General features: G+C 50.2%; 2 protein-coding genes across 5 annotated transcripts; both read left to right on the forward strand.

Annotated features, from left to right (window-relative positions):
- The first annotated feature begins 6,301 nt into the window (after positions 1-6,301).
- Positions 6,302-12,233, forward strand: LOC140418593 (uncharacterized). Of its 2 annotated transcripts, XM_072502110.1 has the most exons (3): positions 6,302-6,386; positions 7,101-7,234; positions 11,107-12,233. In XM_072502110.1, the coding sequence occupies exons 1-3, from the start codon at positions 6,331-6,333 to the stop codon at positions 12,087-12,089; spliced, it is 1,173 nt and encodes a 390-aa protein (XP_072358211.1). In that variant the 5' UTR covers positions 6,302-6,330; the 3' UTR covers positions 12,090-12,233. The 2 variants fall into 2 exon arrangements, with proteins under 2 accessions (XP_072358211.1, XP_072358212.1); XM_072502111.1 differs by lacking the exon at positions 7,101-7,234 and having other exon boundaries at positions 6,316-6,386.
- A 17,448-nt stretch (positions 12,234-29,681) lies between these two features.
- Positions 29,682-41,099, forward strand: LOC140418601 (uncharacterized). 3 transcript variants are annotated; one of them, XM_072502128.1, is made up of 2 exons: positions 29,682-29,866; positions 37,000-41,099. In XM_072502128.1, the coding sequence occupies exon 2, from the start codon at positions 37,509-37,511 to the stop codon at positions 38,562-38,564; it is 1,056 nt and encodes a 351-aa protein (XP_072358229.1). In that variant the 5' UTR covers positions 29,682-29,866; positions 37,000-37,508; the 3' UTR covers positions 38,565-41,099. The 3 variants fall into 3 exon arrangements, with proteins under 3 accessions (XP_072358229.1, XP_072358230.1, XP_072358231.1); XM_072502129.1 differs by having other exon boundaries at positions 29,682-29,807; XM_072502130.1 differs by having other exon boundaries at positions 29,682-29,759.
- The last annotated feature ends 19,037 nt before the right edge of the window (positions 41,100-60,136 follow it).

A 60,136-nucleotide genomic window follows, 5' to 3' on the forward strand; every position in this document is an offset into this window, starting at 1 on the left:
CGCCCCTCATAACAAAAAAAAAAACGAGAAATCGCGCAGAGCAAGATATATACATGGCAAAATGATATATTTACACAGCTTTGTACACTGGCCCTCACCCGTACATGCCAGTTTCCCCAACCCTTCATGTTATCTCTTTCTCATCCACCCTCCCAAGCAGTCCCCCCTTTCCCCCCTCCCAGGACGTCCCCTCCACCCCACCCCCCAAGGTTGCTGCTGCTGCTGACCGACCTTCCTCTAATGCTCCACGAGAAAGTCTAGGAACGGTTGCCACCGCCTGTAGAACCCCTGCGCAGACCCTCTCAAGGCGAACTTAATCCTCTCCAACTTTATGAACCCAGCCATATCATTTATCCAGGACTCCAGGCTGGGGGGCTTCGCCGGTCTACTAGGGACGCAAACGCCAGAATGCCGGCCTCTTTCGCATCCTGCACTCCCGGTTCATCCACTATTCCAAATATTGCTAGCCCCCAGCTTGGCTTGACACGGACTTTCACCACCTGAGATATTGCTCCCGCCACTCCTCTCCAGAATCCCTCCAGTGCCGGGCATGACCAAAACATATGGACATGGTTCGCCGGGCTCCCTGAGCACCTTCCACATCTGTCCTCTACCCCAAAGAACCTACTCAACCTCGCCCCCGTCAAGTGCGCTCTGTGGACCACCTTAAATTGTATCAGGCTGAGCCTGGCATACGAGGAGGAGGAATTAACCCTACCTAGGGCATCAGCCCACAGAACTTCCTCGATCTCCTCCCCCAGCTCCTCCTCCCATTTACCCTTCAACTCTTCTACCAGCGCTTCACCCTCTTCTTTCAATGCCTGGTGTATTTCCGACACCTTGCCCTCCCCGACCCATACACCCGAGATCACCCTATCTTGAACTTCTTGTGCCGGGAGCAACGGGAATTCCCTCACCTGTCGCCTCGCAAAAGCCCTCACCTGCATATATCTAAAGGCATTTCCCGGGGGTAACTCGAACTTCTCCTCCAGTGCCCCTAGGCTCGCAAACGTCCCGTCGATGAACAGGTCCCCCATTCTTCCAATCCCCGCCTGATGCCAGCTCTGGAACCCCCCGTCCATCTTCCCCGGGACAAACTGGTGGTTACCCCTGATCGGGGACCACACCGATGCTCCCATTGCACCCCGGTGCCGTCTCCACTGGCCCCAGATCCTTAGCGTTGTCACCACCACCGGGCTCGTGGTATACTTTGTCGGCGAGAGCGGCAGCGGTGCCGTCACCAACGCCCCCAGGCTCATCCCTTTACACGGCGCCATCTCCATCCTCTTCCATGCCGCCCCCTCTCCCTCCATAACCCACTTGCGGATCATCGCCACATTTGCTGCCCAGTAGTAGCTCCTCAGGTTTGGCAGCGCCAACCCTCCTCGGTCCCTACTGCGTTCCAGGAACCCTCTCCTTACTCTCGGGGTCTTATTCGCCCACACAAACCCCATAATACTCCTGCCTACTGTCTTAAAAAAATGCTTAGTGATCACGATGGGAAGGCACTGAAACACAATCAGAAACCTCGGAAGGACCACCATTTTGACCGACTGCACTCTACCCGCCAGCGAGAGCGGTAACATGTCCCATCTTTTGAAATCCTCCTCCATTTGCTCCACCAACCTCGTCAGATTCAGTTTATGTAGGGGCCCCCAACTCCTGGCTATCTGGATCCCCAGATACAGAAAGCTCCCCTCCGCCCTCCTCAGCAGTAGGTCCCCTATCCCTCTTTCTTGGTCCCCCGCCTGTAATACAAAGAGTTCACTCTTCCCTACATTGAGCTTATAGCCCTAAAACTCCCCAAACTCCCTTAGAGTCTGCATGATCTCCACCATCCCCTCCATTGGATTCGCCACGTACAGCAACAGGTCATCCGCATATAGCAACACCCGATGCTCTTCTCCCCCTCGGACCACCCCCCTCCATTTATTAGACTCCCTCAATGACATGGCCAATGATTTGATCGCCAATGCGAACAACAGGGGGGACAGGGGGCACCCCTGCCTCGTCTCTCGGTACAGTCAAAAGTACTCTGACCTCCGCCGGTTCATCACTACACTCGCCAGCGGGGCTCTGTAAAGGAGCTTAACCAAATTGATAAACCCTACCCCGAACCCAAACCTACGCAGCACCTCCCAGAGGTCCTCCCACTCTACTCGGTCAAAGGCCTTCTCCGCGTACACAGCTGCCACTATCTCCGCCTCTCCCTCCACCGATGGCATCATTATCACGTTTAAGATCCGCCGCACATTTGTGTTTAGTTGCCTGCCCTTTACAAATCCCGTCTGGCCCTCGTGGATTACCCCCGGGACACAGGCCTCGATCCTCGTGGCCAGCACTTTTGCCAGCAACATTGAACCCACATTGAGGAGCGAGGTCGGCCTGTATGATCCACATTGCAGTGGGTCCTTGTCCCACTTTAGGATCAAAGAAATTGTCGCTTCCGACATTGTCGGGGGCAGGGTCCCCTCCTCTCTTGCCTCATTAAAGGTCCTCACCAGTAGCGGGGCCAACAGGTCTGCGTACTTCCTGTAGAACTCCACCGGGAATCCGTCCGGTCCCGGGGCCTTCCCCGCCTGCATGCTCCCCAAACCCTTGCTCAGCTTCTCCAACCCAATTGGTGCCCCCAAACCAGCCACCTCTTGCTCCTCCACCCTCGGGAATCTCAACTGATCTGGGAATCATCTCATCCCCTCTTCCCCCGCTGGGGGCTGGGATCTGTACAGCTCTTCATAAAAGGCCTTGAATACCTCGTTTATTTTCATCGCACTCCGAACCGTGGCTCCCCTTCCATCTTTGACTCCCGCTATTTCCCTCACTGCCATCCTCTTACGGAGCTGGTGTGCCAGCATCCGACTAGCCTTTTCCCCATACTCGTAGGTCGCCCCCTGCGCTTTCCTCCACTGTGCCTCCGCCTTCCCTGTGGTCAACAGGTCAAACTCCGTCTGGAGCCTTCGTCTTTCCCCAAGTAATCTTTCCTCCGGGGCGTCTGCGTATCTCCTGTCCACTCTCGAAGTCTCCCCCACTAACCTCTCCCTTTCCATACCCTCTGTCTTCTCCCTATGAGCCCTAATGGAAATGAGCTCTCCCCTGATCACCGCCTTCAACGCCTCCCATACCACCCCCACCCGCACCTCCCCATTGTTGTTGGCCTCCAAGTACCTTTCGATACACCCCCTCACCTTCCCACACACCACCTCGTCCGCCAGCAGTCCCACATCCAGCCGCCACAACGGGCGTTGGTCCCTCTCCTCTCCCAGCTCCAGTTCTACCCAGTGCGGGGCATGGTCCGAAACGGCTATAGCCGAATACTCCATCCCCTCCACCCTCGGGATGAGCACCCTACCCAGAGCAAAGAAATCTATCCGAGAGTAGGCTTTGTGTACGTGGGAGAAGAAAGAAAATTCCCTGGTCTGCGGCCTTGCAAACCGCCATGGGTCCACTCGCCCCATCTGATTTATAAACCCCCTAAGTACCTTGGCCGCCGCCGGCCTCTTTCCAGTCCTTGATTTGGAGCGGTCCAGTGCTGGATCCAACACTGTATTGAAGTCCCCTCCCATTATCAGGCCTCCTATCTCCAGGTCCGGAATGCGCCCCAACATGCGCTTCATGAATCCTGCATCATCCCAGTTCGGGGCGTATACGTTTACCAACACCACCCACGTCCCTTGCAGCCTACCGCTCACCATTACATATCGCCCTCCATTGTCTGCTACAATAGCGTTGGCCTCAAATGACACCCGATTTCCCACTAATATTGCCACCGCTCTATTCTTTGCGTCCAGTCCCGAGTGGAATACCTGTCCTACCCATCCCTTTCTTAGCCTGACCTCGTCCGCCACCTTCAGGTGTGGCTCTTGGAGCATGGCCACGTCCGCCTTCAGTCCCTTTAAGTGCGCGAACACTCGAGCCCTCTTCACCGGCCCATTCAATCCCCTCACATTCCACGTTATCAGCCGGATTGGAGGGGCTCTCACCCCCCATCCCCCCCCCCCCCGCCCCCCACGCCCGCTGACTAGCCATCTCCTTTTCTGGACCAGTCCCGTGTCCACGCCTCCTTCACCCTCCAGTCCCCCAGAGGGGGGACCCCCGTCCCGGCCACCTCTTCTGTGTCCCATTCCCTTTCGGCCAGTTCAGCAGCAACCCTTCCCCCCCCCCTTTCCCGCCTCCCGCTAGACCCCTGTCTAGCTTTTTTGCTCCCACCATGTCACTCCCGTAAGTCAGCTGACGCCTGCTGACACCGGCTTCCCCCGCCGTCCCATTGACCTCCCCGCGTGGGAGTCTCCCAATCCATATGCATTCCTTCGTTCCCCTTCCCGCCTTTCCAAAACCCGCTCCGCCCCCTCTGGCGCAGCTCCTGTCGCGGCCTTGTCTCTCTCCCCCAGCCGATGTAACATTTCCTGCGCGTGATTGACCTCTCTTTACAACAACCATCACACATCAAACCCCAAAACATCCCCCCCACCCCACCATCACAAACCCTCAGTTAGAGTCCAACTTTTCGGCTTGTACAAAGGTCCACGCCTCTTCAGGCGTTTCGAAGTAATAGTGTTGGCCCTTGTATGTGACCCACAGTCGCGCTGGCTGCAGCATTCCGAATTTCACTTCTTTCCGGTACAATACCGCTTTGGCCCGGTTAAAACCCGCTCTCCGCTTTGCAACCTCCGTGCTCCAGTCCGGGTATATTCGGATCTCTGCATTGTCCCACTTACTGCTCCGCTCCTTCTTGGCCCATCTCAGGACCCACTCTCTGTCCGTGAACCAGTGGACCCTCACCACCATCGCCCTTGGCAGCTCATTTGCCTGGGGCTTCTTCGCCAGTACCCGATGTGCCCCGTCCATCTCCAGCGGCCTCGAAGGAGCCTTCATGCCCATCATCGCCTCGAGCATCGTGCTCGCGTATGCCCGGCATCAGCCTCCTCCACTCCCTCAGGGAGACCCAGGATTCACAGATTCTTTCTCCTCGACCTGTTTTCCAGGTCTTCGAGTCTTCCCGCCCACCTCTTGTGTAGCGCCTCGCTCTGCTCCACTCTAACCGCCAGGCCCACGAGCTCATCCTCATTCTGACTGACTCTTTTCTGTACCTCCTGGATCTTAGCTTCGTGGGCCTTCTGGGTGATCCCAAGCCCTTCAATTGCCGAAAGCATAGGCGCCAACATCTCCTTGCGCATCTCCTCGCGCTGCTCCTCGAAGCAGCGCTTGATGAACTCCTGCAGCTCCCCTTTGTCCCTGGCCGCCGCCATTTTGTTTTCTGCCCCTCGCTTCTCCCATTGCTCCAGTGCCGCTCCTTTGGCCGTTACACTTCTGGTTCGTTTCATAGAAGTTGGAGGGGGACCTCTCTCTTCCCTTCCCCACGGGCTGCGTCAAATAAAAAAAATAATAAAAGAAGTTCCGTTGGGGCTCCTCTAACGAGCCCGAAAGTCCGTGGTAGCAGGAGCTGCCGAATCGTGCGGCTTAGCTCCGCATAGCCGCAACCAGAAGTCGAGAGGGAATCCTTTTGGCAGTGTTCGCTTCATCAGTCTGCCCCAAAAAGTCTATGGAAACTCCTGAAAAAGGTCTGGGAGTCCATCCAGGCGGGAGCTGCCGAATGAGCGACCTACTCCTCCATGGCCGCCACCGGAAGCCTCGTCCCTGCTTCTTCAATGGCCTTGGTAGATCTTTTCACAGTTGTTCCCTCTGCTGCTAGAATTCACCTTTGATAGAGTCAAGTCAGATTGCAGCTTTAAGCTTGCCCTTCCCCCGCCTGCATGGTGGAAGAGGCCCTGTTTATCCTGTTGCAGCCAAATCTTTTACTGTTTCTGCCGGGTCTGGTAGCTAAAAGACATAACATTCCTGGGGAACACTGTCAGGGGAATGCTGCAGTCTTCTTGCCACACCGGGAAATGTCAAACAAATGCCGTGGGGGCTCTGTAAAAGAGCCCAAAAGCCCGTTCTAAGCGGGAGCTACTGAATATGCAACCTAGCTCTGCATAGCCGCACCCGGAAGTCGTACCTCTATGATTATTGAGCATGATGTGGAGATGGCGGCGTTGGACGAGGGTGAGCACAGGACGAAGGCTTACAACACCAGGTTAAAGTTCAACATGAAGAACCTGAGGAAGGAGCAGTGCTCCGAAAGCTAGTGTTTGAAACAAACATGTTGGACTTTAACCTGTGATTATTGAACAATCAGCGAGTCAGCCTGAAATCTGCCTCAGAATGCCCGGGTGATTGATGGCAGCTCCGGACCAATAGGAAGAGGAGGGGGGGGCTGGAGGACCCACCAGGAGAAGCAAGCCTTCCAACCAATCGGAGTGAATGAGGGGCGGGGCCCACTGTGATTGAAGCATGCGCAGTGTGGGTAATGGCGAAGGAGATGGACGTCTTTTTCAGATCGGAAATTGGTAAGTGGCGATAAACAATATGGAGGGAGCGAGAGATCGCGGGGGTGGGCGGAAACGTTGCGTAAAGTTGTTGAAATCGCCAACCTCGGAAAAGTTTACGGGACCCCGTTTGTACCGAGCGGAGCTGTAGCTCCTCATCTTCGGCTCGGGTTAACGGCCGCCATCTTTATTGGATGTGAATCGAGGCGCGTGCGCGGTTGTCGTCTTTGTAGGGGGGCGATGTTTCAATGAGTGGGCGGAACTTGTTCCCCATTGGTCAGAATGGAGACAACTTGTCCATCAAACTGGATTAGTCTTTGAGTCCCAATGTCTTATTGATGATGCAAAGTGGTGGCAGAGATGGAAAGGAAAGGAAGCAAATCCTGCTCTCCGGATTTCACTGTCTTATTAGACATCCTGCCCATGTGTCCATGGCTCTGCGACTCTGTTCAGTCACATGAAGACCCAGGATAGAAATTCACAACCCTGAGTAGACGTCACCCTCAAATCGAGGGACTGCTGATGACAAGAGCGTCAGTGTGCAGCGGGGGCCATGAGTGGTCAACCTGGACCCATAAGCAGGAGGAGAGAATGGTGTGAATTTCTATCCTGGACTGACGGTGATTAATTTTGGAAACTCCTTTTACAGGGGATTAGTAGAGGAGGATTTACACACAGCAAATTCAAACCAGGAGAAATGTTTATCTTTCCTGAATTTCATTTCTGGCCTGACAGTGATACCTTTGGAAACCTCTTTCACACGGGCTTAGAAAGAGATTCGCAGACAAGAAACCCACAACCAATCCTCACATCAAATTCTAACACCACAGTTCGAGTTGCCAGGACCTGGAGATTATCGACCTTTGTGTGTAAGCATTGAGTTCCATATCATTATCACTCACTGTATAAAATGCCTACCTCCTATCTCCCCTGTAGATCTTGTTCACAATCTTAAATCTATGTTTCGTAATCATTTTACAATCTACTGATGGGAGCAGTTTTAAAAAATCTTTTGCTGGGTTTGCTGTTGTTTCTGGTGCCTGGGTCAATGCCGGGTGGTCTGCCTGGTTTCATTCCTTTTTCATGTTTTTGTTGTGGTTGAATCAGCTTGGACCAGTCCATTTAGGATCCAGAACACAATTGAAGTCTCCAAGAATCAATTGATCTGTATCCAGGATGGATTCCAACAATCTTTTTACAAATGTTTCTATGAGATCCCCTCATTAAAAAAAAAGATAGAGAAGCAGAATTGGGCCATTCAACCCATCGAGTTTTCGAGTTTGCTCTGCCATTCGATCATGGCCAATATATTTCTCATCCCCATTCATCTTGTATTGTAGCTCTCTTGAAATAAATGCGAACATTGCACTTGCCTTTCTAACGGCCAACTTTCCTTTAGTGGCCCAATGTTACGAATCGTAATCAGTTCGCAAAGCATAATTTATATGAAGAATATCAATTTCAATGGCGGGTTTATTACACAACATGCATAGCAGCTCAGAATGTGCTCTCTCCATATGACAGAAGTTCCTCGCACATGCGCAGAGGAAGGCTGTGTGTCACAAGGATGGATGTGTCGACCGATTAATGGCTGGAGGATGGGGGTCAGGTCATGTGATCAAACCTCCAGGAATACATTTAATCAAAGTTGGCGAGGAGAGAGTGTTGTGAATTTCTATCCTAAACTGACAGTGAGGTATCTGTAAATTTACAGGACACTGGATGTGGAGATTTAACAGACGGGAATCTCATACCAAAGTCACATTGCAATCTGACAGAGTCACTTGATTCATTAGAACCTGAATTTCAGCAGCATCTGGGTGTGGAAGGTAAAAGGTTTGTCTGTTCTGTCTGTGAGGGACGATTTCAGGTCTCAGTGTGACTGGAAAAGCCCCGAGATTCACAAACCCTGGTTAGACCATATCTGGAGAACTGTGTTCAGTTCTGGACAACAAACCTGAGGAAGGATAGAATGGCCTCGGAGGGAGTGTAGCACAGACTTACCTGAGTGATATCTGAACCCCCGGGGTTAGTTTACAAGGCGAGATTAGACACAAGTGTCAGAGTCAGCTGGCAGCACGGTGGCATAGTGGTTAGTACTGCTGCCTCACAGCACCGATGTCCCAGATTCGATCCCGGCTCTGGGTCACTGTCCGTGTGGAGTTTTCACATTCTCCCAGTATTTGCGTGGGTTTCGCACCCACAACTTAAAGATGTGCAGGTTAGGTGGATTGACCACGCTAAATTGCCCCTTAATTGGAAAAAATGAACTGAGTACTCTAAATTTGTTTTAAAATATTTTTTTTTACAATAAGGGGCAGAGAAGGGCATTCAGTCCATGCTCGCTCTCTAATCGGCACAGTGGTTAGCACTGTTGCTTCACAGCCCAAGGGACCCCGGTTCTATTCCCGGCTTGGGACACTGTCTGCGGAATCTGCACATTCTCCCCCGTGTCTGTGTGGGTTTCCTCCGGGTGCTGCGGTTTCCTCCCACAAGTCCCGAAAGACGTGCTGTTAGGTGAATTGGACATTCTGAATTCTCGTTCAGTGCACCCGAACAGGTGCCGGAGTGTGACGACTTGGGGATTTTCACAGTAACTTCATTGCAATGTTAATGTAAGCCTACTTGTGACACTAATAAAGATTATTATTATTAACTGAAGAAATCCAGAGTCACTCTCCTGCTCTGTCTCTGTATCCGCACAGCTTTATTTCTCTCAGGTTTCTATCCAATTTTTAAAAAACAATCATTTATTGTGTCTATTTCCAAACTCCATCATCGGCAGCAAATTTAAGGTCATTGCCACTGGCTGTGTAAAAACATTCTTCCTCATACCTCCTGGACCATTTACATGCATAGACACGGAGCAACGTAGAGAATAGGAGCAGGAGGAGACCATTTGGCCCTTCGAGCCTGCTCCACCATTCATTACGATCAGAACTGATTAGGCTCAATAGCCTAATCCCGCTTTCCCCCATATCCTTTGATCTCCTTCACCCTTAGTGCTGAATCTAACTGCTTCTTGAAAACATGCAATGTTTTGGCCTTAATTAGTTCCTGTGGCGATGAATTCCATCGGCTCACCACTCTCTGGGGGAAGACATTTCTCCTGATCTCTGTCCGAAGTGGTCTACGCCGTATCCTCAGACTGTGACCCCTGTTTCTGGACACTCCCGCTATCAGGAACATCCTTCCTGAATCTACTCTGTCTCGCCCTGTTTTTTTTTAACCAGTAATTTAGTGTGCCCAATTTTGTTTTGCAATTAAGGGGCAATTTTAGCGTGTTCAATCTACCTACCCTGTACATCTTTGGATTTGTGGGGGTCAGAACCACGCAAACACAGGGAGAATGTGCAAACTCCACACAGACAGTGACCTGGGGCTGGGATCGAACCCGGGTCCTCGGCGACATGAGGCAGCAGTGCTAACCACTGCACCACCCACTTTTTATACGTTTCTATGAGATTCCCCCCTGATTCCTCTGAATCCTAACCGATTCAACCTAACCTGCACATCTTTGAGCTGTGGGAGTAAACCGGAGCACCCGGAGGAAACCCATACAGACATGGGGAGAAAGTGCAAACTCCACACAGTCAGGCTGGGAATTGAACCCAGGTCCCTGGTGCTGTGAAGCAGCAGTGCTAACCACTATGCCACCCCCTGTCTTACAACCCAGAGAGAATAGAAAATCCTCATCTCCAACTTAAATGGGTGACCCCTCACTTTGCAACAGTGACGCCCTTGTTCCAGATTCTCCCACAAGAGGAAACATTTTCTCCACATCCACCCTGTCAAGACCCCTATGGATCGTATACAGTTCAATCCAGGTTTTACCCCAAACTTTAAATCTGTGTCTCGGCTGCATGTACGATCAGTGAATGAAAACAGTGTTCCTTTGACCACCCGATGGAAATCTGGCATAATCTTGTGTCTCTGAATCAAATCTCCCCTCAATCTCCTTTGCTGGAACCATTCTGGTAAATCTCCTCTGCACCTTCTCAAGAACCTTCAGATCCTTCCTGAAGAGTGGTGACCAGAGCTTTAGAAAGATTCATAGAATAGAATTAGAACCATAGAATTCCTACAGTGCAGAGGGGGGCCATTCGGCCCATCGAGTCTGCATTGATTCTTTGAAGGCCCACACTCCTTCCCTATCCCTGTAAGCCCACAGCCCCACCGAACCTGCACATCTCTGGACACTAAGGGACAATTTATCAAGGCCAATCCCCCACCGAACTTTCCCTTCTTTGGACTGATGGAGGAATCATGAGCACCGGGTGGAAATCCACGCAGACCCATGGAGAATCCACACACACAGACATCAAGGCTGGAATTGAACCGAGTCCCTGGTATGTGAGGCAGCAGTGCTAACCACCATGCCACCAGGAGCGTAGTTTTGGTATCAATATTACTGTTTATGAAGCTCAAGATCGAATTTGCTTTGCCAACATATTATGTCTTGTAGATATACAAAATCCCTCTTCGCCTCTTTCTCTCTCCTCCCAAAGAGGACAGTTGGGTTTTTATGACAATCCAGCAGTTTTCATGGTCACTTTTTCTTTGATTCAGATTAGATTCATATTCCAGCATCGGCAGTAATTTGCTTTTATCCAGCATTTTCTCTTCCAATTTTTCTTAGTGCCGGCCCCACAAATGACCAGATTCATTCAGCTCAATTTCACAACCTGCCTTTGTATTTTTGTGGGTTCTCTCTCACTCCCTATTTTCTGTTTTCAATCAGTTTCACAGGGTGTTCGAAGGGGAGGCTTCAAAGTCCGGAAACTCAAACCAAGCATCACATCGGGTCTGACAGTCCTCAATTTATCATATCCTGAATATCATCGTTCTTTGAACATGGACAGAAAAAGCATCGTTCATAGTGGGGAGAAACCGTACACATGTTGTGTGTGTGGGCGAGGATTCACTCGATCATCAGGCCTCACGAGACACAATTGCAGTCATACTGAGGAGAAACCGTGGAAATGTGCGGACTGTGGGAAAGGATTCACTTATCCATCCAAGCTGGAAACTCATCGACACAGTCACACTGGGGAGAGACCATTCACCTGCTCCAAGCGTGGGAAGGGATTCACTGAGTCATCCACTCTGTCCACACACCAGCGAGTTCACACTGGGGAGAGACCATTCACTTGCTCCAAGTGTGGGAAGGGATTTACCATTTCAACCCACCTGCTGAGTCACCAGCGAGTTCACACTGGGGAGAGACCATTCACCTGCTCAGAGTGTGGGAAGGGATTCACTCGGTCATCCACTCTGTCCACACACCAGCGAGTTCACACTGGGGAGAGACCATTCACCTGCTCAGAGTGTGGGAAGGGATTTACTATTTCATCCCACCTGCTGAGACACCAGCGAGTTCACACTGATGAGAGACCGTTTCAGTGTCCAGACTGCGGGAAGTGCTATGAAAGTTCTGGGGATCTGATGAGCCATCAACGTGTTCACACTGACGAGAGACCGTTTAAGTGCTCTCACTGTGGGACTGGGTTCAGACAATCATCTGACCTCACTGTACATCAGCGAGTTCACACCGGAGAGAGACCATTCGCCTGCTTCAAGCGTGGGAAGGGATTCACTAAGTCGTCCGAGCTGCAGAAGCACCAGCGAATTCACACTGGGGTGAGACCATTCGCCTGCTCTGACTGTGGGAAGGGATTCACTCAGTCATCCCACCTGCTTAAACACCAACGAGGCCATAAGTAACTACAGTGCATGGACTTTGCTGTTAACTCACATTCAGGACTGAACCATGTTCATTTGGGTCTCTTTCTGCTGATAACAAACTCCAGACAATTTACAGGGGCTAATATTCTGGCTAAAAGTAAAATAAATTAGATTTGTGTTAAATGCGCAGTGTGTTGAAACTTTCTAATATCTCTGACACAAGTTCCTTTTGAAGTACTCTCGCTCTCCCCGTTTCTTCCATCCTCACCTCCAACAAGAAGTGTGAGGAGCTTGTGGAGCTTCTTTGTGACTGAGATTGAATAAATCCGATCAGCTGCTTCCCTCCCTGCCAAGAGCCCACCAGACCAAACTGTATCTAAATTTCAACTTTCCCGAGCCCTGAACTCACATCTTTCTCTAGTTTCTCTCCCATCTCCCCTCATGCCCCCTCAGAGCTCATCTTGTCCATGCGACCCAGCTCCTGCTCCATCGACCCTATTCCCACTAAGCTACTGATCAGCAAACTACCCTGTGTCCCTGGATATTGTCAACATTTCTCTCTCTTCAGGTACTGTCTCTCTGTCCTTCAAATCTGCCATCATCACCCCCTCAATAAAACAAACCCTTGACCCTGCCATCCTTATAAATTACTGCCCCATCTTCAACCTCCCTATCCTCTCCAAACTCGTTGAACATGTTGCCACCTCCCAAATCCTTGCCCATCTTTCCCAGAATTCCCATGTTTGAACCCTTGAATCAGGTCTCTGCCCTGTCACAGTGAAATACAGGAGACAATCAGAATCTCACCCGGAAAGACAGACAATCCAACATGGATATGTTCATAAGACCAGAAGCAAGGGTAGCAGCACAGTCGTTATCAAGACACAACAATATCTGCTTGAGACAGACAGACAACCAAACAACACACATCACACCAAGCTACCGAGACGCATATACACGAGGCAGGAAGGGAATTGGAGACGGAAGAACTCAAAGATTCCAGACACATTAACCACAAACAGATGGAATATCTGAGGGCACAACCAGGAGAAACAAAAAGTTCTACCTGCTCCTTAAAATGCACAAACACATAATAATAATCTTTATTATTGTCACATGTAGGCTTATGCAATGAAGTTACTGTGAAAATCACCTAGTCGCTACATTCTGGCACCTGTGTGGGAGGAAACCCACGCAGACATGGGGAGAATGTGCAGACTCTGCGTAGACAGTAATCCAAGTGGGAATCGAACTGGGGACCCAGGCGCTGTGAAGCAACAGTGCTAACCACTGTGCTATTGTCACGGAATTACCACCAGACACCAATCGGATGAGATTGAGAGAGAGAGAATTCGACTGAATGGTAGAACTAACAGTGCGAAAGGAGGCTATTCAGCCCATCAAGCCTGCACTAGCCCATGGAAAGAGCACCCCACTCAAACCCATGCCTCCACCCTATCCCCATAATCCAGTAACCCCACCGATCCTTTTTTTGGCCAATAAGGGCAATTTAGCATGGTCAATCCACCTAACCTGCACATCTTTGGACTGTGGGAGAAAACTGGAGCACGCGATGGGAACCCACACAGTCACGGGGAGGATGTGCAAACTCTACACAGCCATCCGAGGCCGGAATGGCTGAAGCATCAACACACTGCTCCTCGTAGTTGATGGTACAGTGGTTCAATAAATATAACTAGTAGATTAAAAAGGTGTGTAATGTCAAGTAAAAACAGAAAATGCGAGATTAAACCAACAGGTCTGGCAGCATCATAGAATCCCTACAGTGCAGAAGGAGACCATTCGGCCCATCGAGCTTGCACCAACCCTACTAAAGAGCACCCCACCCAGGTGCACTCCCCACCCCCCCGCCCTCTCCCCGTAACACCACTTCATCTTTGGACACGAAGGGGCAATTTAGTATAGCATATCCACCAAACCGGCACATCTTTCGACGGTGGGAGAAAACTGGAGCACCCGGACGGATCCCACACAGACACGTGGAGAATGTGCAGTTCCCCAAGGCTGGAATTGAACCCAGGTCGCTGGCGCTGTGAGGCAGCAGTGCTAACTACTGTGCCACCATGCCACATCTGTGGCACGAGAAACAGAGGTAACGTTTGTTGTTCCTTGTAACAGTTCTGTAGAAGGGTCAATGGTCTCTAAAAGAGTCCATTGAAGTGAAAATAAAGTGTTTTGCTCAGCGGATTGACACAGGAAGAAGATTCAGTCTGTGTGAAGCTCAAACTTCATTCACACAAAGCCCGTAGTCTGTTTGGCTGGAGTATGTCCCAGTCCTTTATTTGGATATCCAAGACATTTATTTTAAAGTGATCAGGATTTCTGCTTCTATGACCCTATAAGACAGCGAGTTCTAGACTCCCACCACTGAAATGATGACCTCCGAGAAGCCATAGCTTTTGGACTTCCGGTTGCGGCTATGCGGAGCTAAGTCGCACGTTCGGCAGCTCCCGACAGAAACTGACTTTTGGGCTCTTTTCAGGGCCCCCAGCGGAATTTGTTAGACGGTTCCCAGTATGGGAAGGTGATAGTAACATTTCCCCGGCACTGTATGTATTGGACCAGGAGTGGAGCGGTGAAAAAAGTAGTTTTGGAGCAGTGAAAAGTGCGAGGGAGGAAAATCAAGATGGTGGCGGGTGGCGACCAGGCAGCGTGGGCGCAGTGGTCGCAGGAACAGCAGGAGTTTCTCCAGCGCTGCTTCACAGAATTGAAGGCAGAGCTGTTGGAGCCAAAGACTGCTTCGGTTGTTCTTTTAGAAGATTGTAGTTTAGTCGGGCAGCATGGTCGGCACGGGCTTGGAGGGCCGAAGGGCCTGTTCCTGTGCTGTACATTTCTTTGTTCTTTGTTCTTTGATAGACAAGCTGCTCGAGATCCAGAAGGCCCAAGGGGCGGCGATCTGGGAGGTGCAGCAAAAGGCCTCGGAGAATGAGGACGAGATCTTGGGCCTGGCGGTGAAGGTGGAGGCGCACGAGGCTCTGCATAATAAATGGCAGGAGGACTTCCGGTTGCGGTGATGCACTGCTAACCCGCACGTTTCGGCAGCTCCCGTTCTAACGGACTTTTGGGCTCTTTTCGGGAGCCCCAACGGAAATTTTTTCAGACCAAACCCAGTGTGGGGTGACAAAGGAAGGTGCCCCCCCCCCCCCCCCCCCCCCCCCGGGTGTGTATGGGAAAGACCAGTGGCAGTGGCCAGATTGCGAAAGATCCTTTGGAGCAGCGGCAGAGAAGAGAAGGAAGAAGCAAGATGGCGGCGGATGGAGCCCAGGCAACATGGGGCCCGGACCAGCAGGAATTCCTCGGACGGTGTGTGGAGGAAATAAAGAAGGAGGTGCTGGCGCCGATGTTATTGGCAATCGATGGGCTGAAGGAAACACAAAAGGTCCAGGCGATAGAGCTCCGTGGAGTGAAGGCAAAGGCAGCCAAAGACGAGGATGAGATACAGGGCCTGGTGGTAAAAACGGAGACGCATGAGGTGCTACATAAGAGATGTATCGAAAGGCTGGAAGCCGTGGAGAACAGCTCGAGGAGGAAGAACCTACGGATTCTAGGTCTCCCCGAAGGAACGGAGGGAGCTGACGTTGGGGCTTATGTGAGCACGATGCTCCATACGCTAATGGGAGCTGAGGCCCCATCGGGCCCCCTGGAGGTGGAAGGGGCTCACCGGGTCCTTGTGAGAAGACCAAAGGCGGGAGAACTACCAAGGGCGATAGTGGTGAGATTTCACCGCTTCACGGACAGAGAGGCCGTTTTGAGCTGGGCCAAGAAGGTACGGAGTAGCAGGTGGGAGAATGCGGTGATACGAGCGCGGAGGTGGCGAGAAGGAGGGCGAGCTTCAATCGGGCCAAGGCAGTGCTTCACAGGAAGAAAATAAAATTTGGGATGCTGCAGCCGGCGCGATTGTGGGTCATGCATCAGGGCAAGCACTACTACTTTGAAACGGCGGATGAGGCATGGACCTTCATCCAAGAAGAGAAACTGGACTAGAACAGAGAGACTGATGTTGGGGGGGAAACACAAGGCTGTGGTACAGAAGTGTAAATTGGAGGATGTGGGACTATTGGCGGATGAGGGGGTCTGTTGAAGGGTGCGGGGATGTATTGAGAGATACCTGGAGGTCAATGATGATGGCGAGGTCCAGGTGGGGGTAGTATGGTAAGCGCTGAAGGCGGTGGTTAGGGGAGAGTTGATCTCCATTAGAGCTCACAAGGAGAAACAAGAGGGCAAAGAAAGGGAGAGATTAGTGGGGGAGATTTTGAGGGTGGATAAAAGATATGCGGAGGCCCTGGACGAAGGACTATATAGAGAGAGGCGAAGACTTCAGACGGAGTTTGACCTGCTGACCACAGGAAAGGCAGCGTCACAGTGGAGGAAGGCACAGGGGATGAGATAATGAGTATGGGGAAAAGGCGAGCCGGCTGTTGGCCCACCAGCTTCGCAAGAGGATAGTGGCGAGGGAGATTGGGGGAGTTAGGGATGAAATGGGAACTACGGAGCGGAGAGCAGGGAAGGTAAATTAGGTGTTTAAGACCTTCTATGAGAGGCTATATAAGTCCCAACCCCCGGATGGAAAAGAGGGAATGCAACAGTTTCTGGACCAACTAAGGTTCCCGAGGATGGAGGAGCAGGAGGTGGCGGGTCTGGGGGTGCCAATTGAGGTGCATGAGGTGACTAAAGGACCGGGGAACATGCAAGCAGGGAAGGCCCCGGGACCAGACGGGTTTCCGGTGGAATTCTACAGGGAATATGTGGACCTGTTGGCCCCGCTGCTGGTGAGAACCTTTAACGAGGCCAGAGAAGGGGGGGACTCTACCCCCGACAATGTTGGAGGCGACGATATCACTAATCCTAAAGCGGGATAAAGACCCGCTGCAATGCGGGTCATATAGGCCTATCTCGCTCCTAAATGTAGACGCCAAGCTGCTGGCAAAAGTGCTGGCTACGAGGATAGAGGATTGTGTCCCGGGGGTGGTGCATGAAGACCAGACAGGGTTTGTAAAGGGGAGATAATGATGCCCCCAGCGGAGGGGGAGGCAGAGATAGTGGTGGCGATGGATGCGGAGAAGGCATTCGATAGGGTAGAGTGGGAGTATTTATGGGAGGTTTGGGTTCGGGGAGGGGTTTGTCAGATGGTTAGACTCCTATATGGGGCCCCAGTGGCAAGTGTAGTCACAAACCGGCAAAGATTGGAGTATTTTCGGCTACACAGGGGAACAAGGCAGGGGTGCCCCCTGTCCCCATTACTGTTTGCGTTGGCAATTGAACCACTGGCCATAGCGTTGAGAGACTCTAAGAAATGGAGGGGGGTGGTTAGAGGGGTAGAGGAACATCGAGTGTCACTCTACGCAGATGACTTACTGCTATATGTTGCGGACCCTGTAGAGGGGATGACAGAGGTTATGCAGATATTGAGGGAGTTTGGAGATTTTTCGGGATACAGGCTAAATATGGGGAAGAGCGAGCTTTTTGTAATACACCCCGGGGACCAGGGAAGAGGAATAGACGCCCTGCCGTTAAGGAGAGTGGAAAAGAGCTTCCGATGTTTGGGGATCCAGGTAGCTAGGAGCTGTGGAACTCTACACAGACTTAATCTGACGCGGCTGGTGGAGCAGATGGAGGAGGATTTCAAGAGGTGGGATATGCTGCCGCTCTCATTGGCGGGCAAAGTGCAGGCGGTAAAAATGATGGTTCTCCCGAGGTTTCTTTTTGTGTTTCAATGTCTCCCCATTCTGATCACAAAGGCCTTTTTCAAGAAAATAGAATTATTAAGAAAATAGAAAATAGCATTATGAGCTTTGTGTGGGCAGGGAAGACCCGGAGGGTAAGGAGGGGGTTCCTGCAGCGTAGCAGGGACAGAGGGGGACTGGCGTTGCTGAGCCTGGATGACTACTACTGGGCCGCCAATGTGGCGATGGTTTGTAAGTGGTTGAGGGAGGGAGAGGGGGCGGCGTGGAAGAGGCTGGAGATGGTGTCCTGTAAAGGAACGAGCCTAAAGGCGCTGGTGACGGTGCCGCTGCTGCTCTCTCCGAAAAGGTATACCACAAACCCAGTGGTGATGGCAACCTTAAGGATCTGGGGGCAGTGGAGGCTACACAAGGGGGTGACGGGTGCCTCGGTGTGGTCCCCGATCAGGAACAACCATAGGTTTGTCCCAGGAAAGATGGACGTAGGGTTCCAGAGCTGGCAACTAGCAGGAATTAGGAAACTGAGAGATTTGTTTATAGACGGGACGTTTGCGAGCCTGGGAGCGCTGGAGGAAAAGTATGAGTTGCCCCCGGGGAACAATTTCAGATACCTGCAACTGAGGGCGTTTACGAGGCAACAGGTGCGGGAATTTCCGCTGCTCCCGACACAGGGGATCCAAGATAGAGTGATTTCCAGGGTATGGGTCGGGGAGGGCAAAGTGTCCGAAATATATCAGGAGATGAGAGACGAGGGGAAGGCGATGGTAGAGGAGCTGAATGGAAAATGGGAAGAAGAGCTGGGAGAGGAGATTGAGGAGGGCCTGTGGGCTGACGCCATAAGCAGGGTAAACTCCTCGTCTTCGTGTGCCATATGACGGGAGCAAGACTGAGCAGGTTCTTCGGAATGGAGGACAAGTGCGGGAGGTGCTTGGGAAGGCCGGCGAACCACACACACATGTTCTGGTCGTGTCCGGCACTGGAGGGGAGTGGCAAAGGTGATGTCAAAGGTGGTGAAGGTCCGGGTCAAGCCAAGATGGGAGTTAGCGATATTTGGGGTAGCGGAAGAGCCGGGAGTGCAGGAGGCGAAAGAGGCCGATATTTTGGCCTTTGCGCCCCTGATAGCCCGGCGAAGGATCTTACTCATGTGGAAGGAAGCGAAACCCCCCGGCGTGGAGGCCTGGATAAACGATATGGCAGGGTTTATAAAACTAGAACGAATAAAATTTGCGCTGAGAGGATCGGCTCAGGGGTTCTCCAGGCGGTGGCAACCGTTCCTTGACTATCTCGCGGAACGTTAAGGAAAAATAGATCGTCAGCAGCATCGGGGGGGGGGGGGGGCACTATTTTTTGTTACTTTGTTAGATCACTATATTATTTAAAGAATGCTATTTATCAGTTACTGTACTATTTTTATGTTGATTTGTAAAATGGAAAAATTCTGTTTGAAAACTTTAATAAAATATATATTTTTTAAAAAGAAATGGCAGGAGAAGTTCGAGGACATGGAGAACCGGTCGAGGAGGAAGAATCTGCGGATTCTGGGTCTCCTGGAGGGAGTGGAGGGGTCGGATGTTGGAGCATACGTGGTCACGATGCTGAACACTTTGATGGGCACGGGGGCCTTCCCGGGGCCCCTGGAGCTGGAGGGAGCCCACCGTGTCCTGGCGAGCAGGCCCAAGCCCAACGAGCCGCCGCGGGCGGTGCTGGTGCGGTTCCACCGCTTCATGGATAGGGAGTGTGTCCTAAGGTGGACAAAGAAGGAGGGGAGCAGCAGGTGGGGGAATGCAGAGGTCCGTATATACCAGGACTGGAGCGAGGAGGTGGCCAAAAAGAGGGCCGGGTACAATCGGGCTAAGGCGGCTCTGCATCGGAAGGGGGTGAAATTTGGAATGTTGCAGCCGGCACGACTGTGGGTCACTTTCAAGGACCGCCACCACTACTTTGAGACGCCGGAGGAGGCGTGGACCTTTATCCAGGCCGAAAAGTTGGACTCGGATTGAGGGGGGATGTTGGGAGGGGATTGATGTGATTGTTGTGTTTTGGGGGGATGTTCTGTTCTGTTTGGTCCTGTTTTTTTTTTGGGTGCTGGGTGGGGTAGGGTGAAATGGTTCGTAGTGGGGGTTTGGTGAGAGTGTGGACGTCGGTGGTTGGAAGAGGGGGCCCCATTGCGGGGGAGGCGAGGCGGGAGGCCTGAGGTGGGGAGCTGGGATGAGGCCGCGAAAGGGAGCCGCGCCAGAGGGGGTGGGGCCGGCTTGGTGAAAAGCGTGGGGAAGGAAGGGGGAGGGGTGGTGCTGGAGAGGAGCGCCCGCTGATGGACAGGAGGGGGGGGGAGATTCTCACACTGGGGGGGTCGATGGAGTGGCGGGGGGCGGCCGGGGTCAGCAGGAGTCAGCTGACATACAGGAGTGCTATGGGGGGAGCAACGCAGCTCGGGGGGGAACCTAGCTGGCGGGGGGGGGACTGGGTTGCTGCTGCATTGGCCAAGGGGGAGCTGGAGCCTGAAGCGCGAGTCGGGGTGAGGGTCTGCCGCTGGGGGGAACGGAGAATGTGGGAGGCGCGGGCACGGGGCTGGTCTAGAAAGGGAGATGGCTAATCGGCAGTGGGGGGGGGGGGGGGCGCAGCCCCCTGATCTGGCTGATAACTTGGAAGGTGAGAGGCCTGAATGGGCCGGTCAAGAGGGCCCGTGTGTTCGCTCACCTGAAGGGACTGAAGGCAGATGTGGTCATGCTCCAGGAGACGCATTTGAGCGTGGCAGACCAGGTTAGGCTGAGAAAGGGGTGGGTAGGGCAGTTTTTCCATTCGGGGTTGGATGCAAAGAATCGAGGGTGGCGATGTTTGTGGGGAAGCGGGTGTCGTTTGAGGTGCTGAGCATCGTGGCAGACAATGGAGGTAGGTACGTGATGGTGAGTGGTAAGCTGCAGGGAGTGCGGGTGGTCTTGGTGAATGTGTATCCCCCGAATTGGGAAGATGCCGGATTCCGGACCTGGAGGCAGGGCGCTTGATAATGGGGGAGGGATTTTAATATGGTACTGGATCCAGCATTGGACCGCTCTAGGTCCAGGACGGGTAAGAGGCCGGCGGCGGCCAAGGTGTTGAGGGGGTTTATGGACCAGATGGGAGGAGTGGACCCATGGAGTTTTGTTAGGCCGGGGGCCAGGGAATTCTCTTTCTTTTCCCACGTCCATAAAGCCTACTCCCGGATTGACTTCTTCGTTTTGAGCAGGGCGCTGATCCCGAGGGTGGAGGACACGAGTATTCGGCCATAGCCATCTCAGACCATGCCCCGCACTGGGTGGAGCTCGAGCTAGGGGAGGAGAGGGACTAGCGCCCGCTGTGGTGCCTGGAGATGGGTTTGCTGGCGGATGAGGAGGTGAGTGGGCGGATCCGGGGTTGCATTGAAAGATACCTAGAGGTTAACAATATTGGGGGGATGCAGGTAGGGGTGGTCTGGGAGGGGCTGAAGGCGGTGATTAGGGGAGAGCTAATCTCCACTATGGCCCACAAGGAGGGGAAGGAGAGGGAGAGGTTGGTGGGGGAGATTTTAAGGGTAGATAGGAGGTATGCAGAGGTCCCCGAGGAGGGACTACTCAAGGAGCGACGGAGCCTCCAGGCCGAGTTCGACCTGTTGACTACCAAGAAGGCGGAGTGCAGTGGAGGAAGGCGCAAAGGGCGGTGTATGAATATGGGGAGAAGGCTAGCCGGATGTTGGCACACCAGCTTCGGAAGCGGGAGGCAGCGAGGGAGATTGGGGGAGTTAGGGATAAAGGGGGGAACACGGTGCGGAGTGCGGTGGGAATAAATGGGGTATTTCGAGACTTCTATGAGGGGCTGACACAAATCGGAGGAGGTCGGAATACTTTCGGCTGTACCGGGGGACGAGGCAGGGGTGCCCCCTACCCCCCCCCCCCCCCGCTATTTGCGTTGGCAATTGAGCCTTTGGCGATGAGGGAGTCCAGGAACTGGAGGGGGCTGGTGTGTATGTGTGTGGGTGGGGGGGGGGAGGGAGGGGAGGAACACCGGGTATCTCTGTATGCAGACTGTATGTGTTCCTGAGCTGGCACAGGGCAGGTATTAGAAGGGTGGGGGACCTGTTTATAGATGGGACGTTTGCGAGCCTTGGGGTGTTGGAGGAAAAATCCGGCCTCCCCCCTGGAAATGCCTTCAGGTACATACTATATGTGGCGGACCCGGTGGGGGGGGGGGGGGGGGGGGCGATGCCGGAGGTGTTGCGGATCCTCAAGGAGCTTGGAGACTTTTCCGGGTATAAGCTCAACATGGGGAAGAGTGAGCTATTCGTGATACACCCAGGGGACCAGGGAAGGGGGATAGACGAGCTTCCAGTGAAGAGGGCGGAAAGGAGTTTTCGGTACCTAGGGATACAGGTGGCCAGGAGCTGTGGGGGGCCCTACATAAGCTCAACTTGATGAGGCTGGTGGAGCAGATGGAGGAGGAGTTTAAAAGGTGGGATATGCTGCCACTCTCCCTGGCGGGTAGGGTACAGTCGCTGAAAATGATGGTGCTCCCGAGGTTCCTTTTTATATTCCAGTGCCTCCCCATCCTGATCCCGAAGGCCTTTTTTAAGTGGGTCAGCAAGAGCATCATGGAGTTTGTATGGGCGAAAAAGACCCCGAGGGTGAGAAGGGTGTTTCTGGAACGGAGCAGGGGCAGAGGAGGGCTAGCATTTCCTAATCTGTGTGGGTACTACTGGGCTGCCAATGTGGCGATGATACGCAAGTGGGTAATGGAGGGGGAGGGGGCAGCATGGAAGAGGCTGGAAATGGCATCCTGTGTGGGCACGAGCCTGAGAGCGCTGGTGACGGCACCGCTGCCGCTCCCGCCGACAAGGTACACCACGAGTCCACTGGCGGCGGCGACCCTCAAAATCTGGGGGCAGGAGAGACGCCACAGGGGGGAGGCAGAGGCTTTGGTGTGGTGTCCGGTCCGAGAGAACCATCGGTTTGTCCCGGGGAGAATGGATGGGGGGTTCCTGAGCTGGCACAGGGCAGGTATTAGAAGGATGGGGGGCCTGTTTATAGATGGGACGTTTGCGAGCCTTGGGGTGTTGGAGGAAAAATTTGGGCTCCCCCCTGGAAATGCCTTCACGTACATGCAGATAAGGGCGTTTGTAAGACGGCCGGTGAGGGAATTCCCACTGCTGCCAGCACATAGGAACCAGGATAGGGTGCTCTTGGGGGTGTGGGTTGGAGAATGCAGGGCTCGGTGATCTACCAGGAGATGCAGGAGGAGGAGGCCTCGGTGGAGGAGCTGAAAGGTAAATGGGAGGAGGAGCTGGGGGAGGAGATAGACGAGGGAATGTGTGCAGACGCCCTGGGTAGGGTAAAGTCTTCCTCTTGCGCCAGGCGTAGCCTGATACAATTTAAGGTTCTGCACAGGGCGCACATGACTGGGGCAAGGGTGAGTCGTTTTTTTGGAGTAGAGGACAGGTGTGTGAGGTGTTCGGGGAGCCCAGCAAATCACGCCCACATGTTCTGGGCGTGCCCAGCGCTGGATGGGTTCTGGAGGGGCATTGTGAGGATGGTGTCTAAGGTGGTGCATATCCAGGTTAAGCCGAGTTGGAGGCTCGCACTATTTGGGGTATTGGACGAGCCGGGAGTGCAAGAGGCGAAAGAGGCTGATATTCTGGCCTTTGCGTCCCTGGTAGCCCGACGGAGGATTCTGCTACAGTGGAAAGATGCGAGGCCCCCAAGCGTGGAAGCCTGGATCAGCGAAATGGCGGGGTTCATTAAATTGGTGAGGGTAAAATTTGCCTTAAGAGGATCTGTGCAAGGGTTCTTCAGGCCATGGCAACCATTCGTAGACTTTCTCGCGGAGCGTTAGGAGGTGGACAGCAGCAACCCGGGGGAAGGGGGGTACTTTGTGTTTACTACTGTGTTTATTATCGTTTAATGGGGGCTTGTATATTGGGGGAATACGTGACATAGCTATAAGATGTTTATTTATGTGTTCTTTGTTTTTTCTTATTTCTGTAAGGGTTTCTTATTCCTGTTTGGTTGAAAATATGTAAAAATTTGAATAAAAATATTTTATTTAAAAAAGGATACTAGATATTATAGACTGTAAGATCCACGAACTCTGTCAAGATGGCTGCAACTTAACAGGTTACAATGGACATTAAACTGGCCAATATTCGATTCTCTGACCAATATTTAGTTAAACATGGACCTGAACAAGGAAACTTTGCATCCACCTGTGAAGTTTAAATGTCTCGTTGTATCAGGATTAACCAGCGTTTGAAGAACATGAAATCTCGGGATTGTTGGTCTCCAAGGGCCGTATTGAACACAGGAGAATGAGCTCGAATTGGGACAGAGATAAGCGTGAGTGAGCATCGTAAACTGCTATTGCATCGGGGTATTCTGGGTCCCAGAGTTTTAACCCTGCAGTTAATTGTCAGGGATGCAGTATAATAAACCCTGAACAAAGCAAATGTGTGTGTGAGACGCATCTGAAGCACCAGGAACCAGCTGAACCAGCAGAGCTGAATGTCTCCCAGTGCAGCCACAGTACTGAACTTATTCCAGCTTCCAAGTCCACCTGAGAACCAACCTCCTGGCTATTCATCCACAAGAAGCTTCAGAGCCTCATGAGAATTATTTGTTTCTAAAAACGCTTCACTCCAACTAAAGGATCTGCTCAACAAGACAACAAGCATTGCGCTGGTCAAGGAGACACAGCCTGAGTGAGTGAGACACAGACAGAGTGAGAATTTGGTAATTTGGTGCAGTGAGGTAACCAGGAAAGGTAAGTGGTTAATCTAATTGTGCTGTTTTTCAGTTAAAAGTGCAGTGTAGATTAGTGTCTGATTGGCTGAAGCTGCCCCCACCCTAATTGCTGAGAGGCAGTTATCTGGCAGTCACCTGAGGCCTGTTAAGGGGCACAAAGGTACACATTGTATTCTTCTCTTTGAAGTTTTAGTGTGAGTCATCCTAAAGTCTGTATAAAAGACAGACAGAAAGCGCACTTAGTAAGCATTGCGCTGGTCAAAGAGACACAGCCTGAGTGAGTGAGACACAGACAGAGTGAGAATTTGGTAATTTGGTGTAGTGAGGTAATTCGGTGCAGAGTGGGAGAAGGTGTTTTTTCCCGACTGTTTTGTTCGCTCGCTTTCTTCGGACCTAATTTTGGGAGTCGTTCGGAGGAGGAGGAGCAGGCTCTGTGATTATAAAAACCTAACGGTAACTTCCTGTTTTCCAGTTTTTTTCCTAAAGTGACGTCAGAGGGAAGCTGTGATCTGATTGGTTGATAGCAAATATGCCCCAAATTTTTTTAAAAACACAGCTAAACTCGTAAACTTAAATTAAACTAGTTAATTAATCAGTGATGGCTGGTCAGGCGATGTGCTTGAGCTGCTTGATGTGGGAGCTGGCAGACCCCATTGCGAGCTGCAGCGACCACATCTGCAGTAAGTGTTGGCTGCTCGAAGAGCTCCGGCTCAGAGTTGATGAGCTGGAGTCTGAGCTTCAAACACTGAGGCACATCCGGGAGGGGGAGACTTACCTGGACACTGTGTTTCAGGAGGCAGTCACACCTGTCACAGTAAGTAGTTTAAATCCTGCCGGTGGCCAGGGACAGCAGGGTGTGACTGCAAGTCAGGCAGGTAAAGGGAACCAGCAGTCAGGAACTCAGGAGCCTCAGCCCTTGACCCTGTCCAACAGGTATGAGGCACTTGCTCCCTGTGTGGATGGCGAACAGGGCTGCAGGAAGGATGAGTCAACTGACCAAGGCACCATGGTTCAGCAGGCCATTCAAGGGGAGGGAGTAAATAGGCAAGTTGTAGTTGTAGGGGATTCTATTATCAGGGGGATAGATAGTATCCTTTGTGAGCAGGATAAAGAGTCCCCCATGGTATGTTGCCTGCCCGGTGCTAGAGTGCGGGACATCTCTGACCGGCTTGAAAGGATACTGGAGAGGGAGGGGGAGGATCCAGTTGTTGTGGTCCATGTCGGTACCAACAACATAGGCAAGTCTAGAAAAGAGGACCTGTTTAGAGATTATAAAGAGCTAGGATTCAAATTAAAAAACAGGTCCTCAAGGGTCATAATCTCTGGATTACTGCCCGAGCCACGTGCAAATTGGCATCGGGAGGCAAGAATAAGGGAACGTGGCTGAAAGAGTGGTGTGGGAAAGAGGGGTTCCTTTTCATGGGACACTGGCATCAGTTTTGGGACAGTGGGGACCTATACCGTTGGGATGGTCTCCACCTGAACCGAGCTGGGACCAGTGTTCTGGCGAAAAGAGTAAATAGGGTGGTCAATAGGACTTTAAACTAGAGATTGGGGGGTGGGGGGAGGGGAAGTCAGGGAACCAAGAGGTGAAGTAATCAGTGGGAAGCGTAGCTGCTTAGGAATACAAAAAAGCACGAAAAGACAGAACTCAGGAGAGGTTACGATAGTGCCCATCCCACAAAATGTGACACAGTGTATGGAAAGGCTCAGTAAACCAAGGTCCACCACACTAAGAAAACAAAAAGGGACTGTCAATGGAGAATTAAAGGTGCTATATTTAAATGCGCGCAGTGTACGGAACAAGGTAGATGAGCTTGTGGCCCAGATTGTGACTGGCAGGTATGATGTGGTAGGCATCACAGAGACGTGGTTGCAGGGGGTTCAGGACTGGCATTTAAACATCCAGGGATTCACAACCTATCGAAAAGACAGAGAGGTGGGCAGAGGGGGCGGGGTTGCCTTGTTAATTAGGAATGAAATTAAATCAATAGCACTAAATGGCATAGGGTCAGATGATGTGGAGTCTGTGTGGGTAGAGTTGAGGAACCACAAAGGCAAAAAAACCATAATGGGAGTTATGTACAGGCCTCCTAACAGTGGTCAGGACCAGGGGCACAAAATGCACCACGAAACAGAAAGTGCATGTCAGAAAGGCAAGGTCACTGTGGCCATGGGGGACTTCAATATGCAGGTGGACTGGGTAAATAATTCTGCCAGTGGACCCAAGGAAAGGGAATTCATTGAATGTTTACAGGAGGGCTTTTTGGAACAGCTTGTGATGGAGCCCACGAGGGTACAGGCCATTCTGGACTTAGTGTTATGTAATGAGCCATACTTGATTAAAGATCTTAAAGTAACTTAGGAGGCAGTGATCATAATATGGTAGAATTCAATCTCCAATTTGAAAGAATGAAGGTAGAATCAGATGTAAAGGTGATACAGTTAAATAAAGGTAACTACAGGGGCATGAGGGAGGAACTGACGAAAATCGACTGGGAGCAGAGCCTAGTGGGAAAGACAGTAGAACAGCAATGGCAGGAGTTTCTGGGAGTAATTGAGGACACAGTACAGAGGTTCATCCCAAAGAAAAGAAAGGTTATCAGAGGGGGGATTAGGCAGCCATGGCTGACAAAGGAAGTTAGGGAATGCATCAAAGCAAAAGAGAAAGCCTATAATGTGGCAAAGAGTAGTGGGAAGTCAGAAGATTGGGAAGGCTACAAAAACAAACAGAGGATAACAAAGAGAGAAATAAGGAAAGAGAGGATCAATTATGAAGGTAGGCTAGCCAGTAACATTAGGAATGATAGTAAAAGTTTTTTTTAATACATTAGAAACAAACGGGAGGCAAAAGTAGACATTTGGCCGCTCCAAAATGACGCTGGTAATCTAGTGATGGGAGACACGGAAATATCTGAGGAACTAAATAAGTACTTTGCGTCAGTCTTCACAGTAGAAGATATGAGTAATATCCCAACAATTCAGGAGAGTCAGGGGGCAGAGTTGACTATGGTAGCCATCACAAAGGAGAAAGTGCTAGAGAAACTAAGAGGTCTAAAAATTGATAAACCTCTGGGCCCAGATGGGCTACATCCTAGAGTTCCAAAGGAGATAGCTGAATAAATAGTGGAGGCATTAGTTATGATCTTTCAAAAGTCACTGGAGTCAGGGAAAGTCCCAGACGATTGGAAAATCGCTGTTGTAACCCCCCTGTTCAAGAAGGGAACAAGGAAAAAGATGGAAAATTATAGGCCAATTAGCCGAACCTCGGTTGTTGGCAAGATTCTAGAATCCATTGTTAAGGATGAGATTTCTAAATTCTTGGAAGTGCAGGGTCGGATTAGGACAAGTCAGCATGGATTTAGTAAGGGGAGGTCGTGCCTGACAAACCTGTTAGAGTTCTTTGAAGAGATAACAAATAGGTTAGACCAAGGAGAGCCAATGGATGTTATCTATCTTGACTTCCAAAAGGCCTTTGATAAGGTGCCTCACGGGAGACTGCTGAGTAAAATAAGGGCCCATGGTATTCGAGGCAAGGTACTAACATGGATTGACGATTGGCTGTCAGGCAGAAGGCAGAGAGTTGGGATAAAAGGTTCTTTTTTGGAATGGCAACTGGTGACAAGTGGTGTCCCGCAGGGTTCAGTGTTGGGGCCACAGCTGTTCTCTTTATATATTAACGATCTAGATGACGGGACTGGGGGCATTCTGGCTAAGTTTGCCGATGATACAAAGATAGGTGGAGGGGCAGGTAGTATGGAGGAGGTGGGGAGGCTGCAGAAAGATTTAGACAGTTTAGGAAAGTGGTCCAAGAAATGGCTGATGAAATTCAATGTGGGCAAGTGCGAGGTCCTGCACTTTGGAAAAAAGAATAGAGGCATGGACTATTTTCTAAACGGTGACAAAATTCATAATGCTGAAGTGCAAAGGGACTTTGGAGTCCTAGTCCAGGATTCTCTAAAGGTAAACTTGCAGGTTGAGTCCGTAATTAAGAAAGCAAATACAATGTTATCATTTATCTCAAGAGGCTTGGAATATAAAAGCAGGGATGTACTTCTGAAGCTTTATAAAGCATTAGTTAGGCCCCATTTAGAATACTGTGTGCAATTTTGGGCCCCACACCTCAGGAAGGACATACTGGCACTGGAGCGGGTCCAGCGGAGATTCACACGGAAGATCCCAGGAATGGTAAGCCTAACATACGATGAACGTCTGAGGATCCTGGAATTATATTCATTGGAGTTTGGGAGGTTGAGGGGAGATCTAATAGAAACTTACAAGATAATGAATGGCTTAGATAGGGTGGACGTAGGGAAGTTGTTTTCATTAGCAGGGGAGACTAGGACCCAGGGGCACAGCCTTAGAATAAAAGGGAGTCACTTTAGAACAGAGATGAGGAGAAATTTCTTCAGCCAGAGAGTGGTGGGTCTGTGGAATTCATTGCCACAGAGGGCGGTGGAGGCCGGGACGTTGAGTGTCTTTAAGACAGAAGTTGATAAATTCTTGATTTCTCGAGGAATTAAGGGCTATGGAGAGAGAGCGGGTAAATGGAGTTGAAATCAGCCATGATTGAATGGTGGAGTGGACTCGATGGGCCGAATGGCCTTACTTCCGCTCCTATGTCTTATGCTCTTATGGTCTAAGCCTGCAGCGATATAAAGACTGCAGTCTGCATTCCATTTTCATCATTACAGCTTCAACTTGATCTGTACCTAATTTCTGTGTATGTGTCAGTGAGTGTGAAAGAGACGGGAGACTGAGATGTTCAAACATGCAGGGAAATAGTGTGATGATAAACAACCTTCTATCCGTTAAAAATCACCAGTAAGCCTGCTGCTGAAATGTGTTTTAAAGAAAGAAAAATCACACTGAGGGTAAGAAAATATCACACAAACATCCTGATAATGGCTGGAAAGTCCCCGAAATGTAATCAAACGCTTTTAATCCCCTTCAGGTAGCTATATAGAGGCTGCAGCCTCTCACACTGAATGTAAACGTGACCCACAGACACCTCCAGGCTCCAAACAGGAGGTTCAGCCTGGGCGTGGGTGAAACTTTTTTAAAACCTGTTGCAATATATTGTTCAGGCGGGCACTAGGACCCGGCTGGGAACAGAAACCTGCAGGCCCCGCCCACTAGGTGTTGCATCGCCAAGATGCCAGCGCATGCGTCCTGCTTCCCCAAGATGGCGGCTGTGAACCAGGGCCTGGTCCCGGGAGAGAGCTGACCGGCGGTGATGTGACCTGAGGATCACCGCACCTCAGGCAAGGGGCCAGGTTGGGAAGGCGGTGCCTTCAGGAATAACTGGGAAGGTGATGTTTGGTCAGTTGCTGCAGTCTGTGTAGTGAAGGTGCTGTCACAGTGGTGTGAGGTGAGGAAGTACAGGATTATCGCCCAGCAATGATGAATTAAGGGGAATGTAAATCCAGCTCAGGCTGCTTTCAGATTGGAAAGGGAGCTAAGGTGTGTCCTCAGAGCTGGTGAATGTTGTGGCTTTGGCAGTTTCTCTATAAAGTCATTCCCTCCCTCCTTCTACCACCTCTATCTTTACAGTCATAGTGTCTTTCAGCACGGAAAGAGGCCCTTCGACCCATTCATAATCTTTATTATTAGTGTCACAAGTAGGCTTACATGAACACTGCAATGAAGTTACTATAAAAATCCCCTCGTCGCCAGACTGCGGCGCCTGTTCGAGTACACAGAGTGAGAATTCAGAATGTCCAATTCACCTAACAAGCTCGTCTTTTGGGACTTGTGGGAGGAAACCTGAGCACCCGGAGGAAACCCACGCAGACACGGGGAGAACGTGCAGACTCTGCACAGACAGTGAACCAAGCTCGGAATCAAACCCATGTGCCTGGTGCTGTGAAGCAATAGTGCTAACCACTATGCGACCGTGCCGCCCATAAGATTATTAAATTACTAGCTCTGGATGAATTGAGTCCCAGGATGCTGTGGGAGGAGATTGCTGGGGCTCTGACCCAAAGGTTTAATCCCTCTCTGGCCACGGGGGTGTTGCCAGGGGACTTGAGAACAGCTAATGTGGTCCTACTATTTAAGAAAGATTGTAGAATGGGTGGCATGTGGTGCAGTCAATAGCACTGGGACTGTGGCGCTGAGGACCCAGGTTAGAATCCCGGCTCTGGGTCACTGTCTGTGGAGTTTGCACATTCTCCCCATGTCTGTGTGGGTTTCACCCCCACAACATAAAAATGTGCAGGTTAGGTGGATTGGCCATGCTAAATTGGCCGTTAATTTGGAAAAAAATAATTGGGTACTCTAAATTTAAAAAAAAAAAGAAAGGTTGTAGAGATAAGCCAGGGAACTGCAGACTAGTGAGTTTCATGTCAGTGGCAGGGAAACTATTGGAGAAAATTCTGATGCACTCTTATCTCCACTTGGAGAGGTTTGATCAGGAATAGTCAGCATGACACTATCAGAGGTCATGCCTAACAAATTTGATTGAATTTTTTGAGCATGTGACCAGGTGTGTGGATGTGGGCAGTGCAGTTGATGTAGTTTACATGGATTTCAATAAAGCATTTGACAAGATCCCACATGGGAGACTTGCGAATGACTCAAAGATTGGCCGGGTGGTTAACAGTGAGGTTGAGTGTCTTGGGTAACAGGAAGATATAGACGGGATGGTCAAATGGGCAGAAAAGTGGCAAAATGGATTTAGAATCATAGAATTTACAGTACAGAAGGAGGCCATTCGGCCCATCAAGTCTGCACCGGCTCTTGGAAAGAGCACCCTACCCAGGCCCACATCTCTACCCTATCCCCATAACCCAGTAACCCCACCCAACACTAAGGGCAATTTTGGACACTGAGGGCAATTTAGCATGGCCTATCCACCTAACCTGCACATCTTTGGATTGTGGGAGGAAACCGGAACACCCGAAGGAAACCCACGCGCACACGGGGAGAACGTGCAGACTCTGCACAGACAGTGACCCAAGCTGGGAATCGAACCTGGGACTCTCGCACTGTGAAGCAATTGTGCTAACCACTATGCTACCGTGCTGCCCCTATTTGAAACCTTAACAGTGAGGTGACACACTTTGGAAGGCGTAATGTGACAAGGAAGTATTCAATGAACAGCATGGCACTGGGAAGTTCTGAGCAACAAAGGGACCTTGGCGTGTTTGTCCAGAGATCTCTGAACGTGGAAGGGCAGGTTAATAGGGTGGTGAAAAAGGCATATGGGACATTACTGTGAGCATTTCTGCTCGTCACATTATAGGAAGGATGTGATTGGAGACAGTGCAGAGGAGGTTGCATGGGATGGAACATTTAAATTATGAAGAGAGGTTGGATGAACAAACAAAGAGCACAGAAACATTCAGCACAGGAACAGGCTATTCGGCCTTCCCAAGGATGCACCGACCATGCTGCCCATCTAACCTAAAACCTTCTACTCTTCCGGGGTCCATATCCCTCTATTCCTAACCTATTCATGTATTTGTCAAGACGTCCCTTAAATGTCACTATCATACCTGCTTCCACCAGCACCTCTGGCAAGTGAGTTCCAGGCATCCACTACCCTCTGTGTAAAAACAACTTCCCTCATGCATCTCCTCTGAACTTTGCCCCTCACACCTTAAACCTGTGTCTCCCAGTAATTGACTCTTCCACCCTGGAAAAATGTTTCTGACTACCTTCTCTGTCCATGCTCCTCATAATTTTGTAGACTTCTTTCAGGTCGCCCCTCAATCTCCGTCATTCCAGTAAGAACAAACCAAGTTTCTCCGACCTATCCTTGTAGCTAATGCGCTCCATACCAGGCAACATCCTTGGAAATCTTTTCTGTATCCTCTCCAAAGCCTCCACATCTTTCTGGTTGTGTGGCGACCAGAATTGAACACTATATTCCAAGTGTGGCCTAATAAAAGTTCTATAAATCTGCAACATGACTAGCCAATTTTGAAACTCAATTCCTCGGCCAAAGAAGGCAAGCATGCCGTATGTCTTCTTGACTACCTTCTCCACCTGCGATGCCACTTTCAGTGACCTGTGGACCTGTACACCTAGATCCCTCTGCCTGTCAATACTCTTAAGGGTTCTGCCATTTAGTGTATATTTCCCTCCTGTATTAGATCTTCCAAAATGCATTACCTCACATTTGGCTCCATGTGCCATATCTCTGCCCAAGTCTCCAACTGATCTATATCCTTCAGAATCCTCTGACAGTCCACATCGCGACCCGCAATTCCACCAACTTTGTGTCATCTGCAATCTTACTAATCAAAGCAATTACGTTTTCCTCCAAATCATTTATATATACTACAAACAGCACAGGTCCCAGCACTGATCCCTACTGAACACCACTAGTCATAGCCATCCATTCAGAAAAGCACCCTTCTGCTGCTACCCTCTGTCTTCTATGACCGAGCCAATGCTATACCTATCTTATCAGCTCTTCTCAAATCCTGTGTGACTTCACCTTCTGTACTGCCAAGGGGCTTACTACCTTCGTCAATCATCTCTGTCACTTCCTCGAAAAACCCGATCAAGTTAGTGAGACACGACCTCCCCTTCACAAACCATGCTGCCTCTCGCTAATACGTCCACTTGCTTTGAAATGGGCGCAAATCCTGTCTTGAAGAATCCTCTCCAATAATTTCCCTACCACTGATGTAAAGTTCACCAGCTTGTAGTTTCCTGGATTATCCTGTATTTTCCTTTCAATTTTCTGAGTTATCCTATAGGCTTGGGTTTTTTCCATTGGAGCCGAGAAGACTGGTGGAGGGGGGGGGGGGGGTGGAGGGGGGGGTGCTGATTGAGGTGTACAAGATTATTAGGAGCTTGGACAGGATGGATAGGGAGCAGCTGTTCCCCTCAGTTGAAGGTGTCACAAGGGGATGCAAGCTCATGGTGAGGGGCAGGTGGTTTAAAGGGTCTTGAGGAAAAACCTTTTTACCCAGAGGATGGTGACGGTTTGGAACGCACTGCTTGGGAGGGTGGTAGAGGTGGGTTATAAAGTACCTGGGTTAACACTTGGCAGGTCATAACATTCAAGGCTATGGGCCAAGTGCTGGCAAATGGAATCAGGTCGGTCAGGTGTTTTGCGAGTGTCGGTGCAGACTCAATGGGAGGAAGGGCCTCTTTACTGTTGCTGATGATACAAAGTTAGATGGCATGATGGACAGCCTAGATGATGGCATAAAATTGCTAGGTGAATGGGCAAAATTGTGGCAAATGGAATTCCATGTAATCGAGTGTGAGGTTATCTGTTTTGAACCAAAAAAGAATAGAACAGAGGGCTTTCTAAATGGAAAGAGGTTAAGTTCAGTGGATGGCAAAGAGTCTGGAGGGTTCAGGTGCATAGATCCCTAAACTGCCAGGAACAAGTGCAGAAAATAATCAGAAAGGCGAATGGAATGCTGGCATTTACATAGAATCAGAGAATATACAGAGCAGAAGGAGGCCATTCGGACCATCGAGTCTGCACCGGCCCTTGGAAAGAGCACCCTGCCTAAGCCGACACCTCCATCCTATCCCCACCTAACCTTTTGGATACTAAGGGGTAATTTAGCATGGCCAATCCAGCTAACCTGCCCGTCTTTGGACAGTGGGAGGAAACCGGAGCACCCGGAGGAAACCCATGCAGACACGGGGAGAAAGACACAAGAGAGTCACCCGAGGCCGGAATTGAACCTGGGACCCTGGAGTTGTGAGGCAGCAGTGCTAACCACTGTGCAACCATGCCGCCCATCTGCAGGATTGGAATATAAAGACACCGAGGTTGTGCTGCAGCTATACAAGACCCCACTTGGACACCGCACCTTAGGAAGGATATTTTGGCCTTGGAGAGAGTGCAACACAGGTTTACTAAGATGATATGCCAAGACACATGGAATACAGGGGTTAAATTTTGAGGAGAGATTACACAAATTAGGCCTGTTTTTGCTAGAATTGAGAAGATTAAGGTGTGATCTGATTGAAGTATTTAAGATATTAACAGGGAAAGACAGGGGCGATGAAGATAAACTATTTATACTGGTTGGAGATTCTAAAACTGGGATCATTGTCTAAAAATCAGGGCTCGACCGTTCAGGAGAGATGTTGGGAAGAACGTCTTCACACTCAGGGTGGGAGAGGTTTGGAACTCTCTCCCACAAACAGCAGGTGAAGCTGGATCAGTTGTTAAGTTTAAATCTGAGGTAGAGTTTTGTTAAGCAAAGATATTCAGGGATATGGAGTTGGGTCACAGACCAGCCATGATCTCACTAAATGGCAGGACAGACTCGAGGGGCTAAATGGCCTACTCCTGTCCCTATGTGTATTTCTGTAATTCTGAAATTCAGACAACACCATGACAGGGTAAGAATCCGGATTAGAACCTGAGTTTGTCCGAGCTGCAAACCATCCCTCCAGATCCTGGCCCTTCATGGAATTAATGAAGGCCAAGGCAATAGTTGGATTATTGAACGACTTGATGGAGTTGTTGGATATCATTTTTCGGGTTGCAGGATAAAGCCTGAAGTAATTCACTCCCCACAGGCTGGAGCTGTCTTTGAACTTCATCGAAGCCTCGTCGCTTCGTTTGTGTTGCTGCCGAAAAGGCCTGGAAGAAGTAAATCCTCACTCTTTCCTGGAGCCAGATGCCACCTCGCCGTTCCCTCTCCAGGACATTCTCACAAGTTGTGGAAGTGAATGATTACAGGCCTGGGATGAAAACTATCCCTCAGCCTCAAAGACCGATGCACCCTTTCTAATTTGAAATGCGCAGGCTTCCCATCCAGCTTGAGAAAACGTGGCAGTCGGTCCTCGCAGAACCTCACGGGAGCCTTAACCTCCACACTGAATGGACAGAAAAAAACATCATTTATGGGCAGCACGGTAGCACAGTGGTTAGCACAGTTGCTTCACAGCTCCAGGGTCCCAGGTTTGATTCCCGGCTTGGATCACTGTCTGTGCGGAGTCTGCACATTCTCCCCGTGTCAGCGTGGGTTTCCTCCGGTTTCCTCCCGCAGTCCAAAGATGTGCAGGTTAGGTATCCACCTAGGTGGCCACGATAAATTGCCCTTAGTGTACAAATGAAAGGTTAGGTGGGGTTACTGGGTTACCGGGATAGGGGGGGGGGGGAGGTATGGGCCTGACTGGGGTGTTGTTTTTAAGGCGCAGACTCGATGGGCCGATTGGCCTCCTTCTGCACTCTAAATTCTATGATGACCATCTGACAGGCCAATGACTCAGATGTTCTTTCTCTGACCTTCAGTTCTCCAAGTTCTCCAGGACCTCCGCCAGCCACTCGGCTGGTTTTCAAAGGATTGAATTCTTGCCTCCGTCAAGGAGGCATCTTGCTGAACGTTCAGGATTCTCTCCTCCGGATCATCGAGCCTCTTCATGGCGTTTTGCAGGTGGTCCTCATGAGCTCACAGATATTGAGTCAGCGCACTCCGCCTCTGGTCAATAACACGGATAATGTTGACAGTTATAATTTTTGCCGCCTCCCAGAGAGCCCCAGAGAGAGTGTGGTCGAGAGTCCTCCTGAGGGTCAGGCCGCCATGTTGAAAAGGCGGCTCCATTCCCGCTGAATCCACCTGAGCTGTTTTATTCATGATTTCTTCACTTTTTCCAGCATAATCCTACCAGACCGAACCCTGAAGTCTTCCAGGGACATGATAACAAATATGAATTCAAGGATTAGGTAGATGAGTGCCAGGCAATCAGGATAAGTGTCAGATTATAAGTTAGTGGCACCAGAACCTGCGGAAAAGCAGCTACTCCCAAACCCGTATCACATGCCTGACACCTCCCCACCCCCAGACAGATTTCTGATTGATGAGGATGGCGAGTGTTATGCGGAACTGGCAGGTAAATGGACAGAAAGCTGAGATGAAAAATGAAAATGAAAATCGCTTATTGTCACAAGTAGGCTTCAATGAAGTTACTGTGAAAAGCCCCTAGTCGCCACATTCCGGCACCTGTTCGGGGAGGCTGGTACGGGAATCGAACCATGCTGCTGGCCTGCCTTGGTCTGCTTTAAAAGCCAGCGATTTAGCCCAGTGTGCTAAACCAGCCCCTTTACTCAACGATGTGGTGAAGATTTGGAATTCTCTACCCCCAAGGATTCTGGAGCCTCAGTAATCCAAGTATTTTCAAGACACAGATTGAGAGGTTTCTGGATATTGTAGACGTCGAAGGATATGGGGGATAGTGTCGGAAAACGGTGCTGAGGTAGATCTGCCAATGATCCCATTGGATGGTTCAGGTTCGATGGGCCGAATGGCCGACTGCAGCTAAAACTGTTGTGATCTCCTGGACAGGAAGCTGTGAGCATGGATCTGTCAATCAGCCTGAATCAGCACCTTCAGGAGAATTAGGAGGGTCAATATGAGATACAGCAGAGTGAGAATGGAGGGAGTGTGTGGGATGGAGAGTTACAGCTTTCGGGGAATAAGAGAGAGGAAAAAATGTGCCATAGAAACTAGAATTGTCTGTTCTGAGTTTCTATCCTGTACTGACAGTGACAAATTTTGTAAATTGTTTTTACAGGATATTAGACGAGGAAGAATTACAGACAGAAATCTCAAATGTCACGTCTCGATCTGACAGTTACTCCCTTCCTTGGAACCTGGATATCATCGGCCTTTGAATCTAGGAGAAATGTTTCCCTGAACTGTCAGCTAAATATTTCAACCATCAGTGTGACTGGAAAAGCACCGAGACCCACACAACACACACCCGAGTGAGAGTGTTCCAGTGAACTGACTGTGGAAACATCAGTGTGACTGGAAAAGCACCGAGACCCACACAACACACACCCGAGTGAGAGTGTTCCAGTGAACTGACTGTGGAAGGATCAGTGTGACTGGAAAAGCACCGAGACCCACACAACACACACTCGAGTGAGAGTTCCAGTGAACTGATTGTGGAAAGAGCTTTAACCAGTTACACAGCCTGAAAAACATCACAATATTCAGAGCGGGGAGGAACCGTACCTGTGTTGTGGACGAGGCTTCCACTGATTGTTCAGCCTGGAGAGATGTGAGGAGACCCAAAACATGGAGAAACCGTGGAAATGTGGGGACTGTGGGAAGGGATACAGATTCCCATCTGAGCTGGAGGTTCATCGACGCAATCACACTGGGGAGAGGCCGTTCACTTGCTCAAAGTGTGGGAAGGGATTTACTCAGTTATCCACCCTGCAGAAACACCAGCGAGTTCACACTGGGGAGAGGCCATTCACTTGCTCAAAGTGTGGGAAGGGATTTACTCAGTTATCCACCCTGCGGACACACCAGCGAGTTCACACTGGGGAGAGACCATTCACCTGCTCTCAGTGTGGGAAAGGATTTGCACATTTATCCACCCTGCAGAAACACCAGCGAGTTCACACAGGGGAGCGGCCATTCACCTGCTCTCAGTGTGGGAAAGGATTTACTCAGTTATCCACCCTGGAGACACACCAGCGAGTTCACACTGGGGAGAGGCCATTCGCCTGCTCACAGTGTGGGAAAGGATTTACTCGGTTATCTACCCTGCGGACACACCAGCGAGTTCACACTGGCCAGAGGCCATTCACCTGCTCTCAGAGTGGGAAAGGATTTACTCGGTTATCTACCCTGCGGACACACCAGCGAGTTCACACTGGCCAGAGGCCATTCACCTGCTCTCAGTGTGGGAAAGGATTTGCACATTTATCCACCCTGCAGAATCACCAGCGAGTTCACACTGGGGAGAGGCCATTCACCTGCTCTCGGTGTGGGAAGGGATTCACTCAGTTATCCGCCCTGCGGACACACCAGCGAGTTCACACTGGGGAGAGGCCATTCACCTGCTCTCGGTGTGGGAAGGGATTCACTCAGTTATCCACCCTGCGGACACACAAGCGAGTTCACACTGGAGAGAGGCCGTTCACCTGCTCTCCGTGTGGGAAGGGATTTACTCAGTTATCTCACCTGCGGACACACCAGCGAGTTCACTCTGGGGAGAGGCCATTCACCTGCTCTCAGTGTGGGAAGGGATTCTCTTGGTTATCTCACCTGCAGACACACCAGCGAGTTCACATTGGGGAGAGGCCGTCCACCTCTCAATGTGAGACGGGATTGCATGTTTAATCGCACCTGCAGTGACACCGACAATTTCACAATCGATTACAGGGGTTGGATTCTGCTGTTGTTGTTTCTGCTCTACATCCAGGACTGCATTTTGTTCATTCTGACAGGTGGTCAGTGAGGGTGGTCGGAGGGTGATGGAAACCAACTATTTTCTAACATACCTGATAGGTAAAAGAAGGCTATTTAGTATAAATATTAAGCCCCAGTTTTAATACCCATTTTAAAGTAAGGATTTCAGCACTCATAATCTCAGGTCATCTCAAAACACATAGCTTCAACTAGCTTCAACAGAGACACAAAACAGCCTGACTTATGCATAATTTCATTGTAGATTAAAACAGCACGTTTACTGAGCTGAGAGGAGAAAGCCATTGTTCTAACAAATACATGTTCAAGACAGTGTGGCATTAAAACACAAGCTGTACCAGTTATCACTCCAAGGACAGGGCAGGCACCATAGCAACATTAAGGCGCTATTGTCCACAATGTGGATAATAGCGAAGTCAGCAGAAGTCCAGTTTGAACTGGACTTGATAATAACCATAGAATCGCATTCCATAACATACACAAATATTCAGACATGAAACATTTAGAACGAATGATGCACATTGAGGATTGACAGCTAACCGTCAAATCAAATACATTTGATTTTAATCCAAACCAATTAGAATGACATAGAGGTGCAGATAGATGGCTAAAGGCTGATATGATTTCCTATAACCGTGATGGTCCGTGCGGCCATCTTTATTCATGAATCATCTATACTTTGACCTAAACTATTCGCTGTCTCTATTTTTCATACTTTCACCTTTCCAGTCTAACTCTTGAAGTAAATGCAAGCTGGTTTGCCGTAAGCAAGAAACCATTTATGTATTATTTTGAAAGTTAAATTCTGTACAAGTTGCTTCTCTTTAAGTCCTTTTGCTAGCCGGACTTATCAGAGAATAAGATTTAAGTGACTCCTAATTGTAATCAAATAGAGGCAATAAAAGATTCTTATTTGCATCCGAGAGGTTTTAACTCAAATTTCTACTGAGTTTTAGTGTCGCAAGCTCCTCACTAAATCCTCATAGTAGATCTCTACAGAGGGTTTCTTTCTGCTGCACTGGCTGGTCTCACCACTTTGCCTGCAGTGGGCTGTTGATCTTTGAGCCTTGTTGCTAATACCTGGCATCAAATTGCACAAGGATCACACAGTGAAAGGATGTTTGGAAGTTTGAAGATATTTAGTTTCCATTTCTGTTTCAAACCCCCCAAAGCGTGCCACGTTGCCATGGAGATGGGCCCTGGTGGTTACATGGTTCCTTTGTTTAAGTTATCTGGATGTCCCTCACAAGGAAAGTATCAGAGTGTGAGGGGCAAGTTGTCTGAGGTGGACTGGGAAACTGATTGGTACAGGGAATACCTCATGTTTAAGGAATTATTACATCTTTATCAGAGGGTCGGTTAGCTCAGTTGGCAGGACGGCTGGTTCATGATGCAGAGCAAGGCCAGCAGTGAGGATTCAACTCTCATACTGGCTGAGTTTATTCATGAAGGCCCCGCCTTCTCAACCAGGCCCCTCGCCTGAGGTGTGCTGACCCTCAGGTTAAATCACCACCAGTCAGCTCTCTCTCTGTCAAAGGGGAGCAGCCTATGGTCCTCTGGGATTTTTGTGACTTTTACTTTGCATATATACAACCAATATAGATTCCTTTAAGGAACAAAAATCCAACAGGAAAAGTGATGCAACCTCAGCTAACATGAAAAGTTAAAAGATTCCATTAGATCGATTGGAATTCAGCAAAGGAGGACCAAGAAACTGATGAGAGCAAACTGGGGAGAAACATAAAAAACAACTGGAAAAGCTTCTACAGGAATGTGACAAGGAAAAGATTAGCAAAGACCAATGTGGGTCCATTCCAGGCAGAGACAGGAGAGTTTGTAATGGGGAGTAAGGAAATGGCAGAGAAACTAAACAATGTGTGTCTGTCTTCACAGAGGAAGGTACAGAAATTGTCCCCAAAACACCAGAGAACCAAGGGACTGGCAGAGATTAGTATTGGTGGAAAAGTCATACTGGAGAAATTAATGGGATTGAAAGTGAATAAATCCCCAAAAGCTGATGATCTACATCCCAGAGTGTTGAACGAGGTGGCTGCAGGGATCTTTATTCCTCATTCTAAATTCTCCTGACTCTATCTGTAATGGACAAACATTTGTCTGAGCTAAACGTTTCCTTTTTACGTAGCCACAGAAGCTTTTACAGTCCATTTTTATGTATTTTGCCAGTTCACATTCTATTCTATTCTCCCTTTTTTTCCTTGGTGTCTTGGTCGAAGAACGGAAGTAGATTCTCAGGAATGAATCATCATTTGGACAGGTTCTGAGACAATTAAGTTTCGACTTCCAGGACAGAGCAACTATACTCGTGGAGTGTGATTTTAGATTGCGTAAAAGGGCAAAGTTCTAGTTTATAGTTTAATGTGTAGGTTTCCGAGTTAAAGTAGCTTCTAGTTTGTTTGTTTGTTGTATTAAAAGTCATAAAACTTGGAAGTCCCGTCGTGTGATCCTTTAATTTATTGACTGGGAATTTGACTTTTTATAAGAAGTTGCTGACCTTTATGGGGGTCCTAATCCACAAGTTTTATCTTCCTATTTGAGCCTCGGGCACCTTTCAGTCTCTATTGCTCATGTCAATGACAGCCAGGTGATGGAGCTGAGGGCTGAATTTAGCTGAGAATAACGGGGCCTGCACCCCAGTTGGGGAACTGCCATGGGCATCGTTAATAGAGACAGGAAGGTGCTGGAGGACTGAGTGGGAATTGGACATCCAACTAATCAGGTTTCGGGGGCGGGGGGGGGGGCGGTGACAGGGCTGATGATGATGTGACCTCCAGGGTTCAGTGCCCCTGTGTCCAAAGCGGGGGTGGGGGGGGGGGGTCACGGGAACAGGGTACAGAGGAGCCGAAGGGAAATCATTTGGGACCAGAACATTGTGAACATCCTGTTTGGTTGTCATTGATCCTCAAGTAATTTTCTGTTAGGTTTTTTTTAACCATGTCCTGTTTCGTCAATAAACTTTTAACAGGAAAATATTTGAATTTGTTGGACTTTTCCTGATTAAATATGTTCACTTTCAGGAAAGTGGGTGAGAGAGGTTGACAGGCTCTTTAACAGAAAGTGAGTCCCTCTAAGGTAATTGGCAATGGAGCCAGAGGGGTAGAGGAGATTTGATTTTTCTTTTGATACAGTGTTTGAAAATGGCGTTCAGGGAATCAATCGTGATTGACTAATTTATCAAGATGCTTGAGGAAGTAACACGGGATGTCAATCAAGGGGTACCTGTAGATGTGCTTTATCTGGATTTCCAGAAGGGAATTCCAAAGGTGCCACATCAAAGGTTAATACACAAAATATGAACTCATGGTGTGGGATCAACATATCAGCATAGATAGAGGATTGGTTAGCGAACAGGAAGCAGCCAGTCGGTATAAATGGGTCATTTCTGGGTGGGTAAGATGTGACAAGTGGAATGTCACCAGGATCAGTGCTCGGAACCATTTACAATCTATATGAATGTGTTGGATGATGGGATTGAATGTCTGGTGGCTAAATTTTCTGATGACTCAAAGACAGGTCGGACAGTAATTTGTGACGTGGAATTAAGGACTCTGCAAAGGACTACAAATAGGTTAAGTGAGTGGGCAAAAAACTGACAGATGGAGCATAACTTGGGAAAATGTGAATTGTCTGCTTTGTCAGGAAGTATGAAATAAAACAATATTTATTTTTTAACTATACAGCGCAGTACAGGCCCTTCGGCCCACGATGTTGCACCGAAACAAAAGCCATCTAACCTACACTATGCCATTATCATCCATATGTTTATCCAATAAACTTTTAAATGCCCTCAATGTTGGCGAGTTCACTACTGTAGCAGGTAGGGCATTCCACGGCCTCACTACTCTTTGCGTAAAGAACCTACCTCTGACCTCTGTCCTATATCTATTACCCCTCAGTTTAAAGCTATGTCCCCTCGTGCCAGCCATATCCATCCGCGGGAGAAGGCTCTCACTGTCCACCCTATCCAACCCCCTGATCATTTTGTATGCCTCTATTAAGTCTCCTCTTAACCTTCTTCTCTCCAACGAAAACAACCTCAAGCCCATCAGCCTTTCCTCATCAGATTTTCCCTCCATACCAGGCAACATCCTGGTAAATCTCCTCTGCACCCTCTCCAAAGCCTCCACGTCCTTCCTATAATGCGGTGACCAGAACTGTACGCAATACTCCAAATGCGGCCGTACCAGACAGGTATCGACATTTAAATGGAGAGAGATTGCAGAACTTGAGTTCTGGGTTATGAAGTAAAAAAAAAACTCACCACTATTAGAATTCCCCCTGGACCAAAAAGGGTCAATCAGGCATTCTAAATGGTGAACAGGGATTCTCACTCCGACTCCTATGCAGACTTAGGTGGGTGTTATTCGGGTCAAACTAGTGTTTCAACTTATCCCCTGGTATAACCCATATCTTCATAGAAGATTTGATCTACTTCCCACTTAGTAGCTTCGATCCTGGGTCCCGCGTTGCTAAGTAAGTAAAGTAGACTTTGTAATAACCACTGTGGACGTCCGGTTGCGGCGATGCGGAGCTAAGCCGCACGTTTCGGCAGCTCCCACGACAATGGACTTTCGGGCTCTCCAGAGGAGCCCCAACGGAGCTTTCTTTTGAATCAATCCCGTGTGGGAAGGTGCAGTAAGGTCCCCCCTTACAATATATGGCAGAGATCAGCGGTGGAACGACGAGAAAAGAGGCCCTGGAGCAGAGACCAAAACGAGGGGAAAAAAGCAAGATGGTGGAGAGCGAGCAGCGTGGGGACCAGACCAGCAGGAGTTCCTCAAGCGATGTGTGGAGGAGCTGAAAAAGGAGGCGCTGGCGCCAATGCTGTTGGCGATTGAGGGGCTGAGGGAGACCCAGAAGACCCAGGCGGTAGAGCTTCTTGAGGTGAATGATGAAGTGAATACCAACGAGGACGAGATCCTGGGCCTGGCGGTAAAAATGGAGGCCCACGGGGCGGTGCACAGGAGGTGGGCCGAGAGAATTGAGGTCCTGGAGAACAGGTCGAGGAGGAAGAACCTCCGGATTCTGGGTCTTCCCGAAGGAGTGGAGGGAGCTGATGCCGGGGCATACGTGAGTATGATGCTCCATTCGCTGATGGGGGCGGAGGCCTCTCCGAGCCTCCTGGAGCTGGAAGGGGCCCTCCGGGTCCTGGTGAGGAGACCCAAGGCTGATAAGCCGCCAAGGGCGATAGTGGCAAGGTTCCATCGCTTCGCGGACAAAGAAAGTGTGCTGAGATGGGCCAAGAAGGGGCGGAGCAGTAGATGGGAGAACCCGGTGATCCGAGTTTACCAGGATTGGAGCGCGGAGGTGGCAAGGAGGAGAGCTGGCTTCAACCAGGCCATGGCGGTGCTGCATAAAAAAAGAGTCAGGTTCGGCCTGCGCGACTGTGGGTCACTTATCAGGACCGACACCATTATTTTGAAATGCCAGAAGAGCCTTGGACCTTTATTCAGACGGAAAAACTGGACTCGAACTGAGGGGATGTGGTTGCGGGGGGAGATGGGGTTGTAAATATGCGCAAAGAATACTTCATGGGTGGGATGATGGATGGGGATGTGGCTGGAGTTCTGGTTAAAATTCCTTTTTTCTTTTCTGTAGACGAGATGATGATGATGGGGAATGTGGGCGTCAGTGCTGGAGGGAGGTGAGACTCGGGGATGAGGGAACTGGGATAAGGGCCGCAACAGGAGCGGAGCCACAGGGGGCAGGGATGATTCAGGAAAGCGCAGGCTTTTTTCCGCGCCAAAAGCGGGGGGGGGGATGGAGGAAGGTAAGGAGGAGGAGAGACTCGCACACAGGGGAGATCAACGGGAAGGCGGGGGAAGCCGGGGTCAGCAGAAGTCAGCTGACTCACGGAAGTAATATGGGGGGAGCAAAAGAGCTAGATGTAGATCTAGTGGGGGGGGGGGGAGTGTTTTCTTTAGGGTTGCTGCTGCACTGTCCGAGGGGGAACTGAAAATGGAAGAGGTGGTCGGGACGGGGGTTCCCCGCCTGGGAGACTGGAGGATGCGGGAGGCGCGAGCACGGGACTGGCCTAAGATAGGTGATGGCTAGTGGGGGAGTGGGGGGGGGGGGGTAACCCCCCAATCCGGCTGATCACGTGGAATGTGAGAGGCCTAAATGGGCCGGTTAAGTGGGCCCGAGTGTTCGCGCACCTAAAGGGACTGAAGGCAGACGTGGTCATGCTTCAGGAGACACATCTGAAGGTGGCAGATCAGGTCAGGTTAAGGAAGAGATGGGTAGGACAGGTGTTCCATTCGGGGCTGGATGAGAAAAATAGAGGGGTGGCAATACTGGTTGGAAAGCGGGTGTCGTTTGAGGCCAAGAACATAGTAGCGGACAAGGGAGGCCGATACGTGATGGTGAGTGGTAGGTTGCAGGGGACGGAGGTGGTACTGGTGAATGTATATGCCCCGAACTGGGACGATGCTGGATTCATGAAACGGATGTTGGGGCGTATTCCAGACCTGGAGGTAGGGAGCTTGATAATGGGGGGGGGGGGGGGGGGGGGGGGATTTTAATACGGTGCTGGAGCCAGCATTACATCGATCTAGATCTAGGACGGGGTGCTTAGGGGGTTCATGGACCAGAAGGGGGGAGTAGATCCTTGGGGATTTGCCAGGCCTTTGGCCAGAGAATTTTCTTTTTTCTCCCACGTCCATAAGGCCTACTCCCGGAAAGATTTTTTTGTTCTGGGCAGGGCATTGATCCCGAAAGTGGAGGGAACGGAGTATTCGGCCAGAGCCATTTCAGACCATGCTCCGCATTGGGTGGAGCTAGAGCTGAGGGAGGAGAGGGACCAACGCCCGCTGTGGAGGTTGGATGTGGGACTGCTGGCAGACGAAGGAGGGTGCGGGGGTGTATCGAAAGGTATCTGGAGGCCAACGACAATGGGGAGGTGTAGGTGGGAGTAGTATGGGAGGCGCTGAAGGCGGTGGTCAGGGGAGAGTTTATCTCCATCAGGGCTCACAGGGTGAAGAGAGAGGGCAGGGAAAGGGAGAGGTTAGTGGGGGAGATTTTAAGGGTGGACAGGAGCTATGCAGAGGCTCCAGATGAGGGACTGCTCAGGGAGAGACGAAGTCTCCAAACAGAGTTTGACCTGTTGACCACAGGGAAGGCAGAGGCAGAGTGGAGGAAGGCACAGGGGGCGATATATGAATATGGGGAGAAGGCGAGTCGGATGCTGGCACATCAGCTCCGTAAGAGGATGGCAGCGAGGGAAATAGGTGGAATCAAAGATGGCAGGGGAACTACGGTGCGGAGTGCGGGGAAAGTGAATGAGGCGTTTAAGGCCTTTTACGAGGAGCTGTATAGGTCCCAGCCCCAGGGGGAAAAGAGGGGATGCGACGATTCTTGGACCAATTGAGGTTCCCAAGGGTGGAGGAGCAGGAGGTGGCTGGTTTGGGGGCGCCAATTGGGGTGGAGGAGCTGGTTAAAGGACTAGGGAGCATGCAGGCAGGGAAGGCCCTGGGGCCGGATGGGTTCCCGGTGGAGTTTTATAGGAAGTATGTAGACCTGTTAGCCCTGTTGCTGGTAAGGACCTTCAATGAAGCCAGGGAGGGGGGGACCCTGCCCCCGACAATGTCGGAGGCGACAATTTCTTTGATTTTGAAGCGGGATAAGGACCCACTGCAATGTGGGTCGTATAGACCGATCTCGCTCCTTAACGTACATGCTAAGTTGCTGGCAAAAAGGTTGGCCTTGAGGACTGTGTCCCAGGGGTGATTCACGAGGACCAGACAGGATTCGTAAAGGGTAGACAGTTAAACACTAATGTGCGAAGGCTCCTAAATGTGATAATGATGCCATCGGTGGAGGGAGAAGCGGAGATAGTGACAGCCATGGACGTGGAGAAGGCCTTTGATCGGGTAGAGTGGGAGTATCTCTGGGAAGTGTTGAGGAGGTTTGGGTTCGGGGGAGGGTTTATTAGTTGGGTTAAGCTCCTGTATAAAGCCGCGGTGATGAGTGTGGTCACGAACCAGCGGAGGTCGGAGTATTTCCGGCTGTATCGACGGACGAGGCAGGGGTGCCCCCTGTCCCCTCTGCTGTTCACATTAGCAATTGAACCTTTGGCCATGGCGTTAAGGGAGTCGGGGAAATGGAAGGGGGTGGTTCGAGGGGGAGAGGAACATCGAGTGTCGCTGTATGCAGACGACCTGTTGCTGTATGTGACGGATCCAGTGGAGGGGATGGTTGAGGTAATGCAGATCCTACGGGAGTTTGGAGACTTTTCGGGCTATAAGCTCAATGTGGGAAAGAGTGAGCTCTTTGTGATCCATCCAGGGAACCAGGGAAGAGGGATAGACGACCTACCGTTGAGGAGGACGGAAAGGAGCTTTCGATACTTGGGGATTCAGGTAGCTAGGAGCTGGAGGGCACTGCACAAACTTAATTTGACGCGGTTGGTGGAACAGATGGAGGAGGATTTTAAAAGGTGGGACATGTAGCCACTCTCGCTGGTGGGTAGGGTACAGTCGGTTAAAATGGTGGTCCTCCCGAGGTTTCTTTTTGCATTCCAATGCCTCCCAATTGTGATTACTAAGGCCTTTTTTAAGAGGGTAAGCAGGAGCATTACGGGATTTGTGTGGGCGAGCAAGACCCCGCGGGTAAGGAGGGGGTTCTTGGAGCATAGCAGAGATAGAGGAGGGTTGGCGTTGCTCAAATTGGGTGGTTATTATTGGGCAGCCAACGTGGCAATGATCCGTAAGTGGGTGATGGAGGGAGAGGGGGCGGCGTGGAAGAGGTTGGAGATGGCGTCCTGCAAAGGAATGAGCCTGGGGGCGCTGGTGATGGCACCGCTGCTGATCTCGCCGACAAGGTACACCACGAGCCCGGTGGTGGCGGCAACGCTAAAGATCTGGGGGCAGTGGAGACGACACAGGGGTGCGACGGGAGCCTCGGTGTGGTCCCCGATCAGAGACAACCATCGGTTTGTCCCAGGAAGGATGGACGGGGGGTTTCAGAGCTGGCATCGGGCAGGGATTAGAAGAATGGGGGACCTGTTCATTGACGGGACGTTTGCGAGCTTTGGGGCGCTGGAGGAGAAGTTTGGGTTACCCCCCGGGAAACGCTTTCAGGTAAATGCAAGTGAGGGCGTTTGTGAGGCGGCAGGTGAGGGAATTTCCCCTACTCCCGGCACGGGGGATTCAAGATAGGGTGATTTCGGGAGTATGGGTCGCAGAGGGCAAGGTGTCGGCGATATACCAGGAGATGAAAGAAGTGGGGGAGGCTTTGGTAGAGGAGCTGAAGGGTAAATGGGAGGAGGAGTTGGGGAGGGGCTATGGGCTGATGCCCTAAGTAGGGTTAATTCCTCTTCCTCGTGTGCCAGGCTTAGCCTGATACAATTTAAGGTAGTTCACAGAGCGCATATGACGGTGGCGAGGCTGAGTAGGTTCATAGAGGTGGAGGACAGATGCCGGAGGTGCTCAGGAAGTCCGGTGAACCATGTCCATATGTTTTGGTCATGCCCGGCACTGGAGGGGTTCTGGAGGGGAGTTGCGGGAACAGTATCTCAGGTGGTGAAAGTCCGGGTCAAGCCAAGCTGGGGGCTAGCACTATTTGGAGTAGTGGACGAGTCAGGAGTGCAGGAGGCGAAAGAGGCCGGCATTCTGGCTTTTGCATCCCTAGTAGCCCGGCGAAGGATCTTGCGATTGTGGAAGGAGGCGAAGCCCTCCAGCGTAGAGGCCTGGATAAATGATATGGCTGGGTTTATCAAGTTGGAAAGGATAAAGTTTGCCTTGAGAGGGTCTGCGCAGGGTTTCTACAGGCGGTGGCAACCGTTCCTAGACCATCTTGCGGATCTCTTTCTTTTCTTTGTTACGGGGGTGCGGGGGGTGGGGGGTGGGTTTGTTTGTAAGGTGGAAAATATTGTTGAAAAATTCTTAATAAAAATATATATTTTTTTTTTTAAAGTAATAACCACTGTTTCAGGTTACAACTTTTGAGTTAGTTTATTATTATTTTTTCTTTTAAAAGATAAAATCACTTTTTACAGAAAGGTAAAAAAGATCTTTTCTTTGGATCCTCCGGGTCAGTTGTTAGACCTTCAGGTCTGCCTTGGCAATCTTTCTTCTTTAACTTTTGGTTTTCTCCTGATGGATTTGCTGTGCTGCTCGGTTTCTGTGTTCTATCTGTTCCATGTACCGAGGGCAGCTGTGAGAGCTGACTCTGCTGGCTGCTGAATTATTAGGGTTTATGTAGCCCTTTGCGCAGCCTTAGTTTCTATATGACCTTTATTGAAATGTAACTGTCCCTTGCCGACTGTAGCTAATGCGAGCTCCCAGTCTTTGAACCATCTTATTCTGCTTGACAGGTAATGCATTTGTTTTTTGTTTAAAAAAATATTTTATTACGGTATTTGAAAATTGTTATAACAGGAACATAAACAATGACATTAACATGGTAAAATAAGCAATTCCCCCCCCCCCCCCCAGCCCAATCTTCACACACCTCAACCATACAACAACAATCCGTCAACCCCCCCCCCCCCCACCCAGGAATACTGCATCTGCTGACATTTTAATTTTCCCCGAGAAAGTCGCTGAACGGCTGCCACTTCCGGGAGAACCCTAACATTGACCTTCTTAAGGAAAACTTTATTTTCTCGAGACTGAGAAACCCGTCCATGTCACTAACCCAGGTCTCTACACGCGGGAGCTTCGAGTCCCTCCACATTAACAAGATCCGTCTCTGGGCTACCAGGGAAGCAAAGGCCAAGACGTTGGCCTCTTTTGCCCCCTGAACCCCCGGATCTTCCAACACTCCACAGATCGCTATCTCCAGAATGGGCACCACCCGTGTTTTTCGCACCGTGGACATTGCCTTCGCAAAATCCTGCCAAAACCCTCTAAGCTTCGGGCATGCCCAAAACATGTGGACATGATTTGCTGGGCTTCCCGCGCACCTCGCACACCTATCCGCTACCTCGAAAAACTTACTCATCATAACCGCTGTCATATGTGCGCGGTGGACTACCTTAAATTGTATCAGGCTAAGCCTGGCGCATGATGAGGAGGTATTAACCCTGCTTAGGGCATCCGCCCATAGTCCCACCTCCATCTCTCCTCCTAGCTCGCCCTTCCACTTTCCCTTAAGCTCCTCCACCGGAGTTTCCTCCGCCTCCAAAAGCTCCTGGTAAATATCCGATACCTTCCCCTCTCCCACCCAGGTACTGGAAACTACTCTGTCCTGTATCCCCCGTGGCGATAACAGCGGAAAGGCCGGCACCTGTTTTCTCAGGAAGTCTCACACCTGCAAATACCTAAAACCATTCCCTGCTGGAAATTTAAATGTATCCTCCAAAGCTTTCAAGCTGGGAAAGCTCCCGTCTATAAATAGATCCCCCATCCTTCCAATTGCTGCCCTCTGCCAACTCCGGAACCCGCCATCAAGCCTAACCGGTACAAACCTGTGGTTATTACAAATCGGGGTCCAAATCGATGCTCCCTCCACTTTCTTATATCTCCTCCATTGCCCCCAGATCCTCAGAGCTGCCACTACCACCGGACTTGTGGAGTATCGGGCCGGCGGGAATGGCAGAGGTACCGTTACCAATGCTCCCAAACTGGTGGCTTTGCATGACGCCGCATCCATCCGCACTCATGCCGACCCCTCCCCCACTACCCACTTCCTAATCATGGCAATATTAGCCGCCCAGTAGTAATTGCAGAAGTTCGGCAGCGCCAACCCACCCTCCCCCCGACTGTGTTCCAGCAACACTTTATTCACTCGCGGGGTTTTACTCACCCACACAAAGCCCTAAATAACCTTATTTACCCGCTTGAAAAAGGCCTTAGGGATGAAGGTGGAGAGGCACTGAAAGACAAACAGAAATCTGGGGAGGACCGTCAGTTTCATGGTCTGTACCCACCCCGCCAGGGATAGCGGGAGCATGTCCCATCTCTTAAAGTCCCCTTCCATTTGTTCTACCAACCGGGATAGGTTTAATTTGTGCAGTGTCTCCCATTTCCGGGCCACCTGGATTCCCAGATATCGAAAGCTCTTCCCTACCATTCTAAGCGGCAGCTCTCCCAGTCTCTTCTGTCCTCTTGCCTGGATCGCAAACAACTTGCTTTTCCCCATGTTCAATTTATACCCCCAAAAATTGCTAAATTCCCCTAAGATTTGCATTACTTTCCCCATCCCCTCCAACGGGTCCGAAATTTACAAGAGCAGGTCATCTGCGTAGAGCAAGACCCGGTGCCCCCCCCCCCCCCCCCCCCCGCCCTCCCGCCCTCCCGAACCAACCCTTTCCAGTTCCTCGAGGCTCTTAACGCCATGGCCAATGGCTCTATGGCCAGAGCAAACAGTAACAAGGAGAGGGGGCACCCTTGCCTCGTCCCTTGGTGTAGTTCAAAATACCGCGACCTCAGCCGGTTCGTACGCACTCTCGCTACTGGTGCCTCATAGAGCAACCGCACCCAGTTAATAAAGCCCTCACCGAACCCAAACCTTCCCAGCGCCTCCCACAGGTAATTCCACTCCACCCGAGCAAAAGCCTTCTCCGCATTCATCGCTACCTCCACCTCCGCCTCCTCTCCTTCTGAGGGCATCATAACATTTAGAAGCCTGCGAACATTGGCTTTGGGTTGCCTGCCCTTAACAAATCTGGTTTTCCCCTATCACCCCCGAGACACAGTCCCCTATCCTTGTGGCCAGTATCTTAGCCAGCAGTTTGGCATCCACATTCAGTAGAGAAATCGGCCTGTATGGGCAGCACGGTAGCATTGTGGATAGCACAATTGCTTCACAGCTCCAGGGTCCTAGGTTCGATTCCGGCTTGGGTCGCTGTCTGTGCGGAGTCTGCACGTCCTCCCCATGTGTGCGTGGGTTTCCTCCGGGTGCTCCGGTTTCCTCCCACAGTCCAAAGATGTGCAGGTTAGGTGGATTAGCCATGATAAATTGCCCTCAGTGTCCAAAATTGCCCTTAGTGTTGGGTGGGGTTACTGGGTTATGGGGATAGGGTGGAAGTGTTGACCTTGGGTAGGGTGCTCTTTCAAAGAGCCGGTGCAGACTCGATGGGCTGAATGGCCTCCTTCTGCACTGTAAATTCTATGAAATTCTAAGACCCGCATTGGATAGTCAGAGGCTTTTCCCCAGGGTAGAGGGGTCAATTACTAGGGGGCATAGGTTTAAGGTGAGAGGGGCAAAGTTTAGAGTAGATGTACGAGGCAAGTTTTTTACGCAGAGGGTAGTGGGTGCCTGGAACTCACTACCGGAGGAGGTAGTGGAGGCAGGGACGATAGGGACATTTAAGGGGCATCTTGACAAATATATGAATAGGATGGGAATAGAAGGATACGGACCCAGGAAGTGTAGAAGATTGTAGTTTAGTCGGGCAGTATGGTCGGCACGGGCTTGGAGGGCCGAAGGGCCTGTTCCTGTGCTGTACATTTCTTTGTTCTTTGTTCTTTGTCTTTGTTGGTCTGGATCTTTCTCCTGTTTCAGGATCAATGAAATTAGAACATAGAACATAGAACAATACAGCGCCGTACAGGCCCTTCGGCCCACGATGTTGCACCGAAACAAAAGCCATCTAACCTACACTATACCATTATCATCCATATGTTTATCCAATAAACTTTTAAATGCCCTCAATGTTGGCGAGTTCACTACTGTAGCAGGTAGGGCATTCCACGGCCTCACTACTCTTTGCGTAAAGAACCTACCCCTGACCTCTGTCCTATATCTATTACCCCTCAGTTTAAGGCTATGTCCCCTCGTGCTAGCCATTTCCATCCGCGGGAGAAGGCTCTCACTGTCCACCCTATCTATCCCTCTGATCATTATGCCTCTATTAAGTCTCCTCTTAACCTTCTTCTCTCTAACGAAAACAACCTCAAGTCCATCAGCCTTTCCTCATAAGATTTTCCCTCCATACCAGGCAACATCCTGGTAAATCTCCTCTGCACCCGTTCCAAAGCCTCCACGTCCTTCCTATAATGCGGTGACCAGAACTGTACGCAATACTCCAAATGCGGCCGTACCAGAGTTCTGTACAGCTGCAACATGACCTCCTGACTCCGGAACTCAATCCCTCTACCAATAAAGGCCAACACTCCATAGGCCTTCTTCACCACCCTATCAACTTGGGTGGCAACTTTCAGGGATCTATGTACATGGACACCTAGATCCCTCTGCTCATCCACACTTTCAAGAACTTTTCCATTAGCCAAATATTCCACATTCCTGTTTTTCCTTCCAAAGTGAATCACCTCACACTTCTCTACATTAAACTCCATTTGCCACCTCTCAGCCCAGCACTGCAGCTTATCTATATCCCTCTGTAACCTGCTACTTCCTTCCACACTATCGACAACACCTCCGACTTTAGTATCGTCTGCAAATTTACTCACCCACCCTTCTGCGCCTTCCTCTAGGTCATTGATAAAAATGACAAACAGCAACGGCCCCAGAACAGATCCTTGTGGTACTCCACTTGTGACAGAACTCCATTCTGAACATTTCCCATCAACCACCACCCTCTGTCTTCTTTCAGCTAGCCAATTTCTGATCCACATCTCTAAATCACCCTCAATCCCCAGCCTCCGTATTTTCTGCAATAGCCTACCGTGGGGAACCTTATCAAACGCTTTGCTGAAATCCATATACACCACATCAACTGCTCTACCCTCGTCTACCTGTTCAGTCACCTTCTCAAAGAACTCGATAAGGTTTGTGAGGCATGACCTACCCTTCACAAAGCCATGCTGACTATCCCTGATCATATTATTCCTATCTAGATGATTATAAATCTTGTCTCTTATAATCCCCTCCAAGACTTTACCCACTACAGACGTGAGGCTCACCGGTCTATAGTTGCCGGAGTTGTCTCTGCTCCCCTTTTTGAACAAAGGGACCCCATTTGCTATCCTCCAGTCCTCTGGCACTATTCCTGTATCCAATGATGACATAAAAATCAAAGCCAATGGTCCAGCAATCTCTTCCCTGGCCTCCCAGAGAATCCTAGGATAAATCCCATCAGGTCCCGGGGACTTATCTATTTTCAGCCTGTCCAGAATTGCCAACACCTCTTCCCTACGTACCTCAATGCCATCTAATCTATTTACCTGGAGCTCAGCATTCTCCTCCACAACATTATCTTTTTCCTGAGTGAATACTGACGAAAAATATTCATTTAGTATCTCGCCTATCTCTTCAGACTCTACACACAACTTCCCATCCCTGTCCTTGACTGGTCCTACTCTGTCCCTAGTCATTCGCTTATTCCTGACATACCTATAGAAAGCTTTTGGGTTTTCCTTGATCCTTCCTGCCAAATACTTCTCATGTCCCCTCCTTGCTCGTCTTAGCTCTCTCTTTAGATCCTTCCTCGCTACCTTGTAACTATCCATCGCCTCAACTGAAACTTCACACCTCATCTTCACATAGGCCTCCTTCTTCCTCTTAACAAGAGATTCCACTTCTTTGGTAAACCACGGTTCCCTCGCTCGGCACCTTCCTCCCTGCCTGACCGGTACATACTTATCAATAACACGCAGTAGCTGATCCTTGAACAAGCTCCACTTATCCAGTGTGTCCAAAACTTGCAGCCTACTTCTCCACCTTATCCCCCCCAAGTCACGTCTAATGGCATCATAATTTCCCTTCCCCCAGCTATAACTCTTGCCCTGCGGTGTATACTTATCCCTTTCCATCCTTAACGTAAACGTCACCGAATTGTGGTCACTGTCCCCAAAGTGCTCACCTACCTCCAAATCCAACACCTGGCCTGGTTCATTACCCAAAACCAAATCCAATGTGGCCTCGCCTCTTGTTGGCCTGTCAACAAACTGTGTCAGGAAACCCTCCTGCACACACTGTACAAAAAACGACCCATCTAATGTACTCGAACTATATCTTTTCCAGTCAATATTTGGAAAGTTAAAGTCTCCCATAATAACTACCCTATTACTTTCGCTCTTATCCAGGATCATCCTCGCCATCCTTTCCTCTACATCCCTAGAACTATTTGGAGGCCTATAGAAAACTCCCAACAGGGTGACCTTTCCTGTTTCTAACCTCAGCCCATACTACCTCGGAAGATGAGTCCCCATCTAGCATCCTCTCTGCCACCGTAATACTGCTCTTGACTAGCAGCGCCACACCTCCCCCTCTTTTGCCTCCTTCTCTGAGCTTACTAAAACACCTAAACCCCGGAACCTGCAACATCCATTCCTGTCCCTGCTCTATCCATGTCTCCGAAATGGCCACAACATCGAAGTCCCAGGTACCAACCCATGCTGCCAGTTCCCCTACCTTATTTCGTATACTCCTGGCATTGAAGTAGACACACTTCAAACCACCTACCTGAACACTGGCCCCCTCCTGCGACGTCAAATCTGAGCTCCTGACCTCTATACTCTCATTCTCCCTTACCCTAAAACTACAATCCAGGTTCCCATGCCCCTGCTGCATTAGTTTAAACCCCCCCAAAGAGCACTAACAAATCTCCCCCCCAGGATATTTGTGCCCCGCAGGTTCAGATGTAGACCATCCTGTCTGTAGAGGTCCCACCTTCCCCAGAAAGAGCCCCAGTTATCCAGAAATCTGAATCCCTCCCGCCTGCACCATCCCTGTAGCCACGTGTTTAATTGCTCTCTCTCCCTATTCCTCATCTCACTATCACGTGGCACGGGCAACAACCCAGAGATAACAACTCTGTTTGTTCTAGTTCTGAGCTTCCATCCTAGCTCCCTGAAAGCCTGCCTGACATCCTTATCCCCTTTCCTACCTATGTCGTTAGTGCCAATGTGGACCACAACTTGGGGCTGCTCCCCCTCCCCCTTAAGGACCCGGAAAACACGATCCGAGACATCACGTACCCTTGCACCTGGGAGGCAACATATCAAACGTGAGTCTCTCACGCTTCCACAAAATTTCCTATCTGTGCCCCTGACTATAGAGTCCCCAATTACTAATGCTCTGCTCCTCTCCCCCCTTCCCTTCTGAGCAACAGGGACAGACTCTGTGCCAGAGGTCCGTACCCCATGGCTTACCCCTGGTAAGTCGTCCCCCCCCAGAAGTATCCAAAGCGGTATACTTGTTTCTCAGGGGAACGACCGCAGGGGATCCCTGCACTGACTGTTTTTTCCCCGTCCCTCTTACAGTTACCCATCTATCTCCAATCTTTGGTGTAACTAATTCCCTGAAGCTGCTATCTATGACCCCCTCTGCCTCCCGAATGATCCGAAATTCTTCCAACTCCAGCTCCAGTTCCCTAACTCGGTCTTGGAGGAGCTGGAGATGGCAGCACTTCCTGCAGGTAAAATCAGCAGGGACACTAACGGCATCCCTCACCTCAAACATCCTGCAGGAGGAACATTGCACTCCCTTCCCTGCCATTCCTCTAACTTTCTACCAAGATCTGGCTAACAACTAAATTAAAAAAAATTTATATATAAAAAAAAAATATTATTAATAACAATAATAAAATATGGTACTTACCTCACACCAAAGGGTTTTATTATTAGGTTAGAGGAGGAGGGCGGGTGGGAGACACTACACGTGTAGTGTCTCGGGTTTCCTCTCCACCAGAATTTATTGGTGAGGGTCTTCCCAGAAGTCCGTGGGTCGACTTCCTGTTCCCACCTTAAACACTAGAATTTTTAAAAAAAATTATTTAAAGGAGAAACTTACCTCCCAGAAATCACTTCCGCACTGCCCCGCTGAAATGGACTAGCCTGCTCCGCTCCTGCTGAAATCGACTTGGCCTGCAAGGTAAGCAAGTTGTTAATCTGTACTCACCTCACCACAGACAGCGACCTTTTAAATGGTCCCCTTTGCCTCGCAGCCCCCGCGCTTTTTCAAAATTCCCGCGCTGATTCTAAGGTCCCAGCTCTCACTCCCGAACTCAACAGCTGACCTGCAAGGTAAGTAAGTTAATCTGTACTCACCTCACCACAGACAGCGACCTTTTAAATGGTCCCCTTTGCCTCGCAGCCCCCGCGCTTTTTCAAAATTCCCGCGCTGATTCTAAGGTCCCAGCTCTCACTCCCGAACTCAACAGCTGACCTGCAAGGTAAGTAAGTTAATCTGTTGCAAGGTTAATTGATGCAACATTGTTGGGGGGAGGACTCCCTTCTCTCTTGCTTCATTAAATATCCTCACCAGCAGTAGGCTCAATATCTCTGAAAACATCTCATAGAATTCCACCGGGTAGCCGTCAGGCCCTGGGGCCTTGCCCGACTGCATGCCCTCCAGCCTCTTGATTATTTCCTCAATCTCAATTGGGGCTCCCAGCCCCTCCACCAGGTCCTCCTGCACCCTCGGGACCCTCAACTGATCCAGAAATTGCCTCATCCCCTCCACCCCAACCGGAGGTTCCGACTCATATAATTTACTGTAAAAGTCCTTAAACACCTCGTTCACCCCCGCTGGGTCTAGGACAGTATTACCATGTCTACTCTTTACTTTACGTATCTCCCTAGCCGCCTCTCTTTTCCTGAGCTGGTGTGCCAACATTCTGCTTGCCTTTTGCCCGTACTCATAGATCGCCCCCCTTGCCTTCCTGAACTGTTCCACTGCTTTCCCGATGGTCAACAACCGAAACTCCACCTGCAACCTCCGCCGCTCCTTCAGTAGCCCCGCGTCCGGGGCCTCCGAGTATCTCCTGTATACCTGGAGTATCTCCTCCACTAATCTATCCCTCTCAGCCCGTTCTGCCTTTTTTCTGTGGGCCCGTATCGAGATTAATTCCCCTCTGACTACTGCCTTCAAAGCTTCCCAGACCGTCGCTGCAGAGACCTCCCCCTTATCATTTGTTTCCAGGTAGTTCTGGATGGACTTGTTAACCCGCCCACAGATCGCTTCGTCCGCTAGCAGCCCCACATCCAGTCTCCACAGTTTGCCCTCTCTCCACACTAACCCGTAGATCCACCCAGTGCGGGGCATGATCCGACACTGCAATTGCCGAATACTCAATATCCTTCGGTATTAGCGCCCTGCTCAGAACAAAAAAGTTGATGCGAGAGTATACCTTTTGGCCATGTGAAAAAAGGAAAACTCCTTCGTCCTCGGCCGTCCAAACCTCCATGGGTCTACTCCCCCCATTTGTTCCATAAAACCCTTTAATTCCTTTGCCGCAGCCGGCCTCCTCCCTGTCCTGGATTTTGACCGGTCCAATTCCGGATCAATGACTGATCCCATGATCAGGTTATGTGACACTAAGTCTGGGATCTTACCTAACACCCGCCTCATAACTTCCACGTCGTCCCATTCGGAGCATATATGTTCACAAGTACCACTCGCACCCCCTCCAGCTTCCCACTCACCATTATGTCCCTACCCCCCTTGTCTGACACGATTCTTCCTGCCTTGAATGCCACTCGTTTGCTGATCAAGATCGCTACCCCCCTGGTCATTGAGTCCAGTCCTGAGTGGAACACTTGGCATACCCACCCCTTCCTCAATCTCGTCTGGTCTGTAACCTTTAAGTGTGTTCCTTGTAGCATTGCCACGTCCGCCTTCAGTTCCCTCAAATGCGCAAACACGCGAGCCCTCTTGACCGGCCCATTCAGTCCTCTCACGTTCCATGTGATCAGCCTGGACGGGGGACTTCCAACCTCCTTTCCCCCCCCCTCTCCGCACCCCCTAGCCATCACCCTTTTTAGGCTAGCCTCGAGCTCGCGCTCTCCACTTCCTCAAGTCCCCACTCGGGCTGTCGCGTTCCCGACCTCCCATTTATCCCCTAGTAACAGTTCCTCCCTGTTAGTAAAGCACCTCCCCTCTAGCAACAACACTAGAAACCCAATGCTCCAAGTCAAGCTCCTGCTTAACACCTGCTCACCCCCCACTGCGTTTCTAAGAGTCAGCTGACCCATGCTGACTCGATAGCTCCCGCCCCTGGCACCTAGCAGTCTGTCTCCCTATTGTACTCTCCTCTCTCTCTCTCCCCCCCTCACATGAATAAACATTTTAAAAGCATCACATTCCCCAGTAAACAAACAATAGAAAAAACAGTGAAGAAACGGTCACTGTAGAAAAATTGTCACCCAAAAAGCAGAACTAAATTCAAAGCCCATCCCCCCCTCTAACAAGGTCCCTGCAAGACAGATAACGTTTAACCATCCACACAGCCCATTATTTTACATAGAGATACTTACATTTATACAATCCAGCACCACAAATCACTGCCACAGTTCTTCTCCAAGGCTTAAGTGTCTTTTAATTCGCCTCCAGCTTAATTTCTTTAATAAAGGTTCATATTTCGTCTGGCGTTTCAAAGTAGAAGTCCCGTTCCTTATGTGTGACCCACAGACGGGCTGGGTACAGCATCCCTAACTTCACCCCCTTCTTAAAGAGGGTCGTTTTTGCACGATTAAACCCAGCTCGCCTCTTGGCCAAATCCGCTCCCAGGTTCTGATAGATGCGCAACTCACAGTTCTCCCACTTGCTGCTCCGTTCTTTCTTGGCCCATCGCAAAACGTGTTCCTTCTCCATGAAACGGTGAAAACGTACCACCATGGCCCTCAGCGGCTCGTTCGCTCTGGGCTTCCTCGCGAGGGCTCTGTGCGCTCTGTCCTATTCCAGGGTCCGAGGGAATGACCCAGCTCCCATCAACTTCTCCAACATGTCCGTCACATCTGATCCCTCACTGCCTTCAAGAAAGCCAACAATTCTGAGATTAAGCCTCCTGGACCTATTCTCCAGGTCCTCCAGCTTCTCCTGCATTCTTTTCTGCTGGTCGTTCATCATCCCCACCTTGCTTTCCAGCACGGTTATATACTCCTCGTGCTTGGACAACTTTTGTTCCACCTCCTGGATCGCTCTCCCGTGGGTTTCCTGATTCTGAACCACTTGATCAATCGAAGCCTTAATCGGGTTCAGCGTGTCCTTCTTCAGCTTGGCGAAGCAATCCTCAAAAAACTTCACCAGCTGCTCCGTCGATCACTGTGCCGCCTCCCCGCGGCCCTTGCCCTCCGCCATGCTGTCCCGTGTCACCAGCTCTTCTTGCGTCTCCCTTATAAGACTTTGTCGTCTCACGCGGCCACTTCTGGTCAATTCTCCACACACCGGAGGAGGATTTCTCCTTACTGTCTCACTTTTCACTGATTTATCCCATAAAATCAAAAGAAAAACAGGGGGAAAAGGTCCAAAAGTCTGTTACAGGCAGGAGCTATCAAATGTGCGACCTCCTCCTCCATGGCTGCCACTGGAAGTGTAATGCATTTCTTTGGCAGGTACTAAATTTGTTTGTTGCTTCGTCAGCAGCTTGTCTGATATCTGTCTCTAGTGATGTTTTTTCAGTCTCGATACTGGGTAAGAACTCGTGTTGATCGAGGCAGTTCGCCTCTGCACTTTTAAGGGTCAGCTGGTGTCAGCGGCAGGTCGCCCCCTGTAACTCTAACCTTATCCGGCTTGGTTATTTGCTAAAAAGGTTTTAACGTCAAAAATGTGAAAATTATGGTATAAACGTTCCACCTTGTGTGTTTCTTTATCTGGAAAGCAGTTGTTTCATTTTTAACTAG

The sequence above is a fragment of the Scyliorhinus torazame genome, chromosome 5 (assembly GCF_047496885.1).
Source record: "Scyliorhinus torazame isolate Kashiwa2021f chromosome 5, sScyTor2.1, whole genome shotgun sequence".
NCBI classification, from domain to species: Eukaryota; Metazoa; Chordata; class Chondrichthyes; order Carcharhiniformes; family Scyliorhinidae; genus Scyliorhinus; species Scyliorhinus torazame.

Excerpts from the sequence above, each read along its gene's own strand:
- LOC140418593 (XM_072502110.1), top strand. The coding sequence starts at position 6,331 with ATGCGCAGTGTGGGTAATGGCGAAGGAGATGGACGTCTTTTTCAGATC. Across the intron at positions 6,387-7,100 it reads CTTTTTCAGATCGGAAATTG|TGATACCTTTGGAAACCTCT; the intron begins GTAAGTGGCGAT and ends CTGGCCTGACAG. Across the intron at positions 7,235-11,106 it reads GAGATTATCGACCTTTGTGT|TTTCACAGGGTGTTCGAAGG; the intron begins GTAAGCATTGAG and ends GTTTTCAATCAG.
- LOC140418601 (XM_072502128.1), top strand. The coding sequence starts at position 37,509 with ATGGAGAAACCGTGGAAATGTGGGGACTGTGGGAAGGGATACAGATTC.